The sequence below is a fragment of the Quercus lobata genome, chromosome 7, assembly GCF_001633185.2.
Source record: "Quercus lobata isolate SW786 chromosome 7, ValleyOak3.0 Primary Assembly, whole genome shotgun sequence".
Taxonomy (NCBI): Eukaryota; Viridiplantae; Streptophyta; class Magnoliopsida; order Fagales; family Fagaceae; genus Quercus; species Quercus lobata.
The window spans coordinates 45,667,237-45,737,635 of record NC_044910.1 but is presented as its reverse complement, the minus strand read 5'-3'; the positions used below and the strand labels follow the sequence as shown (position 1 = coordinate 45,737,635).

The 70,399-nt window shown below is 36.6% G+C and overlaps 7 protein-coding genes across 10 annotated transcripts; 3 read left to right on the top strand and 4 right to left on the bottom strand.

Moving 5' to 3' along the window:
* Positions 1-13,095: 13,095 nt before the first annotated feature.
* LOC115953407 (glutathione S-transferase L3-like) lies at positions 13,096-18,588 on the top strand. 2 transcript variants are annotated; one of them, XM_031071043.1, is made up of 10 exons: positions 13,096-13,217; positions 13,356-13,430; positions 15,867-15,927; positions 16,434-16,526; positions 16,619-16,717; positions 16,823-16,925; positions 17,020-17,099; positions 17,363-17,470; positions 18,133-18,213; positions 18,330-18,588. In XM_031071043.1, exons 1-10 carry the CDS (start codon positions 13,207-13,209, stop codon positions 18,336-18,338), a joined length of 720 nt encoding a protein of 239 aa, XP_030926903.1. In that variant the 5' UTR covers positions 13,096-13,206; the 3' UTR covers positions 18,339-18,588. The 2 variants fall into 2 exon arrangements, with proteins under 2 accessions (XP_030926903.1, XP_030926904.1); XM_031071044.1 differs by having other exon boundaries at positions 13,097-13,217; positions 16,440-16,526.
* A 7,918-nt stretch (positions 18,589-26,506) lies between these two features.
* On the top strand, positions 26,507-29,578 carry LOC115954205 (glutathione S-transferase L3-like). Of its 2 annotated transcripts, none has more exons than XM_031072117.1 (10): positions 26,507-26,718; positions 26,857-26,931; positions 27,170-27,230; positions 27,448-27,534; positions 27,627-27,725; positions 27,817-27,919; positions 28,008-28,087; positions 28,371-28,478; positions 29,142-29,222; positions 29,339-29,578. In XM_031072117.1, the coding sequence occupies exons 1-10, from the start codon at positions 26,708-26,710 to the stop codon at positions 29,345-29,347; spliced, it is 714 nt and encodes a 237-aa protein (XP_030927977.1). In that variant the 5' UTR covers positions 26,507-26,707; the 3' UTR covers positions 29,348-29,578. The 2 variants fall into 2 exon arrangements, with proteins under 2 accessions (XP_030927977.1, XP_030927976.1); XM_031072116.1 differs by having other exon boundaries at positions 27,442-27,534.
* Positions 29,579-33,510: 3,932 nt separating this feature from the next.
* On the top strand, positions 33,511-46,284 carry LOC115952729 (TBC1 domain family member 8B-like). 2 transcript variants are annotated; one of them, XM_031069950.1, is made up of 18 exons: positions 33,513-33,735; positions 34,259-34,328; positions 35,140-35,724; positions 35,811-35,957; positions 36,072-36,185; positions 38,098-38,156; positions 38,654-38,720; positions 38,864-38,915; positions 39,024-39,116; positions 39,213-39,296; positions 39,408-39,826; positions 41,607-41,668; positions 42,167-42,236; positions 43,259-43,339; positions 43,431-43,532; positions 44,578-44,702; positions 45,410-45,488; positions 45,864-46,284. In XM_031069950.1, exons 1-18 carry the CDS (start codon positions 33,689-33,691, stop codon positions 45,969-45,971), a joined length of 2,364 nt encoding a protein of 787 aa, XP_030925810.1. In that variant the 5' UTR covers positions 33,513-33,688; the 3' UTR covers positions 45,972-46,284. The 2 variants fall into 2 exon arrangements, with proteins under 2 accessions (XP_030925811.1, XP_030925810.1); XM_031069951.1 differs by lacking the exon at positions 39,213-39,296 and having other exon boundaries at positions 33,511-33,735.
* A 1,481-nt stretch (positions 46,285-47,765) lies between these two features.
* On the bottom strand, positions 47,766-50,399 carry LOC115953221 (SNW/SKI-interacting protein A). The gene is made up of 2 exons (XM_031070755.1): positions 50,266-50,399; positions 47,766-49,785 (listed from the first exon to the last, which is right to left on the bottom strand). Exon 2 carries the CDS (start codon positions 49,745-49,747, stop codon positions 47,927-47,929), a length of 1,821 nt encoding a protein of 606 aa, XP_030926615.1. The 5' UTR covers positions 49,748-49,785; positions 50,266-50,399; the 3' UTR covers positions 47,766-47,926.
* Positions 50,400-53,874: 3,475 nt separating this feature from the next.
* Positions 53,875-54,909, bottom strand: LOC115952114. Its single transcript, XM_031069193.1, has one exon. The coding sequence runs from the start codon at positions 54,907-54,909 to the stop codon at positions 53,875-53,877; it is 1,035 nt and encodes a 344-aa protein (XP_030925053.1).
* A 6,215-nt stretch (positions 54,910-61,124) lies between these two features.
* On the bottom strand, positions 61,125-64,456 carry LOC115953456 (probable serine/threonine-protein kinase PBL7). Its single transcript, XM_031071101.1, has 5 exons — positions 64,127-64,456; positions 63,184-63,371; positions 62,755-62,944; positions 62,252-62,643; positions 61,125-61,753 (listed from the first exon to the last, which is right to left on the bottom strand). The coding sequence occupies exons 1-5, from the start codon at positions 64,245-64,247 to the stop codon at positions 61,451-61,453; spliced, it is 1,194 nt and encodes a 397-aa protein (XP_030926961.1). The 5' UTR covers positions 64,248-64,456; the 3' UTR covers positions 61,125-61,450.
* Positions 64,457-68,002: 3,546 nt separating this feature from the next.
* On the bottom strand, positions 68,003-68,851 carry LOC115952113. The gene has a single exon (XM_031069192.1). The coding sequence runs from the start codon at positions 68,849-68,851 to the stop codon at positions 68,003-68,005; it is 849 nt and encodes a 282-aa protein (XP_030925052.1).
* Positions 68,852-70,399: the final 1,548 nt, after the last annotated feature.

Here is a 70,399-nt window from a genome sequence, read left to right as displayed (position 1 = left end):
GTGCATCATGGTGTACATCATCTCGACGTGGAGCTGGGGTTTCATTACTTTTTCTTGATTGGTTTTTCTTCCACCATGGCGGCTGGTTGCGTGCATTGCCTGGGATAACAGCCACGGTTTTTCTGCTTTGGCGAATCGGTTCTGCTCTCAACCACTCGCCGTATTATTGATCCTCTCTTCGCAACTTCCCTTTTCCCCTCAACCAAACTTCACAATCTCGCTCCCCATGTGTAACACGACCGCACCAATAACAAAAGTTAGGGAGGCGTTCGTATTTGAGTCCCACCAGCCCTAACTGTCTTCCCCCTGATCGAAGTCTTGAGCAGCGCGGAAGTGGCTTGGAAATATCCATGGTTATTCGGACTCTCAAGAACTCGCCGCCCGCGCCGTCGTCTTCCAGGTCAGCCACTTGAACCACCATCCCAATTGAGTTACCTACTGCTTCACCAGTTTCCTGGGATAGGTTCTTCAATGGAATATTGTGCAACTGCACCCAGAAAGTAACCTGACCGAAATCAAGATGGGGTATCTGTTCAACGTCAAGAACCCTTTGGAAAGCTATTAAGCTTTTGTCATACAACCAAGGTTCATATTCGAGGACTCGTTCAAGGTCCAAAACATCTTCAAACTCAAATACCAACACATTATCACCCGAGTCACGAATCTTTAACTCACCCGCCGGTTTCCACAATGGCTTGAAGGTGCGAGCCACTGCATCAACATTTAGCGTTCATTTCGTAAAAAACTTCCCTGCCAACCGGTGAACCTCCGTATCCTCTTTGTTCGGAACGTCTGCACCCCCTTCTTCTTCCTCTGTAAGAGTGAAACGTGCCCACATATCTTCCAGACCAGCCATGCTAATAGTTCAAAGCAGAACAGGATTCAGAATAGCACTACACCGACTAAACGCACCGTCCTATCAGTCCGGAGACGTGAAGGGAACAGAAACCCTAAACTAGGTTAGGGACAATATTCTACACGCGGCTGAGAGAAAAAACCCTAGCCGTCATGAGAAACTCGCCATCATGCAGTTGTTAATTCTTCTACGATCATGCATTTTATTTGGTACATTATCACAACTTGCACGTGTCAACTTATGTTTGGATCAAAGTAATCAAATTACCACTTGAAACTTGCAAGTTGCAGTAAGGTGTGTGTCCTTAGACTTTCCTAATTAATATTGGGTCATGTTAACGAATGTCTTTAGAGTATTGGTCAACAATTCTATGGGGCCCAAATGATTTACGGGCCAGGCCCATCTACCTGGGGAAAATCCGAAGGCCCAAGCCGAGGAGGGCTATGGCCTAAGCTCGACAAAATAGCCTGTGGATATCGCCGAGGACGGCTCAGTCCTCGGCAGACCCAAAGTCCCCCCCCCCTGAAGGAAGGGTAAAAACGGTATAGGACCGAAATCAGGACGAAAGATCTAAAATATCTAGGGAAAGCTGCTCTCACTGCCATTCAATGCTCTGAACCTGACAGAGCCGCAGTCTTAGGCTTTTACAACCATCCCCAACGACTTTGAATATGGGCTGATGGGATAAGTATCAATTTTGGAAAGGTTGACCCTATACGTGGGCGAAGGACAGTGGACGCAGGCGAGTATAAAAGGAAAAATAAGTAACCTAAAGAAGGGGTTGGGAAAAATGGCCAAAAACCAGAGCCTCCCAGCCCACCTCCAGGAGAAAGACTCCAGGGGTGTAGGAAAACTTAAGCTGGTACGAACACCGCGAAAAACCCACCGCCTATCAATCAAGGCCTAGCCTTCCAAACCCACGCTTTACAAATGATGTTGTTAGGGGCCTTTTCACGTGCGAACCCGACACTGTTACGGTCCGCCACGAATCGCGTCCTTACAATTGGCGCCGTCTGTGGGAAGGCTTGTGTGTTGGTATAGGAAGTGGGTCGATAGAGTTTCTTCGTTATATCTAACCGTTGGTTATAGAGTTCTAGTACAAAGTTCTGTTACGGACTACGTTTCTTGATTAGGGGCTTGGTTGAGGAGCTAACTCCCTTAAAGCCAAGGTCCCCCGTAAAGAGCAAACTAGGCACTTGGTAACGTTAACCGTATGGATAAACTCTAGGGGCTTGGCTGCGGAGCTAACTCCCCTAAAGCCAAGATCCCACACAAAGAGAAAACTAGGTTTTGGATAGAACCAAGGCATTGCATAGTCCTCGGACTCAAGCCTCTGGGGAAACCAACTACCTGGATGTGGAAAACTAGGTTTTGGATAGAACCAAGGCATTGCATGGTCTACGGACTCAAGCCTTTGGGGAAACCAACTACCTGGATGTGGAAAACTAGGTTTTGGACAGAACCAAGGCATTGCATAGTCCACGAACTCAAGCCTCTGGGGAAACCAACTACCTGGATGTGGAAAACTAGGTTTTGGACAGAACCAAGGCATTGCATAGTCCACGGACTCAAGCCTCTGGGGAAACCAACTACCTGGATGTGGAAAACTAGGTTTTGGATAGAACCAAGGCATTGCATAGTCCTCGGACTCAAGCCTCTGGGGAAACCAACTACCTGGATGAGGAAAACTAGGTTTTTGGACAGAACCAAGGCATTGCATAGTCCTCGGACTCAAGCCTCTGGGGAAACCAACTACCTGGATGTGGAAAACTAGGTTCTGGACAGAACCAAGGCATTGCATAGTCCTCGGACTCAAGCCTCTGGGGAAACCAACTACCTGGATGTGGAAAACTAGGTTCTGGACAGAACCAAGGCATTGCATGGTCCTCGGACTCAAGCCTCTGGGGAAACCAACTACCTGGATGTGGAAAACTAGGTTTTGGACAGAACCAAGGAATTGCATGGTTTACGGACTCAAGCCTCTGGGGAAACCAACTACCTGGATGTGGAAAACTAGGTTTGGACAGAATCAAGGCATTGCATAGTCCTCGGACTCAAGCCTCTGGGGAAACCAACTACCTGGATATGGAAAACTAGGTTTTGGACAGAACCAAGGCATTGCATAGTCCTCGAACTCAAGCCTCTGGGGAAACCAACTACCTGGATGTGGAAAACTAGGTTTTGGACAGAACCAAGACATTGCATAGTCCTCGGACTCAAGCCTCTGGGGAAACCAACTACCTGGATGAGGAAAACTAGGTTTTGGACAGAACCAAGGCATTGCATAGTCCTCGGACTCAAGCCTCTGGGGAAACCAACTACCTGGATGGGGAACCAACTATTTTAAAAAAAACTATGGCACATAAACCTTAAAATTCATCCGAAGAGAGCTCCGCGTTAACAGATGGGTTAATACCTTGATTGCGCGGATTCCTCGGTCCACCCTCTGATCCCCCAATATCAAAGGGGTTGATGCGATACGGCGTAACATATTATTCAGAAGCACAACCAAAGCCCCTCGCTACTCGGCTACCCTCTCGGACGAGTTACTTAGAGTTTGTCGTACTCGAACATCGCTCTTGTATGCATCGCGTAGCACTCAGCCGTTATCCCGATTAGTTCCAAGAGTTTAATTTATTTGATGACTAACCTTGTTATGTTTGATAATATTTGTAAGTCTAAACTAGTAGGAATCTGTGTTAAGGCCTTTCTCTGCCTAGAATATCATTAAGGGCAAACTCATATTTAATATTCATGCATAAAGTAGTGGTTACGGAGAAGAAAGATATGTATAGAGAAATAAACACATATTTTATTAAGACAAAGGAACAATACAGTGTACAATGGAAAGCTGAAACAAAGCCTACATCGAAGCTAACTACGTAAGTAACGAAGAATACAAGAGAGTAAAGATAAAGCCGAAGAGGCAGTTCAGAGGAGAGGTTGGCTACTGCCTCGAGACCTTATTCCCCCTCCATGCTTTTGCACGCCCATAACTCAGGCAGCAAAAGAACCCAACTTGGGGCCTGCACCGGTACAGAAAAGGTGCAGGAAACCTGACCTCAGGCTAACACCATCTACAGAAAAGGTGCAGGAAACCTGACCTCAGGCTAACACCATCTACAGAAAAGGTGTAGGGAGCCGGAAGTTGGGAAGCCCCCGCAAAAATTTGCCTGCTACAAGGCAAACGGCGCTGATGGCGGAAATTCCTTTTTCTGACATACCAAAAATCTGGCATGACCAGAACCTGCTTTGGATTTTGACTAAAAGAAGGAGGAATACCATCTTCCTCCTGTCAAGGCGGAGGACTGGCTTGAATCTGTGCCATCCTTGTCCATACCATATCACCTTGAGGATTCGGTGCCTCTGAAGCACGCGGAGACCTTTCATCCCTATCCAAGCCTCAAACATCTTGCTTTGGGGCAGTGGCACTAGAAAGAGAGATCGCGGATATGGAAGAAATGTAGTTCTGAAGGGAACGGGAGAGTTCATGTGCAAGTGAAGTGATCCCCTATCCCATTTATACCCAGAAGTAAACCGATGGCATTTAATTCGCGCAGCGTCCCAAGGAACGCTACAGACAAAATGTCTCTGACTCGATTTCCAACGTCGTCTGCAACCTTGAGGATAAAGGAGTCTCGAGAGGGTGCACCTCGAACACTGGGACGCCAAAAGGTACCGCGTGATCAAAGGTTATGGAAACACCTCTTAATTTGTGGGCCCAGTAAATTCGCGGCCCAGGCCCGTTCAGCATATGGGCCCGGACAGAACCAAGGCCTTGTATGGTCCTCGGACCCAAGCCTGTGGGGAAACCAAGTACAAAAATTATAAAAATTACAAATTTTTGACAGAACCAAGGCCTTGTATGGTCCTCGGACCCAAGCCTATGGGGAAACCAAGTACAAAAATTATAAAAATTACAAGTTTTGGACAGAACCAAGGTCTTGTATGGTCCTCGGACCCAAGCCTATGGGGAAACCAAGTACAAAAAATTATAAAAATTACAAGTTTTGGACAGAACCAAGACCTTGTATGGTCCTCGGACCCAAGCCAATGGGGAAACCAAATACTTGGATAAGAAAAGGTTTGAATCCCGTAAGATGGGTTACTTGGTAAAAATGTCAGGTCACTTCATCCACGGCTTAAACACCATAAAAGGTTAAGGCCAATAAAGGTGTAAGGAAGGGGGTGGAAAGCCCCAGCACTTAGTCATATAAAAAGGCCGCTCATTTGGTGGGTGCTATATCTTCAAATGGTTATTCCTTACATGACATCAAGCCTTCGTTTCTCTCCTCGGCTAGCATGGGGTAAGTATTACTTTTCACTGATCGGCCTTATTATGTCAAGCATTTCTATTAAAGTTATGGCGACGTCTTTTTATTATCAAATCTTTTGGTCTTAGCCGTCATTGATTTAGATGCTATATTAATATGCCGAGCAGCGTTTGTAGATCCAAAAGAAAAAAAAAAGCATAGAGACAAAACATGCGAAATAAAATAACAACGATTTTTATTAATACGAAAAATTATTACAATGTACAAAGAAGGGCTCGAACGAGCCTATACAAAATGCGAACTGCCTAAGCGATAGTTACATCCGTAGTACAGATAATTAAACTCCCAGGCGTCTTCTAAACTCGTTTTCAAAGTCTCTCCAATCTTTGCCTCGATACTGCTCATATAATGATAAGAACCTTCTTTGGGAAGAAATGGCGGAGAAGGAAATAGTAAGGAAGAAATCAATGAAGAAGATGGAGGAGATGAATGAAGAAGATGGAGGACATGAGTAAAGAAGGAGGAGAAGAAGAGAGAAGAGATGAAAAGAAAGAAAAATGAGCAAAAGAGGGAGAAGTGAAAGCACCAGGATGGAACTGGTGCTGGGAAGACTAAGAAAGGGAGATGGAGAATAGCCCCAGTGAAGGAAGAGAGGAAGAAGTAGAGACGCTTAGTCCCGGCCTCGATCCTGACTCCCAACACACTGGAGCCATACTAGGTATGCTCATAGGAGAGCAGTGGGTACTGATTATGGGTGTTCTCGACTCAGTCACGCCGAAAGTTTGACGTGATGAGTCCCTGCTTCGGATTTTGATTGAAAGAAGGGTGAGGTTGATTTTGAGTCTTCGCCATCCCTGTCCCGATCGAGCCATAAGGAGCTTTATTGGAACATGGCGTCTATGGGAGGGGTTTGGCTCCTGCATCACTCGTTGTTATGATAAAGTGTATCACGATTTAGTTTGTGGACCAGTGGGTAAAATGAACCCTCGGGGAGGCCAAATATTTCAAATCTCAGAAAGATGAGAAGGAATTCTTTACAAAAACAATAACCTCCGCCTTTCCTTCTTATACTGAGGGTGGAGCGGGAGACATTTAATAGGTTCAGATATCCAAAGGAATCTGCCAACACGAACATGCCGGTTCCGTTTCTCCACCCCATCAAAACAAACCGCCGAATTAAAGCAGTCTCGTAAATAGTGGTCATTAAAAGCACGTTTTGGCATACCCAAACGATAAGAGCGCATCAAGCGCGAAATCAAAAGGCTGCCTCATAGACCGGCGCGTTTCTTGGACAGATGAGGAGCCGCCAGCATTATTAAAAGGCCAAATTGATTGGGCCGTAGGAAGAGGTTTGGCATCACCAAAACCCCCCTTTCCAACCAAGAGGTTGGACAGCCGGGTTTTGAGGGGCTATTGTGGGGCCCAAATGATTTACGGGCCAGGCCCATCTACCTGGGGAAAATCCGAAGGCCCAAGCCGAGGAGGGCTATGGCCCAAGCTCGACAAAATAGCTTGTGGATATCGCCGAGGACGGCTCAGTCCTCGGCAGACCCAAAGTCCCCCCCCTGAAGGAAGGGTAAAAACGGTATAGGACCGAAATTAGGACGAAAGATCTAAAATATCTAGGGAAAGCTGCTCTCACTGCCATTCAATGCTCTGAATCTGACAGAGCCGCAGTCTTAGGCTTTTACAACCATCCCCAACGACTTTGAATATGGGCTGATGGGACAAGTATCAATTTTGGAAAGGTTGACCCTATACGTGGGCGAAGGACAGTGGACGCAGGCGAGTATAAAAGGAAAAATAAGTAACCTAAAGAAGGGGTTGGGAAAAATGGCCAAAAACCAGAGCTTCCCAGCCCACCTCCAGGAGAAAGACTCCAGGGGTGTAGGAAAACTTAAGCTGGTACGAACACCGCGAAAAACCCACCGCCTATCAATCAAGGCCTAGCCTTCCAAACCCACGCTCTACAAATGATGTTGTTAGGGGCCTTTTCACGTGCGAACCCGACACTGTTACGGTCCGCCACGAATCGCGTCCTTACAAATTCAGTTAAAGAAAGTTTTTATGGGGAAAAAAAATTAATATTTTGACAGCTTTTTTTATTTCCTATAAAAATGATGTCAAAACTTTCTTAAAATGGATTGTTAACCAATACCCTAAGGGCACTCATTAGCATTTCCCATTAATATTATACCACATAATACTTTTTATTGAGATAATATTTTGGAAATTCCACCATTGATGCATAGCCAGAAATTGCTAGTAAGTTGACCAAAATGGTAATATCAAGTCATGCGCAGTTCACAAAATATATTAGAACACCGATTGCGTTAAGTTATATCATAAGGGTGAAAATTGTCAATCTCTACATCAGTTGACTGGACTATATATGGAGTGCTCAAAGCATGAGCTTTCTTTTTGTAGTGTTTCAAAACATTTTTTTGTGTAGGTTGACTCATGAATAAGAATTCCATTTGAAAGATTTTCAATTTAAAGGTCAAGACAACTTACAACTTTCATTGTGCTATGCTCTCTAAAGAGCAACTCCTCTCAAAATCTCAAAAAATAGTGCTAAGTTGAATCTCATTCCAACTAAGGATTTTGTTGTTCAAGAGGATCCAAAATTTTGTTTTACAAAGATCTTTCTTTCATCTCAAACACATTCTTTAAAAAAAGTGGAGGTATTTGTGAGTTCTCATAGAGCTCTTAAAAGATTTAATTTGTTAACATATACTGCAACAGTAGAAATCTATATTGAATTTTTAATAAACTACCTTGTAATCCTATGCATACACATGGATACATTTTTAAAAAGAGTCATAAATATGTGCACATTAATTCCTACCTAAGTTGATTGCTATTGGTAGTCATTTTTATGTTTTTTTTTTTTTTTTTTTTTTGGAGAAACTCATTTTTATGTTTTTGTCAACTTTGTGAAAACCTTTCAAGGATTTTATTTGACTTCAAAGAAAGTCCATGATGATATGACACTCTAGCTGATTTTGGACCCTTGTTGCCGAAATGGCTTTTCGCCTCGGACATTCATTGAACTTATCTCTTATTACCTCTGCTCTTCTCTTTACTCTGTTCCCTTTATAATCTTATCTGGACATCCTTGGATGGTCTAATGTCCTTGGATTGGGCCATAGGCCCAGTTAGTACGGCCTTAACAGCACCTCCTGATTAACTGGCCCCCACAAATAGAATTTAAATTTGTTTTAATTATTTTTAAATCTTATCCTTTAATCAAAACGTGGGTTTTTTCTTTTAGAAAGAAAACATGGGTTGTTGTGTAAGATTTAAGTTTAGAAGTTTTTTATAATAAACTATTAGTTTGAATAGAATTTAAATATTTTGAAATTTAAATGATAAATTTTAAGCTAAATTAAACAATTGTTAAATATTATACCTTAGGGGAAATATATCCTAACAAAAAATATATAATTTATTTATTAATTAGTAAGAGTAGCCACTTCATGTAATCACAGCTCCTAAACCCAACTTTTATTATATATCCCAATCATTAATTTAATAATTAATGAGACTAGTTGTTTATTAGAAAAAAATTGTTCTAGAGTGAGAGAAAGAGTATCATATAAATTTATCAACTCCTATGAATCTATATAACATGTATATCATTCTAATACAAATACATATGCATAAGTTGCAACTCAAAGGAAAAAAACAAAAACAAAAAAAAAAAAACAAAACAAAACAAAAATGTGGGGTGCAAGAGAGATTCCATGGAAAGACCATTGGTGAATATGTATATATATATATAAGTTCTGAAATTTTATAATAGATTTTTAGTTGGAGTAAATTTAAATTTCTAAAACTTAGATGCATGTTGTATGTTAATTTTGTTAAAACACTTATTGTTACTGTAGGGATAAGGGCCAAAAATTATATGTTGGGTCCTGGGCTTTGGCCGAGGACGTTGATTGGTCCGAGGGCAAATAAGCAATAGTGAGAGTGTTAAGTTCAGAGTCCCATAAGTAACGTGCAAGTGGAAAGGTTGGGAAATGTGATCCGAGGAGAATTGTTTCCTTGGATAAACGAAGCACAAATCAAATGTATATTCTATCACTCAAAGAGACCTTCCAGGAAATGCCACTGAGAGGGACATGCCTTATGAACGTACTAGAAGAATGGGAGCTCAGAAATATTTAAGAAAAAACTACTACCACCGCACTAAATGCTCTACAGCTAACTTTCTGACTGCATTAATGCGGAGAAGACCCCTGAACAGTACTGCCTTGGCTACCTCAACTCACAAAAGGCCTGATGGGGTGTACAATGGGACAAGCACTCAAGTAGTGGCTTAAATGATCAACAAATGTAGGGTCAAGATTATCAAAAGGAAACTATATAATATAAGAGACCTTCCATAGAGAAGGAATCGGAAATTTGGAGGAGAAAGCACTGTAGCAACTTGAACCATATTTGTAACTATTTCCAATCAATATATACTAGAACATACCTCCTCGGATTGTGCCGAGAACCAATTTACTTTGAGAAATCCAGTTCATTTCTGTTTGATTATCCTTTAAACTTCATTCTAACTGTTGTTCTATTCATTAGAACCTAGTTTTCCAACCTATTCTCTACAAATTCATTGTATTGAGCTTATGGGATTTAGATCCAATCATACCTTTGGCCCAAGATCTAAACGTGGCCTTACAGTTACTTTATCTAAAGAAACTAATAAGAATAAACAAGTTATTGTCTCTATTAACTGAAACTTAGATGCATGCTACATGTATTGTGAAAACACTTATTATTACTTTATTTAAAAAAAAAAAAATTTTTGATAAGAACAAATAAATTGTTGTCTCTATCAACTGAAATTTAGATTCATGTTGCATGTTTGTTAAAACACAATTGTTATTTTGTCTAAAATTCATGTTGCATGTTTTGTTAAAACACTTAGGATATGTTTGGTAAACTGTAATAAGTACTATAATGTAATGGTTATTCCTATGGTTTAACTATTCAGTAGTTTGGTTATGTTTTTATTACAGTGAATAGTCATTCATTATGAATAGTTAATCTTTACAATGATGAATAACTATTCATCTCTAAAAGGATTGTAATAGCTATTTCTTCATAGATGTATTAATTTCTAAAATTAATATATTTCCAAATAAAAAAACTTTTCATATGCACATAACAATTATGAAAATAAAAATCATAAATAATAACTAATCTCTCTTTCAAATTGAAAAAACAAATTTATTTTTTAGAAAATATAATTATATGAGTAAGATATTTCTTAAAATATATCTTAAGTTTGATTTAAAATACATTCATTCCATTGTTTTCAGGGTTCTATTATTGTGTTATCACTAAACAAATGAATAGTAATATGTATTACATTACAGCATCTTATATTCCTTGTAATACATATTCATATGTAATTACCGTTACGGTCTATCAAACATGCCCTTATTGTTACTTTACTTAAAGAAATTGATAAGAATAAATAAATTGTTGTTGTCTCTATTAACTGAAACTTATATGCATGTTGTATATTTTGTTAAAACACTTATTTTTATTTTAACAAAATAAATTGATAAAAATAAATAAGTTGTTTTCTCTATCTAAAAAATTGTTTTTATTCAAAATATTGTTGTAATTTGGTGAAATCACTTGCGTAACCACAGTTTTTAAGCTCAACTTTTATTATATAGTATATGATTTTCTATTTGCTTTCATTTGCTATTTCCAAACATATAAGAGGAATTTCTCTATAATTTCATTTTCCTAACTTTTCTTTTTCCTCTTCAATTGCAACCGAACACAGCGTAAGATAATCAAATCTAGTGATGGAGAGAAGAGGTCCCCAAACAAGAAAATCTATTACCACAACTTATCTGATAATTTTTTTGCCACAAATATTACATGGCAGAGTGTGAATAGTGAAAGAAAAAAGAGTAGGTTTATGTATAAGTGATAGATACTTACAGTCTGTCACATCAAAATTGTGAAATAATGCGTGATCTTAAAATTCAAGGTGCAACTTCTGTCCAGTGTCCTGTGACACTAGACCCACTGTGATCATGACACATGTCCGAAAATGGACACGTGTCAGTACACTGGAAGCACTAGATAGAAGCTGCGTCCTAAAATTCATCCACACACTTTCGTATTTTCCAGTGTTTTGTAGCATAAAAAAAAGAGTAAAAGGAAAACTATCTTTAGTTGACATAAAAAGTATAACTTATTTTTAGAGATAGTTTTCTACTAAGTGTCCGTTTGGCATAATTAATTTTGCCAACTTATTTTATTATTCAGTTTATTTTTGCTACTATTTATTTATGAGTTTCACTGCACTTTTTGGTACTATTTATGGGTCCTACTATACTATTTCAGCTAACTTTTACCTTTATCTACAATACTTTCAACAAAAAAATTTCAGTTTCAGCAAAATAAACAGATCCAAACAGAGCCTAAATTGTTTTGGAAAACAACTCTATCTCATAGCAAACTAAATAAGAGAAGTTATTAGATTATTTTTCAACTCATTTAAAGTTGCTACCAAACATTGAAAAATGATATAATTTTATAGAAAATATTTCTTGGAAAATGATTCATTTTCTAGAAAATATCATTGCTGAAACAATAAAACGTAAAGTCAAATAATCACACAATTTTTACCACAACTTACCATGTGATAAGTTATGTGTATTGAAAGAAAAAAAAAATGGCTCCATGCGGTTCTGGCAAAAAAAATTGTGGGATTGTTTCTAAACAACATTAACTGATGAGAGCCCCAAGACTCCGACAACAGCACATATCACCACCACCCTTCGCCCCATCTTAGCTCTCTCTCTCAAAAAAAAGACTCTCCTCTCTAGTAGTTCTAAATAGTTTTAGTCTCAGTGAATTGGTTAACCAATGTTGTTGGTGAGTTTTTTCTTTTTGCTGAATTGTGGGTGAGTATCAGTCACTTGAAGTATGAAATAAACACATACCCCTTATTATAATGTGGTAGGTTGAAAGAAAGAGGAAGAAGACGTGTAAAGATGGATAATTCCCGAGTCTTGTGGGAATTATCCAAAAACAATGTTAAATTAGAAATCTTTGTGGGATCTGGGATCCAAGTAGAAAGCTTCGTTCGCATAAATTATTCACCCATCTGATAATATCTCCTTTGGTTGATAAAGTAAAAAACCAATTGGTCAAAATATGTGGGGTTGAAGATATTATCTCCGGTAGGACCCGTCAAAACGTTTCGGTTGAGAATGTAATTGGCATGGGATCCACGAAAAAAATATATATAACTAACCTTTTTTAAAAATATATATATATATGGATAGGATTGTTGTATTATAAAAGCATTTATATTAGAAAGTTTTTAATTATATCATATTATAAACCACAGGGTTAAATTATTGTACTTCAAATTTTTTTTCCCCCAAAAAAAAAATTTACTCTTGACCCTGAGACCACCAGGCGGTGCCGCCCCTGGCAATTTAGGAATCTGTTTGGATATAATTTATTTTTGCTGAAATTGAAAATTAAAACTGAAAATACTGTAGCAAAATAATTTTTAAATGTGTAAATAGTACTGTGGGACTCATTTTTAATGAAAAAATTACTGAAATGTGTAATTTGTGAGACTCGTGAACAGTGCATCTGTGCACTGTTCACAGTGAAAAAATCAAATGTTGTGGCTGAAGAAGAAAAAAAATAAAAAGAATGAAACGTGAAAGAACAAACACAGACGTAGCTTTCAGTCCAATCCAATCGGGCATTAGGATTCCTTGTATCAATTATGGTTACCGACTTAGACTTATATGGTTTCTATTACTATTTGGTTTACTTGTGATTGACTTGGGCTTGTGGCAATTCAAGCCACACACACGGGCCCACTTCAACAGTTTCTAATCCAAGTGTTGCTCTTCTTCAATACACACATGTCGTCATTGCTCGCGACTTCATAGTCTGGAAACTCCTATATGTATACGGTTGCTCTGTGAACTTAGACACCATTCAGGATCAAATTCGAAAATTAAGCAGAAATATCAGAACACTCTGTGAACAACTACAACAAGAAGAAAAACATCATCAATGGCTGCAGCGTAAGTGTCTCGAAATTCAAAAAATCACCAAGAATTCTTCATTTTCAATTGGGTTTTTTTCGTTTTTCCATTTGGGATTCTCTGAATTTTGTGGTAAAAATAAGATTGTTTTTACTTATGTTGTTATGGGTTGTACAGGACCGTGAATGAGCACCTTCCCACACCCTTGGATGCCACTTCTGAACCACCTCCACTGTTTGATGGAACTACAAGGTTCATTCTGTTTTCAATTTTGTCCTATTCACTGTCTTTACTCTCTGACCCAACAAATTTCACAGCCAGAAGATAGGAAAAAGGCCAAAAAAACCATTTTGTACCCTACCTTTTAGAGTTACAGTTAATTTAATTTTTGTGTTTTGGTATCAATTAATTTGGTCTTTATTATTGTACATTTATGGTTAATTTGGTCTCTGCTGTTAACTCACTAATTAAAAATATTTACAGAAAATACTTACTACTTACAGTGGCAAACAGTTTGCACATTTGACATATCTATACTATTATTTAAGGGATTTTCCTATTTGGATTCTTTATTTTTTAATTCAAAAATACCTCTATATCTTTATGTTTAAGTAAAGACAAAACTAAAGAACAATAAAATACCTTTACACCTCTATGTTTAAGTAAAAATAAAACTAAAGGACAATCGGATAAAAATACAACTATTAACTCCCACTAAAACATTGCCTAAAAAATAGGACCACTATCCTATTAATTTTTAAATTGATTTATTTACTTATAAATTAAATTTTCAAAATAAAAAGTATATATATATAAAATAAAATAAAATAAATCTAATTTTTTTTCTACAAAATAGGACCACTAAAAAAAAAAAAAAAGTCTCATTACACGCGATTGATGAGACTAGTTTAATATTAAAAAATTGGATAGATGATGATGTGTCTAAGTTTAAGGGGCTATATAAGCACCTAGGTGGAAAAAAAAAGCCGTATCAACTTTAAAAAAAAAAAAAAAAATTATATACTACTTTTTTCCGTTTTGCATTTTTTTTCTTCTAAAGTTGCATTTGGATTGGGCTGATTGAGTCTGCATCTGCGTTTTTTTTTTTTTTTTTTTACGCGTTTTTTAGATTGCGGCTACTGTTTAATAAACAGTAGCCGCAAACTTTGACTTTTCAAACTTTTTTGACCAATCAGTGTACATCGTGTACTATTTACAGAGTCACAAATTTCACTTTTCAGTAAATTTTTTATTACAAATAGATCCAACGGTACTATTTATACATTTAAAAATTATTTCGTTATAGTGTTTTTCAGTTTTCAGTTTCAATTTTCAGCTGTAGCTGTATCCAAACGAACCCTAAGTTTCTCACAATTTTCTCTTAACCTGGCAAAATTTCATTTTTATTTTATTGATATTGGTTTTTTTCCTATCTTGCAATTTCTTGGTAACCAAACAATAATTTAGTCCAACAATCTTAAATTAACATAGGCCGTGTTGTTTCTAAAAAACTAAATCCTCGCCTAAAAGAAAATCCAGATGCAGATCCACCAATCCCAGTTTCAAATTAATTCCAGATATTTCAAACAAAAGCCCCAAATTCAAAGATTCAAACTAATCCTAAAATCCTTGGCTACAAACCCAAATCCATCAATACCACAACAGAGCTTGATCTGTGGCCAACAACCCCAAAGAAAACCAGATCCAATCGATCCCGATCCCGACCCACTTGACTCGGATCTCCTCGTCTCAAGCTCGACCAGCATGCACCTAGCGTCGGATCGTCGCCGCCTTGTGCAGCAATAGCATCCCACGAGCTCCTCATCGCACATGGACGTTGGTCAGAACGACGGAGATTGAGTCAAAGGATTGGCTATGGCGTTGGAGTGACAGTGGTTGTTGGCTTTGGCTCCTCATCACACACAGAGAGAGAGAGACAGAGAGACAGAAAGAGAGATATGAAATATTACCATTTAAGAAATTTGGTTTTATTTTTGTGAGTTTGTAGGTTAATAGGTTTATAAAAAAGAAAAAAGAAAAAAAATATATATAAAAGCTTATGTGGCTTTTTTGCGACCTAAGTGCTGACATAGCCACTTAAATTTAGACAGCATCTGATCTAATTTTTAAATATTAAATATGTCAAATGTACAAACCGTTTGTCACATAAGTATTTTTCGTTATTACCACCAGTTAGTGTAGCTTAGTGGTTGCCCCCTTTTTGATGGCTGTGCCAGGCACGGGTTCGAGTCCTCATACCCCATAGGTGTGGGGTTTGGACTTTGGTTTCTAAAAAAAAACAAAGTGCATGGGTGGAGTCCAAGTCGCGGGCACCATTATGTGCTGGTGGTACTCACAGGCGATGTATCTGTGGGGTGTGGTCGGCTGTGATATCACACATGAGCCACCCTTTTTGGTTTCTCAAAAAAAAAAAAAAAAAAAAAGTATTTTTCGTTATTGAGTTAATGATAGGGATTAAATTGATTGTAAAAATTGTAATCTCAAAATGTAAGAACCAAAATGGTGTTTTCGCCTAAAAAAAATTAATAAAATGATGATACCAGTGATGGTTTCAGAATTACATTCTACTACCTCAGCAAGTTGTGAAATTTGTTATCTCTATAGTATTGTTTGGATTTTATTATTATACCTTGTGCTAAAATGAATTAGACCCTTTTTTTTTTTTAGGTTGTACATCTCTCTTATATGCCCATATGCACAGCGCACGTGGATCACCAGGAACTATAAGGTTATTTTCACCACTCTTTGTCCTCTTTGTTCCCATTCCTTAATTTGTTGTTAGAATTCATCTTAAGTGTGTGTTTTGGTTCACTTAAAGCTGTGTTGCGTTTCTGTTCCTGCATTTTTGTTCTTTTTTTTTTTTTTCACGCGTTTTGGAGTAATGCGGTTACTGTTCAATCGCAAATGTTGACTTTCCACCGTGAACAGTGCATACATGCACTGTTCACGGATCCACAAATTATACTTTTCAGCAACTTTTTCATTAATGGGTCTCACGGTACTATTCACACATTTAAAAATTATTTTGCTACAGTGTTTTCAGTTTTCAATTTTCAATTTCAGCAAAATAAGTTCTATCCAAACAGACCCTAAGTTGTCTGATGTTGCTTTTTCTAGCTTCTAGTTTCAATTAAAAGGCAGATCCTTTAGCTCTTCTGGGATCATTTGTCTTTTTCCTTTTCTTAGTTTTTTTTTTTTTGTTAATTCAATATTTATGTTGATGAGTATCTCGAGGTGCAGGGATTATATGACAAGATTAAAGTAGTTCCAATTGACCTTCAAAACAGGCCTGCTTGGTACAAAGAGAAAGTCTACCCTGAAAACAAGGTGATATTTTATTGTAAATATGCCTGTCTAATGCATACTTGATTGAGCTGTTTGAATTTCTTGATTGATCATCAAATTTTCCATATTAACAGGTACCCTCATTGGAACACAATGGAAAAGTTATTGGGGAGAGCCTTGATTTGATTAAATATATAGACAGCAACTTTGAAGGGCCTTCTCTTCTCCCCAATGTAAGATTTGCATAATTTATTCGTGCCCTTCATAAAAAAATAAAATAAATAAAAACTCTCCCTCTTTTGGAATTTGACTAAATCTATGATGTGAAAATATTGTAGGATCATGCTAAAAAACAGTTCGCTGAAGATTTGATAGCCTACACCGATACCTTCAACAAGACAGTGTTCACATCATTCAAAGGAGACACAACTAAAGAAGCTGGTAAGTGGTAAGATTTAAAACTAGCTGCCTCTCGAGTCTTGTCAGCATTTTATATAGAAGCTCTGGAATCACTGAAACTTCCAACTTTCATCAGGTCCTGCTTTTGACCACCTAGAGAATGCTCTTAGTAAATTTGAAGATGGGCCTTTCTTCCTTGGCCATGAGTTCAGTTCGGTAAGTTGACTTCTCTATTATGTTATTTTTTATCATTCTTTGGTGCTGTATTGCTTGCCTTTTGTTCATTCATTGACCTTGGTATATTCTTTATAAACATATTAAAGATTCAGATTTTAATATTTTATTTTACCTATGCTACAGACAATGACTGTTTAGCTATATATATATATGGGAAGTGGAAACCAGTAATACGATTATTAAACGATATTTTCTATAATATGAGTGTTCCTCCTTTGATTTGTGAGCTATGTGATCTTCAGGTGGACGTAGCTTACATCCCGTTTGTTGAAAGATTCCAAATCGCCTTTTCAGCATTGTGGAATTATAACATCACTGCAGGAAGGCCTAAACTTGCAAAGTGGATTGAGGTAAGTTAGAACCCATATGGTGTTTAGTGGCAATTGCGAGTTCTAGTGGTCTAAAGATTTACTGCTTGTAAGATTAATTAGTTCTAGAAGCTATACCTCATTGATAGGAGCTGAATCAACTGATAGCTTTGGCTTGGAAGTTGTGGCATTGAGTTGCAACATTGGGGCTACAGTTACTATAGATAATTGTAATAGGTTGTGACTGAAAATATTTGCCTTGTCCCCCCAAAAGGCAGTACACGTCTTCAGTATTGTTTCTGAAACCTAAAGGATAATGAATGTAGATTGATTGATAGTTGGAGGAAGATCTCTTTTATTGATTTGTGATATCCTTTGCTTGAGTTGATTGAGCCTGATCATACTCTTCTGTTCGCGTTTAGAAACAATCAATCTACCTGTTGCATGGTGGGGCATGCATGCAAATGCTATATATACAAAATATTTATATTCTCTTCACTTAAAGCATGGTTTTGGAGGTTAAGAGTCTTATAACTTAGTGACATTATCCAGTTCTTAGGTGGAGAACTTGTGTCCAAATCCCCCTTCGCTCCCCCACTTGTTGTAAAGGGGGAAAAAACATGGCTTTAAAGGAGGCAAGAGTTCCTGTTGTATCAGTGTTTTGGTTTCTTGAATTATAATTATTCTTGGTAACCCTTGTGCAGGAGGTAAACAAGATTGATGCTTATAAGCCAACAAAGATGGATCCCAAAGAGCTCGTTGAACAATACAAGGCCCGCTTCTTGGTACTGTCCATTTAGTACATGGAATTATGAATTTGACTTCGTCGAAGTTTTTCTACTCTTATTTCCCACAGTATGCCTTTTGCTAACCCATCCTTCAATCTAATTTTCTTTCACAGGCTCAGTAGTGAACAATCCAGCAGGGCTTTTGGACATTAATTAGCTAAATAAGTGGCTGTGTGCCTTTGTGTTCTGTACTAGTTGAAGATATGAACTGTCTCCGTGCGAGCTTGTGACCAGTATGCATGGATTACTTAAATAAATAGAAGTCGGTACTTGGTAATGTACTAAAACAGTTATTGTATGTTGATAAATGATAATTATGTTTTTAACTTGGTTTAAATATATTATACATGTGTCTTAGCAAAAAATATATATATATATATATATATATATTATACATGTGTTTTTCTTTCATCTCCGATCATATTTTCCAACAAAATTGGGCCTTGGAATAATGTTTCTTTGAAGACTTGTGAAGCAGATTGTTGATTGTTGATTCTCTAACAACTGGATTTTCCAATGACAGTTTTGGCAAATATGCCTCAACTTGATACTAGAACTAAATAGTTCCAAGTATAAACACTATCAGAATGCGTAGTCCGAAACTCTGAATACAAATGAGGAATGACAAATCACTGGGAAAATTTCATAAATTATAAAATCAACGTGTGTAGGCCATCTTAGCAAGCATGTTTGCACAGTAATTGATCTCTTTGTAGATATGTTGCACACAGTGTTGACATTAAGAGCAACCACCTGTACTCACAGTCATAGGACTAAGAAGCTCAACTATAAACCACAGCTAAAGCCAGCTCCAACTATGAAGCGCAGCTCAAAAAACATTTACAGTTTTACTCTACTTGTACAGTACAGTTAAGGATTTTCGAGGTCAAGGTAGATCATAGATGTGGCCTACACAGTACTGGACTACCTGCCATTTCTCTACCCACCATTCTTTCTAAACGTTACCAAAAAAAAAAAAAAAAGAAGAAGAAGGTGGGGTAGAGAAAGTGGGCTCAGTGGAGAGCAGAGTCAAGATTTCATCCTTGGGAATGGAGGGTAAGCATGACCAAAAAAATAAGAAAGAATCATTATTCGAGAAGAAATACACTAAATTTTAAAATTAAATTAATATATATAAAAAAATCCAAACTATCATTCATTTAGTATTAACAAAATATAGATGAAATAAAAAAATAATTGCTTCGACAAAAAATAAAAGACATTATTTTAAATTCCAAATATTGTTATATGTGATTTTTTGTATTAAATTTCACAACAATTTCTTTTTTACTTTACAAAATCAAAGATTTCATCAAAAAACCATCTTCAATTTTGTTGGAATTCTAATTTCGATGATATTCATGACTATAAAAATCAAATATTGTAATAAATTTATTATAATCTAAATCAAATAAAAATCATATTTATTCTCCTATATGTTCAGTATTCTTTTAATTAAAAAAATAAATCGTTTTGTCAAGTTAAAAAAAAAAAAAAAAAAATTGAAATTACTAAGCTCCTCACTCGCCCAACACTATGTTCTATTATGTCCAATGTTTTACTAATACGTTGACAACAACATGACATCATCCAAATTTCAAAGTTTAAACTTTTAAGAGTATTAAAAAAGTATCCTATTTTAGCCAACTAAATTTAAAATTCACTTATATTATGTAAAGTGGTATAAAAATACATGATTGATACAATGTTTGGTAGCATAAAAAAAATATAAGTAAAAAGTATAACTTATTTTTAGAGATAGTTTTCCACTAAGTGTCCGTTTGGTATGATTAATTTTGCAAACTTATTTTACCATTCAGCTTATTTTAGATACTATTTATGGGTCTCACTGCACTTTTTGGTACTATTTATGAGTCCCACTATACTATTTCAGTTAACTTTTACCTTTATCTACAATACTTTCAACAAAAAATTTAAGTTTTAGCAAAATAAATGAATCCAAACATAGCCTAAATTGTTTTGGAAAACAACTCTATCTCACAGCAAACTATATAAGGAAAGTTATTAGATTATTTTTCAACTCATTTAAAGTTGCTACCAAACATTGAAAAATGATATAATTTTATAGAAAATGTTTCTTGAAAAATGACTCATTTTCTAGAAAACATCATTGTTGAAACAACATAACGTAAAGTCAAACAATCACACAATTTTTACCACAACTTACCATGTGGTAAGTTATGAGTATTGAAAAAAAAAAAAAAAAAGAGGAAATGGCTCCATGCGGTTCTGGCAAAAAAAAATTTTGTGGGATTGTTTCTATTGTGTAAATAGCACCTCAGGACTCAAATCAATAATAGTAAATAAGCGGAAATTAAATAACAAGCACACAAAAAAAAAAAAACAAAAAAAACAAAAATTTACGTGGTTCGGCAAATTGCCTAGCTCCATGGCGACGACGGAGAAATTTCACTATAAAAATAGGGAGATATAATAGTGCACAAAAATACTTTCAAGAAACCCAAATCCTAATACACCCTAACTCTCTCTCACCCACAAGACAAGAAAACACTATTCTTCTTCTTATGCGGCTACCACAAACGGCTCTACAGCTAGTCTAAGGGGTTCAAATGAACCCCCTGGATTGGCCCCAAAAAAAAAAAATTATATATAAAATTTTAATTTTTTGTTTTTGTTTTAACCCTTAAAATAAAATTCTGAACACCCTGTCCCTAAATTTTGTTTAAAACCTAATTGAAATAAACTTGAAATATGATCATATTAGTACTATTTTCACAATATTTTTATAATAAAGGTTAAATGACAAGTTGTAATTGACTTTTTATCTAAACTTATAACTGACATAACTTTTTTACATACTTCTAACAACTTGTCATCTAGATTTTATTGTGTAAATGTTTTGTTAGTAGCGCTACTCTTGAAATTGCTCATTTGTTAAAAAATAAATAAACCTTCTCTCTGGACTCTAGCTTACTTTACTATTGATGGTAGAATGAAACTCTTTTTTCCTACACTTTTCTTCTTCATCAACAAAAAATTACACCACTTGTACAAACAACTGATCTGTATTTAAATCTATGATTATTTTATCATTCTCTCTTTCTCCTTTCTATATTTTCTTTCTATCTAATCAAATAGTTTGATATGTGTTCTACAATTTTTTGAGTCCAAAAAGTCTTTTAGTGCTTGCTCCAAATCTAAGAGAATGACCACATGTGTGGTTAAAAATCCATACACTTCAAAATCAAAATCTTATATAAGTTACTATTTATTTTCATTAGTTTAACGTTTACTCTCAGACATGCTCTTAGGTATGTTACTATTTTTCTTTATCATATATTTTTATTTAATTGATATTACATATGATTATGATAAATTATTATTAATTTGACAAATATTATGATTAGTTATTTATTTATATGCATTCTATCGTTGTTTTCTTACTAATCTTTAAACTATTAATAATTTTTTTAGACTATTTTACAATATAGTTGTATTGTATACTATTTATTGTATGTAATATGACAATTGTATATACAAAAAATAATAATAATAATAATAATAATCATTTTATTTTTTACTTCCCAACAACAAAATCCTAACTCAAGATACTATTGACCTCCCTAAAAGAAAATTCTGGAGCCGCCACTGGTTGCTGCTGCTAGGTTTTTAGGAATTGTCAATTATAATTGCCGCACACTAGCACTTATATATTGCTGTTGTTAAGTCGGCAATATAGGATTCCTTGTATCAATTGTATTCGGTCAATGGTGACCGATTTAAACTTAAGGTACGTTTGGTACACTGTATGAGAATTATGACAAGAATTGTAATCTTTATTGCTAGAAATAAAATGTGTCATAATGTAATAACTAAATTTATTCATTAGTTTGGTTGTGAGTTATAACATTATAATGAAACTTAACATTTATTTTAGGAAATTTCTTATTCATACAATTATATTTCCTTAAAAATTGTTATTTTAAAATTTAAGAGAAATATATGTTATTTTTTATGGTTTTTTATTTTTATAATTGTTAGATGTATATGGAAAGTTTATTTATTTGGAAATATATTTGTAAGGACACGATTTTTAACGATCCAAAGATGGCTTTGAGCTCGTATGTAAAAAGGCCTGAACAATATGATTTGTAGAGAGTGGGTTTGGAAAGGTTGGACTTTGGTCGTTGGGTAACGGTTTAGTCAGGATTTTCATGGAAGCCCATTCGAAGGTGGATTTGGTCTGTACGTCTAAGCCTTACACGGATGTGGTATGAAGATCTATTTCCTCGGAATTGATCCGAGGAGAGTCTCGCCTTCGCCGTCCTCCTTTTTATGAGTTCGTCTTCCCCCTTTTCTCTGGTTCCGGGGCCGCCTGGGTTGGTTAGGTTATTTTGCCTCTGGGACTCGACGGGTTGTGTCCGTTGGGAGTTAGCTTGGTGAGGATCCTCCTGGTGCGGACCTAGTTCTGCCATGCTCGACCGTTGCACTAGCTGATGCCTTAGTTCTTCCCACAGACGGCGCCAATTGTGGTTGCACGATTTTCCTGGCCCAAATTCTATTGATCAGGCCCTGGCCCAAGGCGCAATCCGCAATAAATATTTGTAGAGGATGGGTCAAAGAACTTAGCCTCAGTGAGCCTATTCGGTCTGATACATGGACAATATTGTTGCAGAAGATAAAAACACAAGAAGGGATCTCCAATGTATGATTCTATTTCTTTAGTCCTGAATACAGTTTTTCCGTCCTCCCACTTTGAGGGACTCTACTACATTATATAGTTCTCCTCTTCTCATCTCAACCTTACACTTGTTGATCATCTAAGCATCTACTTGAGCACCTGTCCCATCAGACGCCCTTATCACTTCCTTTGTGAGTTGCAGAGGCCAAGGTAGTACTGTTCAGAGGTCTTTTCCTCATTAATGCGGCCAAGAGGGTGGTTGGGGCGCAATTAATGTGGTGGTGGCAGCTTTCCAAGAGATATTTTGAATTTTATTCATTTTATATGCCGGGAGGATGAACTGAAATGGTTGGGGCAAGTCTTTTCGTTTGGGCTTTGTAATGTCCGAGGAGGAGTTACTCCTCGGACAGGTTTCTTTGGCGCTATTGGGACTGAGTATTGCTTTATCTGTGATTTCTCTTCGGATAGGACGCTCCTCGGACGGGCCTGAATTTGGACTAGCCCATTATTTTTGGGCTGGGTCCCACAGGTAATATTAAGGTAATGGTGCACAAATCACGTATCTGCAACCTTTTGAGGTCGCCTTCAACTTATCAATAAGCTCTTGAAAAAAATTCATAGTGCTAGCCCTTCACAACTTCATTCTACCTCTGCCCCAATGTTGAAATCTAACGTTATAGATTTGGTGAATGACGAAATCATTTCACACAGAAGCTCTAGAAGATTCACTTTCTCTCTGCATGCTTTCCTTCATATCTCTGCATGCTTTCCTCCATTGTTGATCCTTCTTAAAGCTTGGATTCTTGATTTCAACATTCACCAAATCTATAACATTAGATTTCAACATTGGAGCAGAGGTAGAATGAAGTTGTGAAGGGCTAGCACTATGAATTTTTTTCAAGAGCTTATTGATAAGTTGAAGGCGACCTCAAAAGATTGTAGATACGTGATTTGTAGGAATGGCAACGGGTCGGGTTCGGGCCGGGTTTTTTTATACCCGGACCCGATCCGCGGCCCGAACCCGGCCCGTTTACTAAACGGATTTTTTTTCCGGGACCGAACCCGGCTCCACGGGCCCCACGGGCCCCGCAGGGCCCGTCCCTCTTGACCAGTCCAGCCCAAAATCAAAAACAAAATTTTTTTTTGGAGAGAAAATCAGAAACAAAAATTTTGATTTATGATTTTTCAGCCCCAAATCACATACACAAACATAAATCCAAACACAATCACAAACATAAACACAAAAATTACAAACACAGATTTCAGATCTACGATTTTCCCTTTCAAAATCACAAACCAAACACAAATTTCAGAATCTCAAATCTATGATTTTCATTTTTCCCTTTCAGAAATCACAAACACAAACACAAACTCACATGATTGAGGCGAAGAACCCAGAAAAAAAAAAAAGAAAAAAAGAAAAAAGAAAAAAAATGGAGAATGAGATGGAGTGAGGCCGTGTCACGCTTGTGGCCATGGGCGAGGAAGATGAGAAAGGTAGAGGACTGTGCCGTCTGTGCGACAGTACGAGATCGGCGACGGCGAGGACAAAACGGAGTTGAGAGAGTAGAGAGCCTGTGCGGCGGCGGCGTGGGTAAAGCCTGTGCGAGTCGTGCGACGGCGACGTGAGGAAGATGAGGGCAGAGCACTCAGTCTGCTTGTGGCCGTGACGCCGTGTGTGTTGTGGGCTTCTTGTGGCTGTGTATGTGAGAGAGCTGAGAGATGAAGAGGGAGAGGCGGAAGTGTGACTGAGTTGAAAGTCTGAAATGAGGAGAGTGTAGATAAGTTTAGGGTTTTTAACTATATATATGTGAGGGTAATTTAGTAATACTGTATATATATATAACCGGGTCTTAACCGGGTCGGGTTTCGGGTCGGGTTTCGGATTTTTTTATAAAATCCGAACCCGACCCGGACCCGCTTCGGATTTTTTTAAAAAAACCCATACCCGACCCTATTCTTTATCGGACCGGGTAAAATCCGGCCCATTAGGGTCGGGCCGGACCGGGTATCCACGGATCGGATCTAAATTGCCATCCCTAGTGATTTGTGCACCATTACCTTAATATTACCTGTGGGACCCGGCCCAAAAATAATGGGCTAGTCCAAATTCAGGCCCGTCCGAGGAGCGTCCTATCCGAAGAGAAATCACAGATAAAGCAATACTTAGTCCCAATAGCGCCAAAGAAACCTGTCCGAGGAGTAACTCCTCCTCGGACATTACGAAGCCCAGACGAAAAGACTTGCCCCAACCATTTCAGTTCATCCTCCCGGCATATAAAATGAATAAAATCCAAAATATCTCCTGGAAAGCTGCCACCATCACATTAATTGCGCCCCAACCACCCTCTTGGCCGCATTAATGAGGAAAAGACCCCTGAACAGTACTACCTTGACCTCTGCAACTCACAAAGGAAGTGATAAGGGCGTCTGATGGGACAGGTGCTCAAGTAGATGCTTAGATGATCAACAAGTGTAAGGTTGAGATGAGAAGAGAAGAACTATATAATGTAGTAGAGTCCCTCAAAGTAGGAGGACGGAAAAACTGTATTCAGGACTAAAGAAATAGAATCATACGTTGGAGATCCCTTCTTGTGTTTTTATCTTCTGCAACAATATTGTTTATGTATCAGACCGAATAGGTTCACCGAGGCTAAGTTCTTTGACCCATCCTCTACAAATATTTATTGCGGGTTGCGCCTTGGGCCAGGGCCTGATCAATAGAATTTGGGCCAGGAAAATCGTGCAATCACAATATTAAGTTTTGAAATAATTGCACTTACTAAGGAATAACTAATATAATTTTTTAAAGATGAATAGTTATTCCTCATTTTGAAGAATAATTATTCATAAAAACATAACCAAACTAAAGAATAACTAAACCATAGGAATAACTATTACATTACAACGCCTATTACAGTCTACCAAATATGCATTTATGTTTCCTATTACAAGTTGTCTTTGGTTTACTTGTAATTGACTTGGGCTTATGGCAATTCAAGCCATACACGTACGGGCCTACTTCAACAGTTTCTAATCCAAGTGTATTTCTATTGACCAGATATCATGAAAATTTTTTCTATACTAATAAAACCTTACTCTATTTTTTTTTTTTTTTTTGTATTTGTATTTAATTAAAATTTCCATTGAATTATAAATTCATCGAAGGGTTCTAAGAACCCTGGAAAATTTTGAAACTAAAAATAGGATCTTTGGCAGATGGTATCAAAACCTAAAATCATTAGTATTTCGACACAAGATCTTATTATTTCGATACAAGAAAGGTATGGAAAATTCTTTTTTCTTGTATCAAAGGCTGGGAAGATGAATAAACCCTCCTATAATCCCTTGTTCCCCTCCTCTCTACCTTTTTTATTTTTATTTTATATTATCCACTTACTTATCTTATGTTTAGTATCTAGTCAAATTTTATTTAATTCGAATACAAAACTATCAATAGATTCTATGTCATTTAAATATGACAATAATGGCATAATCATACCACTCTAATTAGGATTGATTGAAAAAAAAAACCAAAAAAAAAAAAAAAAAAAAAAAAAAAAAAAAAAAAAAAAAAAAAACAAAAACAAAAACAAAGAAGAGTTAAAGTCAAGTGGTTGCTCTTCTTCAATACACCATCTAGAATATTCTTCTCTCTTCCTCGTCAAGCACACATGTCGTCATTGCTCGCGACTTCACTGTCTGGAAACTCCTATATATAGACGGTTGCTCTGTGAACTTAGACACCATTCAGCATCAAATTCGAGAATTAAGCAGGAACATCAGAACACCCTGTGAACAACTACAACAACAAGAAAAACATCATCAATGGCTGCAGCGTAAGTGTCTCGAAATTCAAAAAATCACCAAGAATTCTTCATTTTCAATTGGGTTTTCTTCGTTTTTCCATTTGGGGTTCTCTGAATTTTGTGGTAAAAATAAGATTGTTTTTACTTATGTTGTTATGGGTTGTACAGAACCGTGAATGAGCACCTTCCCACACCCTTGGATGCCACTTCTGAACCACCTCCACTGTTTGATGGAACTACAAGGTTCGTTCTATTTTCATTTTTGTCCTATTCAATGTCTTTGATTAGGACTTCAATAAGTGACCCAACAAATTTCACAGCCTGAAGACAATAAAAAATAATAAAATGATGATACCAGTGATGGTTTCAGAATTACATTTCACTACCTCAACAAGTTGTGAAATTTGTTGTCTATCTAGTAATTTTTGGATTTTATTTTTATACCTTGTGCTAAAATGAATTAGACCCTTTTATTTTTTAGGTTGTACATCTCTCTTTCATGCCCATTTGCACAGCGCACGTGGATCACCAGGAACTATAAGGTTATTTTCACCGCTCTTTGTCCTCTTTGTTCTCATTCCTTAATTTGTTGTTAGAATTCATCTTAAGTTGTCTGATACTGCTTTTTCTAGCTTCTAGTTTCAATTAAAAGACAGATCCTTTAGCTCTTCTGGGATCAATTGTCCTTTTCCTTTTCTTGGGTTTTTTTTTTTTTTTGGTTAATTCAATATTTATGTTGATGAAAATCTCAAGGTGCAGGGATTATATGACAAGATTAAAGTAGTTCCAATTAACCTTCAAAATAGGCCTGCTTGGTACAAAGAGAAAGTGTACCCTGAAAACAAGGTGATATTTTATTATAAATATGCCTATCTGATGCATACTTGATTGAGATGTTTGAATTTCTTGATTGATCATCAAATTTTCCATATTAACAGGTACCCTCATTGGAACACAATGGAAAAGTTATTGGGGAGAGCCTTGATTTGATTAAATATATAGACAGCAACTTTGAAGGGCCTTCTCTTCTCCCCAATGTAAGATTTGCATAATTTATTCGGGCCCTTCATGAAAAATACACTCCCTCTCTTGGAATTTGACAAAATCTATGATGTGAAAATATTGTAGGATCATGCTAAAAAACAGTTCGCTGAAGATTTGATAGCCTACACCGATACCTTCAACAAGACAGTTTACACATCATTCAAAGGAGACACAGTTAAAGAAGCTGGTAAGATTTTAAAACTAGCTGCCTCTTGAGTCTTGTCAGCATTTTATATAGAAGCTCTGGAATCACTAAAACTTCCAACTTTCATCAGGTCCTGCTTTTGACCACCTAGAGAATGCTCTTAGTAAATTTGAAGATGGGCCTTTCTTCCTTGGCCATGAGTTCAGTTTGGTAAGTTGACTTCTTCATTATGTTATTTTTTTATCATTCTCTGGTGCCGTATTGCTTGCCTTTTGTTCATTCATTGACCATGGTATATTCTTTATAAACATATTAAAGATTCAGATTTTAATATTTTATTTTACCTATGCTACTACAGACAATGACTGTTTAGCTATATATATATATATATATATATGGGAAGTGGAAACCAGTAATACGATTATTAAATGATATTTTCTATAATATGAGTGTTCCTCCTTTGATTTGTGAGCTATGTGATCTTCATCTTCAGGCGGACGTAGCTTACATCCCGTTTGTTGAAAGATTCCAAATTGTCTTTTCAGCGTTGTGGAATTATGACATCACTGCAGGAAGGCCTAAACTTGCAAAGTGGATTGAGGTAAGTTAGAACCCATATGATGTTTAGTGGCAATTGCGAGTTCTAGTGGTCTAAGATTTACTGCTTGTAAGATTAATTAGTTCTAGAAGCTATAGTTCATTGATAGGAACTGAATCAACTGATAGCTTTGGCTTGGAAGTTGTGGCATTGAGTTGCAACATTGGGGCTACATTTACTATAGATAATTGTAATAGGTTGTGACTGAAAATATTTGCCTTGTCCCCCCAAAAGGCAGTACACGTCTTCGGTATTGTTTCTGAAACCTAAAGGATAATGAATGTAGATTGATTGATAGTTGGAGGAAGATCTCTTTTATTGATTTGTGATGTCCTTTGCTTGAGTTGATTGAGCCTGATCATACTCTCTGTTTGCGTTTAGAAACAATCAATCTACCTGTTGCATGGTGGGGCATGCATTCAAATGCTATATATATACAAAATATTTATATTCTCTTCACTTAAAGCATGGTTTTGGAAGTTAAATAGTCTTGTAACTTAGTGACATTATCTAGTTCTTAGGTGGAGAACTTGTGTCCAAATCCCCCCTCTGCTCCCCCACTTGTTGTAAATGGGGAAAAACATGTCTTTAAAAGAGGCACGAGTTCCTATTGTAACAGTGTTTTGGTTTCTTGAATTATAATTATTCTTGGTAACCCTTGTGCAGGAGGTAGACAAAATTGATGCTTATAAGCCAACAAAGACGGATCCCAAAGAGCTCGTTGAATTCTACAAGGCCCGCTTCTTGGTACTGTCCATTTAGTACATGGAATTATGAATTTGACTTCGTAGAAGTTTTTCTACTCTTATTTCCCACAGTATGCCTTTTGCTAACCCATCCTTCAATCTAATTTTCTTTCACAGGCTCAGTAGTGAACAATCCAGCAGGGCTTTTGGACATTAATAAGCTAAATAAGTGGCTGTGTGCCTGTGTTCTGTACTATTGGAAAATATGAATTGTCTCAGTGTGAGCTTGTGATCAGTATGCATGGATTACTTAAATAAATAGAAGTTGGTAGTGTACTGAAACAGTTATTGTATGTTGATAAATGATAATTATGTTTTGAACTTGTTTAAATATATTATACATGTGTTTTTCTTTCATCTCCGATCATATTTTCCAACAAAATTGGGCCTTGGAATAATGTCTCTTTGAGGACTTGTGAAGCAGATTGTTGATTGTTGATTCTCTAACAACTGGATCTTCCAATGACAGTTTTGGCAATATGCCTCAACTTGATACTAGAACTAAATAGTTCTAAGTATAAACACTATCAAAATGCGTAGTCCGGAACTCTGAATACAAATGAGGAATGACAAATCAGTGGGAAAATTTCATAATAAAATCCTCGTGTGTAGGCCATCTTAGCAAAGCATGTTTGCACAGTAATTGATCTCTTTGTAGATATGTTGCACACAGTTTTGTTCAAACCACATTATAAGAGCCACCATCCGCACTCATAGGACTAAGAAGCTCAACTATAAACCACAGCTAAAGCCAGCTCCAACTATAAAGCGCAGCTCAAAAGCCATTTACAGTTTTACTCTACTTGTACAGCTAAGGATTTTCGAGGTCGAGGTAGAATAGATGTGGCCTACACTTTACTGGTCTACCTGCCATTTCTCTGCCTACCATTCTTTCTAAACATGAAAAAAAAATAAATAAATAAATAAAAAAAAATTGGGGGAGAGAAAGTGGAATCAGTGGAGAGCAGGAGTCAAGATTTCATCTTTGGGAATTGAGGGTAAAGCATGACCAAAAAAATATGAAAGAATCATTATTCGAGAAGAAATATACTAAATTTTAAAATTAAATTAATATATATAAAATCCAAACTACCATTTATTTATTATTAACAAAGTATAATTAAAATAAGGAAATAATTACTTTAACAAAAAATAAAAGACGTAATTTTAAATTCCAAATATCATTATATTTGATTTTTTGTACTAAATTTCACAACAATTTCTTTTTTACTGTACAAAATCAAAGATTTCATCCAAAAATCATCTTCAATTTTGTTGCAATTCTAATTTCGATGATATTCATGATTATTAAAATCAAATATTGTAATTAATTTCTTATAATCTAAATCAAATAAAAATCATATTTAATCTAAATCAAATCAAATATTCATGACTAAGGGCACATTCCTCCAACGTTTGAGTACGGTGATCCTGGTTAACAGTAATATCAATCTCTTCATCTGCAGTGAGGGTTATATTTTGTAAGCATTCAATGAAGTCTGCATCCATAGGGTAGGTGTTTAGGCTAGGGTTCAATAGGTGCAGACAATGTTGGGGGTAGGTGTCTGGGGTAGTGTGTAGTAGGATGGTATATAGAAAAAGGTTGAAAAGACCGGGTGACAGGTGAGAAAGCAGTGTTGATAAAAGGGGGGGAAAAGTGGTAGGAAAAGGTGATAGGAAAAGCTCACTCTAGGTGAGAGGAAAGGTAAGAAAAAACCGAAGAGAGTTAACAGTAATTGTCGTGTGAAAAAAAAAAAAAAAAATCATTAAATTAAGAAAATTTGATATTTTAATAAAATTGAATGTAAAATAGATAATTTAGAGTGTAGTATTTTAAAAAGTGAGTATGTATGGGTTTCAGTTAGTTCAATTGGTAAAATTTTTAATAATTGAATAAGAGATATGGGATTCAATTTCTGCCTATATCAAAAACTAATTGGTGTTTTAATTTGATGATAAAGAACTATCATAAAAAACGGACGACATATATTAAAACTCTAAAAAAAAAAAAAAAAAATCTTATTCCATATAAACTATGAGCCTATATATAAAAAAAATAAAAACAAACAAACAAATTAATTATACATGTTTTTTTTTTTTGGGGTGTTTGGAAGCGACCATGAACAACAAATGGAACGATTGGGTAATCATTTTATTTTTATATATCTAAATAATACTATTTAAAAATAAAAATAAAAATAAATATTAGGAGAACATTGCCCCTCGTCTATGAATAGTTCCGTCACTCTACCTTTATCACCTTCTCATATAATCCTTTCAAACAACATATTACGAAAACAAACTTTCTAACAAACCCACCGTCCTAGATTATTTAAAAAACGTAAGTAAATAGAAGTTTCATTTTCGTGACATGTATGCACTGCAACTACTTAAGGACAAATAGTATAAAAATAATATAGCGTCCGTTTAAACTTTTTTTAAAGATCATAAAATCAATAAAGTCAGTTCTTTTTTGAGATAAAAGTCGGCTCAGCTTATCAAAAAAATTATAAAATTATTCATATTTCAATAGGGATTGAAGATTGAAGATGAGAGATTTGACTTTGAATCTTTTCAATAGAAATATCAGATGTGTCAATTGAGTGACGAGAATTTTAGTATAAATCAACAATCTTTAATACCGCATAAATATGGATAATAATTGTCTAAAATTCCTCAAGTCATGAACTATCACAACATTAATATAATAATCACATAATTAACAAGCACTGCCAATCATGATGCTTGGATCACATAATAATTGTTTGGATTCACTCCCATAAGAGAAGTGAACTTCCTAAATGGCGCCAATAACCTCTATCATGGCTATAACACCCATGATGCCTATAATGACAAGAATTATGGAGAAATAAAGAACCATACTAAAAGCCATATAAACTGCATTATTTCCCTAGTTACAAGTATAGAAAACATCAAGTAGAATCCATTACACCCAACGATAAGAGATTATTAAGTGTCAGAGAGGCTTAGGACAATATCAAATCTATGTCAGCCAAGTCATCTAATCCATGTTGACCATCGATCGATCATGTTATAACTAATACTATGATAAAACTAATGTCACAATTACAATAAATAATGTTAGTAGTTTCGGAAAAAAAATTTTGTGAAAAAGATTGCACCCTTAAAAGTATCATTTTTTTTTTAAAATTGCAATTAAAGTATAGGTTGTGAATTGTGGTGGTGGGAGATGCGGTGGAAATTTTTCATGAACTAATCATTTATACAATTTTTCATGAACTAATCATTTACACAATTTTTCTTGTGCATTCATTATAAACGTACCCCATGAACATTTATTAAAAGACAATACTTGTGACCACTTTTTGCGACCAAAAACTTATTGCCATTTCCAACATCGCTACAAAAAAATCGGTTGTCTCAATCCCTTTGTAAAAGTCACCCAAAACTAGGGATGGCAATTTTTCCCCGCCCCGCTTAACCCGCCCCTCCCCGCTTCGTCCCGCGCGGGTTTTCCCCGCCCCGCAAAGGCGGTGGGGCGGGGATGGGGCACGATTTTAGCCCCGCACCACGGGGCGGGGCGGGGATGGGTTTAGGCTTTTTAGACCCACCCCGCCCCGCCCCTCCCCATCCCCGCCCCGTCCCGCGTTACTAAAAGTTATAATTGTAAAATTGTCATACTCTAAAACCCTACTATTTAAACAAACATATTAATATTAGCATATTTTATTCTACCCAATGTGATTCTCTACCTTTATTTTGTTGTGTTATACTATGAGATTTTTATTTATTTATTTCTTTTAATGATTGTCTTGATAAACACTTGGATATATTATTCAATTTTTTCTAAAAATTGATTTGATTTGATGAGATAAATTTAGTTGTAATTTCAAATATATTTTTATTAATGAAATAGGTTTCATTAAAAAAATTGTACTAGTTGTAGGGTAAATTAACAAAAAGTAGAGTGTTACGGGGTGGGGCGGGGCTTCGTGGGGCCCCAAGGGACGGGGATGGGGTGAGAAAGTATTTCCCGTTATGCGGGGCGGGGCGGGGATGGGGCAAGATAAAACCATGCGGGGCGGGGACGAAGACCCCATCCTTCGGCCCCGCCCCGCCCCATTGCCATCCCTACCCAAAACTCTCCAAATTTCCACCACTCGTCCTCAAAATTCCGAACACACTCAAGCGCTGTCTCTCTAACAAAGCCCAGCCCGCTAAACAAGCACGTGACCATCAACATCCACCTGTAACGACTAAAAAAACAAACAAACACAAACGTTTGAAAAATCCACAACTGTAAAAATAAAACCGAAACGGCTCACGCAAAGCTTTTTAGTCAGTTTGACACGAAAACGAAACAGAGGAAAAAAAAAAAAAAAAAAAAAAAAAAAAAAAAACGAAGAAACGTTCAAATGTGCAGGAATTCAAGGACTCGCCATTAGATCATTCCAAAACCCTAATCTCTCTCTCTCTCTCCCAAAAATGGCGGAGCTGAGCTTCAATCTCCTCCACAATCTCGATCCCAGGAGGTACAAATTTTCTCACTCTTATCTACACAATAATAATAATATGTGCGCATAGTTCTCATTTTTTTTTTCTTTTTTCTCTAACGTGTCCTCAAACCCTAAATTTCCTCCCATTATTTGAAAACTAAATTTGACGAATTCTTGGAAATTTTAGAGAAAATTAGGAAGGATTTTTTTTTGATGAATGAATGAATGAAGTGTGTGAAATTTGAGTGAGATGAGGTTTGGAGTTTTCTGAGTTTGGTGTAAAATCAAATCAGAGCTATGGGCTGTAGAATTGCAGTTCTTTTTGAATTATGTTGTTGTCCTTGGTGAGTAAGCGTAATTTGGAGGTTGGTTCTAGGTAAGTTTGGAAAAAGCAAAACACAAATTGGTAGACCTTATGATTTTCATGATTTTTTTTTTTGTTGTGTTGATTTCTTGGTTTTTGTTAATTTGTTTAATGTTTATAGCTTAAGGTTGGGAGCTTGGGATTGTAGATTTTCGGCATTTGGGTATATTAAATTATGAAATTTGTTGTCAACAGGGATGCTTATGGATTTGCTTTGAGACCGCAACACACACAAAGATATAAAGAGTATGCTAAGATCTACAAGGTATCTGCTATCGAGGTTTTTTTTTTTTGTTAATACTAACTAGCTGAGGCTAAGCTTCACACTTCTATGAAACTGTTACTTGTAGATGCACGTGCAAAGTGCAATTTGTGAAGAAGTAATTCATTGTAACTATCTGAAACAATATTACATGTTTTGACATTGAAGGTTTTGACAGTAGAGATTGCAATTCCATAATATTTAAATTTCATGTTTTTTTGTACTAGATAATTCTACACGAAACATGCGTTTATGGATAGGATAGTAAAAGATATCTAATTAAAACAACATTTGGTCTGTGTGTTAAGACTTAAGAGAAGAGAGAACGCGTAATCTGACAGAGGGAGTTTCAAAATATTAATCAAATAAAAAGTTTTTAAGTGGTGTAACATTAACACTGAGTGTAACTTGATGCTGACCCATAGAGGATTCATTTTTCTTCGTAGGAGCATCTACAAATATGATGACTTTTGTTCTAGTAATAAATAGACATTATCTGTTCTTCCACTGAGAGGAGCTGTTTGTGATTGTTTGAGCAACTCGCATACTAGCCTATTAGGGTTATGAACTTACAATCTATTTTCTAAGATTTTTGAAATAAATAAAGCACACGGGGTGTTTTAACCACACACACATATATAAATCATTTCCATTTTCAATGTGAAATTTATCCTTTACCATATATGCTGCATTGAAGCAGATATTTTTTTTAAAGTTTTTATTTTGATAGTTAAAAATTTCTCGTCAAAAAATAGAAAGAAAGTGGCAGTAACAGGTTATTAAGTCCAGCTTAGAGATATATTTATGGTATCAGGAGGAGGAAGGGGAAAGATCAGATAAGTGGAAGGAATTCCTTGAACGACTTGCAATATCTGATCAACCGTTCTCGTCTGATGAGGAATATAAAGAGACATTACAGGTTGAAGCTACTGAGTGCAAAGTAGAGACTGTTTTAGAGAGTGAGGAAAGTGATGATTCAAGTGGTAGGAAGTCAATCTCTGATGGTTCGAAGGAAAGAGATCTTGAAAAGGAGGTGCATCATTCCAAAGAAACAAAGACGCATGAGGTCCAAACGTGGGCTCAAATAAGACCATCCCTTGGTGCCATTGAGATTATGATGAGTTCTCGAATTCTGACGAGAAAGGATATGATAGATGAGCAGAAAACTATAAGCAGGGATCATCTTCCATCTATAGAAGAGGCAAAATCCCTAGAAGGGGCTTCTGAAGAAGAATTTGACGAAGACGTTTATGTTAATGCCACATCGGATGACAATGCGAATGCTGCCGGGACAGTAACTGCAGAAGTTGATGAGGTCTCTCCCAAAAATTTATTTCCTTTGAAAGAAGAAGTGGAGTTCCTAGTCCGTGGGGGAGTTCCCAAAGATCTCAGGGGAGAGGTATAGTTAACATTGATGAGTTCATTCATTCTCCATAATAATGTTCATGAAGAAGTGCAGTGTTTCCTACACTATTGCCATTACAGGTTTGGCAAGCCTTTGTAGGTGTAAAGACACGGAGGGTGGAGAGATATTACCAGAATTTGCTGGCGCAAGAAGCTAATGATGGGGAACGCAGGGAGCATGAGGACTCATCTGGTGTACCCAAGAAATGGAAAAGGCAGATTGAGAAGGTCATTAGATGCATGCGCCTTGGACTTTATTTCAATTTGTAGGTGCTACTTCTTTTGCTTTGTGTTGCACTTTGGGTTTCTCCCTAGACTAACTTTTTTATTTTCTCTTTGCAGGACATACCACGAACGTTCCCAGGTCATCCTGCTTTGGATGACAATGGTAGGAATTCCTTGAGGCGTCTGCTTTTTGCATATGCTCGACATAATCCCTCTGTTGGGTACTGTCAGGTAAAAGAATCATAAATAGTTCCTACTTTGTGAGTTTTGCTTCTATGAAAATTCTTGCTATCAAACATGCACCAGTTTACATAAACGTCTTTTTCATGAGGCAGAATGAAGCCCAAATCCCATGCTCTGTCATGGGTAAGATTTTTAGATAATGTTGCAAAAGCCCCTTCTTGGTTCATAGTTTTCTTTTAGAAACATTCTTCTTGACTCTCTTTCTCTCAAATCTCTCATTTGCTTGGTTTCATCTACTTTATATATTGTACAAAGTCATCATGATTTTGCTGAAATACAACAAACTGAGAGGGCCTGAATGAATGAAGTTTCTGTTCTAAGCTTATCATAACCAAACTCCTGAAAGTAATTCTTAAAATGCACTGACCTACAACACATGACTGTATAAGTTATTGATCGCTAAAAAAAAAATGTATAAGAATTGGTCGTTTTGGAAACAATTTGGTATCTGGTAATGACATTTAAGCCTTAAGGATATGGAATACTCTGATCTTGTTAATTTAATGTGTTTTGTTAACTCTGCATCATCTTTGTAAAGTCTCCTCTCGTTCTATGTATTCTTTAAATAAATATATTTTCCATACCTTTTATTTTTCTGGGTTGCTCTACTAGATATGTTTCAAATTTGCTTTTGAAACCAAACTTAGAACCATGGGTTCCACAAGTTACATAATGGCTATAAAACTAGTAATTACCTATATATAAAAATAAATAACAAAAGGTTATAAGACTGGTAATTACTTGATTTAGGCTGACCCTTAATATCTTGAATTGATATAAAGATTAGTGAAGCCATCTTGATGAAAGATTTTTTTATTAGCTTTTAACTGGTAGGTTTTTTTATCCTTTATTAAAAAATAAAAAAGGAAAAAACTCCAGGACATGGTAGAGTTTTCTTGCAATGATATCTTACTCATGTGAGGCATCCAAACTAAGAATCTTCAATACCATGTGGTGGAAAATTATAGTTTGGTTGAAGACAGACAAATTTGTAGTTTTTTGGACATCTTAAGTGTTCCTTTAATCCAAACTTAACTTTGTAGGCTGTGGATCATTGATTGCTTCTGGAGTTCATCTCCTATTCTTATATTGTTAGCCCTTACTATAGTTTTGTGTGTCAATATGCACACGTGTATCATGTGCGCGCACGCACACAAATATAGGGGTGAGGTTAAAGTTATACCGGTGTAACTAATGTTAATGTTACGTCACTTAACAATTTTGCATTGGATGTGTATTTTAACAATTCTAATCTTGGTTTACCTTGTCACCTTATATCCTCTATAAGATCTAAAATGATCTCATCTCTAAAATGTTTAAATTTAAATTTTTTGTATTTTATTTATACTTAGAACATGAGCTTATGGGTCAAATAGTAAAGAACATCTGATTGATATGAAATTTGGTATGTGAATTAAAAACAAATAAAACATGTAATTCAACAATAGGATTTTAAAATATTAAATTAATAAAAGTTATTAAGTGGTGTAATATTAAGTATTAACAAAGAGTTACACCAGCTATAAATCTAACCTAACCTAAACATATATTCTTGTGTGTGTGTGTGTACCTATATCTATTCACTCACACACGCCACACATTTGTATGTTAAGAATTTTCAAAAAAAATTAGTGTATTTTCGAAAGGTTCCCTGCCCCTTCCCTCAAACATCCCAAAAAAAAAATAGTAAAGGAAAAACTGCTGAGGCGTTCATTTCCTGACATGACATTTTGAAATTCCCTTGAGACATTCTTGTAAGAACTCTTGTTTTAAGTTCATTTAAATAAATTTTACTATAATGCTCTTTTGTCTGTTGATAAGTGTTAATGATCTTTTCCTTGTGGTTAATCTTGGTTATTGTTATTGTTGTTCTTTCACATTAGTATCAAATTACATGCAGGCAATGAATTTCTTTGCTGGTTTACTGCTTCTTTTGATGCCTGAGGAGAATGCCTTTTGGTAAGTTTGATTGAGATTATGCTGTAATAGGATTTCTGAATGGGGCATTATTTGTGATTGAGGCACAACCTTTCTGTTATTGGGCTCATATAATTTTTTGTTTTTGTAATTGACTTAAAAAAGTTGCATCCTCATTAAACATGACTGCACTGTAAAATCATTCTTTTCACAAACAGGCAGACATGAGAATACTTGGGTTAACTATAGAACTGATTTTGTTTTTGTTGAAAGACGAGAATGAAATAATTTAGAGAAGTGGAAGTAGGAAAGAGAAAACACAAGGGTTAAGTGATTCAGCCTAACGGCCTATGTCCACGGGATAAATCCCTAGGGGCTACATATTTAATGTATTCTCAATTGTTGATTACAATGAACCCTAGCAGGGTATATATAAGAGCTAGGGTTAGGCCTACATGGGCTTACAATATATTGGGCCTCTTGGGCCATTATGTTAACATAAACCCAAAATCTTTATTAGTTTTCATGGAACCTTTCAGGACTTTGGTAGGCATTATTGATGATTATTTTGGTGGCTACTATACGGAGGAAATGATTGAATCTCAGGTGAAAATTTCACCATAGTTTTTTGCATTTTTTTTTAATTGCATCCTGATTTATAATTTTCTATGTTCATTTGGACAATGATAGATTTAGTATTCAAAAAGTAGTTTTCAATTATGTTTAAATGATCTCTTCTGCTTTATCAGGTGGACCAACTTGTGTTTGAGGAACTGATGCGTGAAAGATTTCCTAAATTGGGTTTGTCAATTTTAAACATGTGCTATTTTTGTCATTCTCTTTTGTGATTCTTTTCATTAAATGAAGCAGTGTGGGTAGTTTTTTATTCCACTTATGCTTCTGGTGCAGTTAATCATCTGGATTACTTGGGAGTGCAGGTAGCATGGATATCTGGACCCTGGTTCTTATCCATTTTTGTGAATATGCTTCCTTGGGAAAGTGGTGAGGTTTATGTGGTGTGTGTAAACAATATTGATTTATCAACTTTTTGGTGATCATACATGCTTATCTTTTTATGGGTTACTACTTTCCCTACAGTTTTTCGAGTTTGGGATGTTCTTCTATTCGAAGGAAATCGGGTTATGCTGTTTCGAACAGCACTTGCTTTAATGGAGTTATATGGTACTAGGATGTGTGTGTGATTTGTGTAAAGTTGCACGTGAGGATTTCAACATTATCACTGTTTTTTGGTGTTTAAAGTAATGTAATTTTTTTGTATGTAATTTCCTGTAGGTCCTGCTTTAGTTACAACTAAAGATGCTGGGGATGCAATTACTTTGTTGCAATCCCTTGCTGGCTCTACATTTGATAGTAGTCAGCTTGTTTTGACTGCCTGTATGGGTTTTTTGGCTGTAACTGAGGCTAGATTGCAAGAACTGAGAACAAAACATCGGCCAGCTGTACTAGTAGTAGTGGAAGAAAGATCAAAAAGGGGTCGAGTTTGGAAGGATTCTAAAGGGCTTGCATCTAAACTGTATAGTTTTAAGCATGATCCTGTATCACTAATAGAAGAAAAGAAATCCACTGAAGGAGGTGATAATCTTGCAGATGAAGATAAATCTCCTTTAAACGGGACCACTAATTTGGATGGATTGCTTAATAGCCTAAGTGTTGATTCAGAATTAGATTCTCTACCAGATCTTCAAGAACAGGTAGCTTTCTCTCATTTTCTCTTCTATAAATAGTGCTTGTTTGATTTTTGAATACCATGCATGTACTAGACACTGTGTTGTTGATTTATTAATCTTGTGAGGTCCATCAGAAAACAGATGTTATTTTAGTCTTCTTCCACCTTGTCCATTTTGACATCATTCTGGATATTGGTGACTGGCCTTGTTGGATCGATTACATGAAGTTAGACTTCTGGAGTGTGAGATTCCAAAGAGTCACAATGGCTTCAGCTATAGTCTTTCCTAACATAGCAAAAGGAATTATGTTTAGCCTTTTCTCTCTCTCTCAATCAAATTATACGGAAGATCATTTAAGTTGTTGGTAGAAGCTTTTTTTTTTTAGTTTTTTGGGTTAGGCACTTAGCAAAATAATTCACTTGAGGCAATCCAATTCTATTTGGTCCTAAATTTTCCTCGTTTAAAATATTTCTTATTAGAGTGTTTAAGACCACTGCTGAAGATTTTTCAAGTGCAAACCTAAATTAACTAGGTTTGCTTTGGCCTTGCCTTGAGTAAGTTCATTGTTTATCTGCCGGGGGGAAATATCATCGTTAAACCCCAGAATGAAGAGAAAAGGGGAAAAAGAACTCAAAATTGACTCTTGATGTGAATTTTTTTTTTTAAATGATAATTCATTGTGCCACCATCCTTGTTATAATTATTATTCCCCATCTTTCACCTCCAAATTTTGATGATGCTTGTACGTTTTATGCTCGTCTTTAGTAATTATATATAATCTTTAGAATCTTTGTGGATATACGTGAGTCAAGTCATCTCAACGATGCAAAACTACACTTGCAACACTCATAAAAATTTAAATGTAATTCTTTGACTTTCAAAGTTCTTTTACATAATTTCCAATGAGCTCTAGCTCAAATGGGCACTTCCTCCTCCCACAATTATGGGGTGAAGTTTGAGATTGTGTGTTCGAGAATGCTAACTACATGAGTAACTTACCAATGGGAAAAGTATTTTACATAATTTTATTATAATCAGTCATCTTCTAATCATTTAACTTTATTACATCCTTTTCTCATTCTATAAATTCTTTTGGATAAGTAGTTTTTTATTTTATTTTAATAATTCAATAGTTACAACAATGGGGAATTTGAACCGCAGATGCCTATGTTAGAAATACCAGGATATGCCAGTTGAGCTACAAGGCTTTAGTCAAAATAACTAATAAACTACAACAGTATTAGAGCAGAAGTGCATTTTTAACTTTATTACATCCTTGTTTCATTCATAAATTTCATTGGATTAAAACTTTACTCCCCAGTTACAGTATTTACAAATGTGCTTCCTTTGTGGACCAAAACAGTTGGCATAATACATTTTTTAGATATTTAATAAATGTGGTATATTTTATGTTATTGTTTATTGAAGGATTTGTAATTTTAGTTATGAAGTTTATCTTCCTAGAAAATTGTACCAAATTATTGAAGATTTGTAGATTATCCATTGTCAATTCAAGCATTTAATATATGACTCCTTGGTCTGCTTTGATATCTTTGATATCAGTCCCCAATCTTTTTGTGGCTTAATTCCACAACTTAATAGACTTAAATGAATTTTTATTCTTATGATTACTCTGCACTTTTTAGCCAGGACATTTCTGTGCATGTTTTCTTGCAAGCTTTGCAATTTCCAGTCATACTATCTGATTTTATTGCAAATGTATTTCACTTGTTACTATTTCACAAATACAACCAATCCCTGCGCAACTCCTTTTAAAGTTCAATCATTAACAGCTTATGTGCAGGTGGTTTGGTTGAAGGTGGAATTGTGCAGGTTGCTGGAGGAGAAAAGAGCAGCTGTCCTCAGGTTAGAACTATGTAGTTTCTGCATCTTTCTAGTAAAAATGAAAGATGTGTTAAAGATAAATAAATGACTAATTTAGTACATGGGGTAGGAGGCCAGCCAAGCCCAGTGTTAGTTCTGCCCTTATTTGGTCTACTTATCTTATCCACTCTGCATCCATGTACCCGGAATGGATTGATTGAAATTTCCTTACTTGGAGAACTTTGTGTATTTAACCTTCTTAATGCTTTTGCTTTCTTTGCATATTATTTTTCCTTTTTCTGCCCTTATAATTGTGAAACTTCTCAAAGTCAACTCTATGCCCAATTCTCTAACTATTTTTATCTAAAGAGTTGCTCAGTGACAACTTCTGATACTAAGATTAATCGGTATCTATAAAACTCTATAGATGGCAATCAGTTTCAAAACATTGATGATTCTTATAATGATATATAAATATGTTGAATATGACTTACAAAAACAATCATGTAATATACTTTTGTGGCTCCTATTCTTTTCCAGGGCTGAAGAGCTGGAAACAGCACTTATGGAGATGGTCAAACAAGATAATCGAAGGGAATTGAGCGCAAGGGTATATTAAAGTTTATTTAGAAGATTATAAGTAGTTTTGTCTGCTTATTATACCACATTGAAAAATATATGTGCTGTTATAGCTTTAAAATGGACATGAATTGGGGTTTCCTCTCTCTCTCTCTCTCTCTCTCTCACACACACACAGAGATTTGGATTTTTTCCCTTAAGCTCTGTTGGATACTTTATATAAATTTTATAAATTTGCTGCAGTTAATGAGATAAATAGCCTCTCTAAAGCATTTTATGTGTCAATGCTTTATTTATTTATTGTCAATACTTTCCAAGAGAGTGAATACTTTCTGTTTCTCTAAAATCCTGCAAGTATTATATGTGATCTTTAGCTCGAATGACACTTCCTCTCATAAATATGGAGTGTTGAGGGTAGGTTTATGAGTTTAAGATCTACTCATTATTTTCTTTTTGAGAAATTTAGTGATGCAATGGTGCAGGGCAAGGCTGGATCATGGTTGCCTGCAAGGGAGTTTGCCTGCCCCTTGGCGCCTCGTCCCACACATAATTTAAAACATACAATAATATGAAGATTGATATTGAATAACTAAAACCAAATCTTTTCCAAGCAATAATACTCAATAATACAAAGCAACCACTCATTCACACCAAAGTCAAAAATGCATCCCCACCACACCTGGTGGTCGGGGCAAATTAGTGTTTTAGATCCATGAAGCAGAAAATGCTTAATGTGTACTACTGTTCTGATGGAGATGAAAGAACAGTGGCTTTATATAAGTAAAACAACAACAACAAAGCCTTAGTCCCAATTTTTTGTGGTTGGCTACACATCCTGGACAAATTAGTTTGTGTTGGCCACATGTATTCTAGTGGCTTTATATTAGTATAAGATCATTACATGGGAACCGGATCAGTCTCCCAAGTACAATAAGTTCCCTCTTTCCATAAACTCTTTGTCAGCCATTTTGCTTGTAATAGAGTGACTAAATTTTGTGCTGGTTGTCAACCATCTTGCTTACAAGGTTTAAATATTTTTATATTATCCTGCAGGTTGAGCTATTGGAGCAAGAGTTAGCAGAGCTAAAGCAAGCCCTTGCTGACAAGAGAGAACAAGAATCTGCAATGCTGCAGGTCTAGTTATTCCAGATGTTTATTCTCCAAAGAATGATGTATACTTTGTGTGAGTCCCATAGAAATTTTTAATTACTTTTAGATGCTATAGGTCCTCATGCGGGTAGAGCAAGAGCAAAGGGTTACTGAAGATGCTCGAATAAGTGCGGAGCAAGATGCAGCTGCCCAGAGATATGCGGTTCATGTGCTTCAGGTTCTTTCTGATCTTTGATGTGTCCTGGTTATTACAGATCATAGTAGAGTCTATGGAGTTGTGGAAAGACAAAAGTAGTCTAAAAGTTTTAATTCACATGTCTGAGGTAGGCTCATCTGCTCTATGAATCAAATGAGCTTAGGTGGCAGATTAACATGCCAGTTTTAATTTTTACATTTGAAAAACCATGTAAACAACCTATCCATCATTCCTTTGAAGCATTCTTCTAACTTCTTTTCTCAATTACATTGGGAGGCATTCTGGTCACTAAGGTTATGATCTCAATAATGGTTTTTTTTTTCAATCTCTCTCATAGTAATATAAACCCATATTGTTCTTTTTCAATCTCTCATGGAAACCCATATCAATATATGAACTCTAATGAGATTTGGTCTTTGTCTGACTTAACATGATGGTGATTGTTGCTAGATACAAAATCCTTCTCAATGCTTTCCTCAATTCAGCCAATTGATGGAGCTTCTCCTATAATCCTTTTGAGTACTATAAATTTTAATCAACTTGTTCAATGATGATGCTTTATCTTGATCGGGCTCATTTCACATGGTTGTTTCTTTGGCTCTTAATATTTTGCTCCAAATGATTGTGTTATCTTACCTTCATCTTATAAATAGCCCCTCTGCCATCAAATAAAGTGATAAAAATACAACTCAGGTATTAACTCTTATCATTTGAGGGGCTTTGTTACCTCTTATTGTTACCTTTTATTTGTGGGTATAATAATCTTGAGGCATACTATATTTGTCACTTTGTGTCTCTACTTTTTACTCACAACTAGAATGAAGTTTGTTGTTTTATGAATTTTAGCACTTCTACTTCTGTCATGTAGTCTGTTCTAAATATAATAAACTTATGGCAAATGAATGGTTCTAGAAAAAAGTAGTTTTAACCATTCTGGTTATTCATCTTCTTATCCTTAACCAACATCAAATTAAAGATCTCACAAAACAACTATATTTAACTTTCTAGTTTTGTATTACATGAGTGATGATTACACTTAAATCTCAACACGATGATATATTTGCAGGAAAGATATGAGAAGGCTTTGGCTTCAATCGCTGAGATGGAAAAGAGGGTGGTTGTTGCAGAATCAATGTTGGAGGCTACCCTGCAATATGAATCTGGCCAATCGAAAGCACATGCTTCTCCACGGTACATGAGAATTCTCTTGACATCAAATTTCTGTTTCATATTCAGTTTAATCCATGTGTAGTCAAGATCTTTTGATTGTTGATGTTGATGATTAACAAAACTCCTCAACTAACATCCTGAAAATCCTTGGTTGGTCCTTTGAAAATTTTGGGTATGCAGTCCTCCTGGATGTAAATAACAATTCTTTAATCTGACAAAGTGAATCAGCAGGTGTTCAGCTCTTTGTTCCATTAACATAATGATCCTTTCCTATTATGGCCTTCAATCTTCTAACTTTTAGTGGATGGACAAAGTTAAATGCCATTGTCTTAGATTAACTGACACAGATAGCACCTTTGCCAAGAGTTTTGTGGCTCAATGGCATTACAGGGAGAATTGGGGTTCAAATGCCCCTCCCCCACTTGTTGTAAGTAAAGAAGGGGGGAAAAAGAGATAGTATAAGCAACAGAGAGATAAATGCGAGGTGGGAGTTCTTCTTTCAAATCTGATTTTTGAAGCATGGGAATTATCTGGTCACAAGATTGTTAACTTGATATATCCTTTCATATCTGCTCTGTGATAAATGTGCTTTATGTGCCTTAAGAAAATTTTCAAAATATATGATCAATAGTCAGCAAGTATCAAATGCAGTTATAAGTGTTTATCAATCCATTGTTTCTGTTGAGGCAAATACTTCTAGATGATTATAAAGGTAGCTGCTTTTGTAGGTCCACTCGTAATCAAGACACTCCCACAAGAAAGACAGGTCTATTGTCATTTGGACTTGGTTGGCGTGATAGAAACAAGGTAAAACATTTGCACTTTGCCTGTTTAAAGAGTTGGTATATCATTTTTCTGTCATTCAGTCTCCAATGGAACAATGGTGACTGAAATATTGTTGCTAGATATACTCCAAAACAGTCATCAATGGATCATAAGACAGTTTGAAAAGCATTTCTTTTTCTGTCATTCAGTTTCAAGAGTCAGTTTTCAGTTTTCTATTTCTGACCATCTATGCGTTAAGTAGATTACGAAAAGTGAAGTTTTATGGTCCTTAATTGTTTTGAGACTTCCAAGTTGGCATTGCTCTCTTCTTAAGTTCGCTTTAAGCTATTCTGATACACCTATATGCGCTTGGTATTGTTTATAAATCTTGTCAACTTATATGCATTCCTTTAACAGGGCAAACCAACTGATGTTAAGGAGTCCAATTTAAGTCATTCCCCCAATGAGGGAATGGACCCAAGCTCGTCAGAGAAAGAAACAAAAAACGAGCAGAAGGAAACTTAGTGGGGAATTGAAGTGGTAGACTCAATGCAAAGACTTTCTTATAATGAGCTCCTAATGCCCATGTTCTTAATTTTTGTCCTGTTTAGTCACTATCGTTCCTATTGTAATCATCCAATGGGAATTGGAGTGTGAAGGGCTATCTATCTGTACCATTGTCAATTTGAATTGATACATCAATTCCTTTTTTTTTTTTTTCTCCCTCACCTAGTCACTCTTTAAGTGTACAGAAAATAATTAGATTCATTTTTATTAGAACATTTATTTTTAATAAAACATCATCACCGTCCTAGAAAGAGACTTTGTTTAAGTCAAATATTTGCATCGATGGCTTCCTTTTGCTTGCTATTTCTTTACCTGAAAAATAGAAATAAATGCACGAACCTCAAGCAAAGTATTATTTTTCACGTCTACAGAAAGGATCCTTCAATTAGTTTGATGAACTAGAAATTGTTTAAAAAGATTATTTGCAAGTTGCTGCGTAGGGGGTAACCCATCTGGTCATCTACTAATCTACTTCTAGCACGCATTTGGGAAATCCTTTTCAAGAACCTAGGCGTGTAAGTTATAATTGGAGTAATATCACTTTTACATTAATAACTACTGTCACTGGCTCACTGCCGCCACCAAAGTGCCAAGCCTCCGCTGGTAAGAGATGGTTGTTTATGGGGTTAGGGAGAGATGGTTGTGGAAGGTGAGAGAAGAAAGTGTTTGTGACGGTAGAGAAAAATAGAAAGAACCAAATAATAGAAATTAAAAAAGGGGAAGAATATGAAGGGAGGTCACAAATTGACGAGCTTTTAAGTTTCCTTATCATTGGATTAAATCAATGGTTAAATATATTACACCCGTGGTAATCCCAGATTCACGGATACCATAGAACACTCGTTTAAGTTTAAAAGAAATAAAAAATAAAAATAAGAAATAAAAAATCTTTGTCTGGGATCCACTACTACCAATTCTTATCACTATCCTCTTTGTTCTAGGAGAACAGGGGGGCCTGGCGTGCTCGTTGCACTTGCTGTGTATCAGGGTCAAATTATTGTGAGGCAACTTAAGTCAAAGCTGTGACAACATCAGCAATGACTGGCCACATATTTAGGCTGCTTCTGAACACACATTGCAGCCATGGCAAAAGCTTGGTACAAGTCCCTCAGAGGAAAGTGACATTAGAGCACTGCATCAGCCATTTGTGACAATTTCTCTCCGTTTTTAAACAAGGATCAGGCAACTATCGCCAATTCAAGATGAAAATTCATTAAAAATCGACTTCGCATAATTAGAGATCAAAATCATTTTCCAGGTTTCTGTTTGCTATGTACTTGTTGAGAATCTCAATCTGCATATAATTACAAACTGACATCGCAAGGAGGGAGTACACAATCATATATGCTAGCAACCTATTCGTTGAGATAATTTGACATATAAAGTTCATTTCTCGACATATTTCAACCACTTAGCAAACATCTTGAACTTGTAAAAGTGTGATTGAAAGAATGAGCATTTCCAGACTGCTGGTCGTTTATATTTAGTAAGATCTTATTATAAATGCACGTGTACTAAGATACGATCAGACTTTCCACATTTATGTCTCCTTGACACTCAGAGGAAAGCTGCCTTCAATTTCTCTAAAACACAGACAGAAAGAAAAGCAGAACGCATGAAGAGGAAAAAAAAATAGAAAGAGCTGAAAGGAAATAAGGATTTAATTCTCAGGAAAGAAGCAATGAATGCATGAAGTTTATCAGCTACTGAAACCTTTCAACTTAAAAAGGCTTCCTAGATGCTAATATATCATATAACAAAAAAACTGAAATTTAAGAAAAGGAAAGGATAACAGATAATCTCAAAGGAAAAGCAATTATACCGTGCACATCAAGCAGATCAGCAACCAAAAAAATATGATAGCTTTCCAGCTTTAATAAACAGAAATACATATCATCCCAACAAAAAAAAACTTAACGCCCTCTTTCAAATCCAATGCGAGTTCTACTGGAACCTCCGTCATAGCCATCTCTCATTGAAGATCCAGCACTTGCTTTCATAGTCCCACCACTACCAACTTTATCGAGGGCTTTCTTACCCTTCTTCACCTCTGTCAAGAACTGATCCAGTCCAAATGGATCTGCCTCTTCAGCCACCTGCTCAAACTCAAGTGGTCCATCTCTTGGAGCAGCCTTTTCAGATGCCCCTCCAAAGCCCTTATCCGGCTTGAAGCGGTCAGTCTTCACGATCTTCTCCAATTGCTCATCTGCGCCACCATAAATCTCTGCATCGACATCTTTCTTTGGCCTGTATAAAGTTGAAAGTGTTGGCTGAGCAGTAAACAAGCCCTTGTCATACACATTGTACTGGTCATCAGTTGCAAATCCTGAGTCCATTCCTTTCTCCTGGTTAAAAAGTCTTTGGTCATACATAACCTCTCCTCCTCTTCCTGCTCCAGCAGAAGCCATGCCAAGAGCAACCTTCTCACTAATATCACGATCTCTATCTCTTGTGATCTTGCTCTTCTTCCCCATAGCAGCATCCTTGGCTTCCAACCTTCTCTCCCTCTCCCTTTCTCGACGTCGCTCCTCTCGAATTTTTTCACGCCGCATGCGTTCTTCCCTTTCCTCCCTCGACTCCTTAGGCATATCCTTCTCTCTTTCCCTTGCATGCTCATAATCGACTCTCATATCAGAGTTATCCATTGCATTCTTCTCAGTGGGGATTGGAACAGCAGCAGGGGGTGCCACACCAGTTCTCTCCGAGCGTGCCCTTTGAGCTAGTGCCCTCAGCTCCTGTTCTTTCCGTTCCTTCTCCTTCATCATCATCTCCTTTTGAACCTTTGATCTCATTGCTACAGCTTCTCGAGCCTTCTGCTCTGCAACATACAATGCTTCTGAAAGCTTTGCAAAATTATCATTGATCTGGACATCTTGAAGGCCCCTGCCATCAGCTGCAAGACGTTTATCAAGAGGAATTGTATAACCTTTTGGGTTCTTCCAATTTGAAATGCAAGGTGGGATTTTCCAATCCTGTTGGTCCTTCACGGTCACTGGCCTAGGAGGAGAATGCATCACTGGCACAGGTGGGGACCCAGACGCCTTTGGAACACGCTTATGCTTGAACTTAGGTGGCTCAAGCGGATCCACGGGCATCTCCATCATCCTGATTATTCTCTCTTTAGCACCTGAGTTGAATGCAACTGATTGCTGTGACGGCTTATACTTTATAAACTTTGAGTCAGAATTCTGTTTTGGCACATTTTTTGGTTGTGCCGCACTCAACCTCACATTCACAATCTTTTCAAGTGCAGCTTTTGTCTCTTGGGTTGTCTCCTCAATCTCTTTCTGCAGCTCATCATCATCATCATCATCGTTCTCTTCACTATCATTTTTCAAAACCTTTGGAATAAGATCTTTATGATCTGAGTAAACAATCTTGCGGGCATTCTCATTCTGCCTCACAATCGCATCATAGGCAACATTGCCATGGGCATCAACAGTAACAGGAAGAATCTTCGATCCAGGCTTCGATGATCTGTCCCTACCCATGTCAAGCGGGTACTGTGCAATATGGATCTCCGGAAATGCACCCCCATCCCCGAAATCCTCTACTTTTCGGGGAACAAAACCCGCACGCTTCAAATAAGGAGGAACAGGATTCTGCTTAATAACACTAGACTTCTCCGTTTCAGAGAAGTTAAACCTCTGCTTGAACCATGGATCATTCGAATGATCATAATACAAAGTCGTGGTCGCTTTGGCTGGCGGAAGAACATCCTTCAAAGAAGCCATGATTAAAAATAAAAATCACCAAAAACCCCACTACAGACCTGCAAAAAATAAAACCCAAAAAACAAATCACAATTAGTGCATAGCTACAAACACCAATAATTTCTTTCTTATCTAACTACTTAGGGCCAACCAGGTTAAATTAATAGATCAAACCAACATTCACACATAAAATCAAACAGCATAATAAGCTCAAGAACACAATCACACAGAATCTAAATCCAAAACCAATACAGGAAACACAAATTTAAATTAATTTATCGGAAAAAAAAAAAAAAAGCTTTAATTGATGAAAACATCGATTATAGATCCTAAAAACCGAACCTTAACCCTAACCCTAACCCTAATACCCATATTTATATCTGCAAAATCCTAATGAATACCCTCACTAAAACCCTCAAAAATCACCAAAATCCAAAACCCAACTACAATTTAAAAAAAAAAAAGGTTAAATTAATCGACCCAATTCGAATCAAACAAAATAAGCTGAGATGAGATGAGATAAGAGAAAGAAGAGATACCTATTGATGTAAACGACCGAGGATGTTCGGAGCAGAGGTAGCGATCAGATTATATCGAGAGACAGTCAAAGTATCGAGTGGCTGAAACCGAAACCGAGTTTTTTTTTTTTTTTGAAGCTTTTTTGTTAGGATAATTGGTGTGGTGGTTTTCAAGGATTTCAATTTCGGGGCAACTAGTTTTATGTTTTCCGAGGTCCTATTAGTCTTTTTAATCAATGTGTGGGCGGCGGTTTAAGTTTAGCTTTCTAAATGTCACGTGCGTTGCACATGAGTTGTAACACTTAACCCACTGTGGGTGATGGTAAATGGTAATTGCAAGTTTTTATTATAGTTTTAGGATTAAAATTGTGAAGTGCAAGCATTGTTGTCAAATTCCATAACCTCGTACAGTAATTGGGTGTAATACATTAGATATTTCGATTAAATTGAAATATTTAGTTGTTTTTAGAAAAAAAAAAAACTTTATTCTTATATTTTTTTGAGAACAAGGTAAGCGAAATTTTATTAAGGAAAAACAAACGAACTACAACGCAAAAACAAAAAACTAACTCAAGGAAGATCCGACTGGAAAACACCATCCACGTCATCGGGTAATTCTTCTACCCAAACCTCAAAATCTGCAGATAGAACTGCTTTTTTAGCTAAGCTATGAGCTAATCTATTCCCCTCCCGCCTAACATGTTGAAACTCACAGCTTCTTAAGACAGCTCCCAGACGCTTTGTCTCATCCACAATGTGACCAAATAGCAGAGGACAAAGACCACTACGACGCAAGGCCTGAATAACTGCCAGGCAATCACCTTCAACAATGACATTAAATAAACTCAGTTCTCCAACGAAGACCACAGCCCTTCGCGCCGCCAGAGCTTCAGCCATCTCTACTGACTGCACCTGACCCAGATTCTGTCTAAGAGCTGCGATAACTTGACCATAATTATCCCGAAAAACCACTCCGATACCAGCCAGTCCTGAATCCTCACAAAACGCAGCATCAAAATTAACTTTGAAGCAGTCCACTGGCGGAGGAGACCAGCGCACCCTGTGCCGAGGAATAGGCGCGCCACACTCCTGAGAATTCACGCTCCAAAATTCATCCACCAATCGCTGGGCGTTGTCACCAAGTTCATGCAGCTTCCACGTTGACTGGTTTTCCCTTAACCGGTTGCGCCGCTGCCATATGCACCATGCCACAGTAGCGAACAACGACACCTTCCTAGCTGGCCCAGCACTGAAGACTTCCTCCAATAAGTCACAGAACGACCGACATTTCTTCTGCACCAGTGAGCGAAACTCCAGGAGCGACATCCACACCGACCTCGCCTGATCACACAACCATAAACAATGAATTATCGATTCCGTGTGATCTCCACAGCCATCACACTCTCCTCCAACTGGGATGTGCCGAGCCTGTAAATTTTGTTTTGTGGGCAACGCATCCTTCGCAGCACGCCAAATAAAGTGTCGAATTTTCGAAGGCACCTTCATCTTCCAAATTTTCTTCCAAACCAACCCGTTACTACCCAAAACTGATGAACTTGGCTGAAGATTTGATTCGGCTGAAACCAGCAAGCGGTATGCACTCCGCACACTATAATCCCCATCATTCGACAACGGCCAAACTAAAGTATCCTCTGCCTCAGCTTCACACACCTGTATCCTTCGCACCAAATCTGCCTCCCATGGAATCAAACAATTGTCAAGACGACCCGGGTCCCAAACTCTAGTATCCGGATAGAACAGATCACACACCCGATGCACTGATAAATCAACTCTTGGGGAGATGATCTTGCTGTGATGAAGGTCAGGCAGCCACCTATGTCGCCACACATCAATTCGCTTCCCATCACCAACCCTCCAAATAGCCCCTTTATCAATGACTTCTCGTGCTTGTAGAATACTCCGCCATGCATAGGAACATTTTGGATGAACAGCCGCCTCAAGAATATTACCTTGCGGAAAATACTTGGCACTAAAAACTTTAAAAAGAAGGGAGTCTCAATTATGGATAAAACGCCACACCTGTTTTGCTAGCAGTGCGTTATTGAATTTTTGGAAATCCCGAAAACCCATGCCACCAATTGATTTTGAAGAAACAAGAGAGCTCCATTTGACCCAGTGAATTTTCTTCCCACCACCATTACCCCACCAAAATTTACGGACCATTGCCTCTATATCCTTACAAAGACTTCCTGGAAGTTTGAACACACTCATTGAATAAACCGGGATAGATTGAACCACAGCCTTGATCATGATCTCTCGACCGGCTTGAGACAGCAGCTTTTCCTTCCACCCTTGCATCCTACCCCAGATTCTTTATTTGATTTGAGTGAAACACGCCGTCCTATTCCTCCCGACCAGCGAAGGTAAACCCAAATACTTCTCATACTGTCTAATGGCAGGGACATCAAGGGCCACTATTATAGCTTCTTGAGTTGCTTCATCTGTATTTCTGCTAAAACAAAGAGTGGTCTTCTCCTTATTTATCACCTGACCTGACGCTGCCTCATAACACGCTAGAAGCTCTTGAATTTTATTGCATTCATCTAGTGTAGACCTGCAAAAAATTAAGCAATCATTTGCAAAGAAGAGGTGTGTTAGTTTTGGTCCCGCTCTACACAGTGAGAACCCCTGAATTTCACCATTCATTGCTGCCCCACGTAAGAGTGCATTCAAACCTTCAGCACAAAAGAGAAATAAATAAGGGGACAGAGGATCTCCTTGTCTTAATCCTCGAGATGGGACAATCATACCCTTCGGTTCCCCATTCACTAGGATAGAATAAGAAATAGTGGTGATACACTCCATAATCAAGCCTACCCAAGCAGCCGAAAAACCCATCTTAAGAAGAATCTTTTCAAGAAACACCCACTCCACCCTATCATACGCCTTGCTCATATCCAGTTTCATAGCCATAAAGCCTTTCTTCCCTGTGCACGTAGTCTTCATATGATGCAAAGATTCAAAGGCAATTAAAATATTATCTGTGATCAATCTTCCAGCAATAAAGGCACTCTGAGTCTCCGAAATAATAGAATTAAGAATGGGTTTAAGCCGATTAGCAATCGTCTTACTGATAATCTTATAAATAACATTGCACAAGCTTATCGGTCGAAAGTCAGAGATTCTTTCTGGATTAGGAACTTTGGGGATCAAAGTAATAAAAGTATGGTTAATTGATTTAAGAATGGACTTTGTATTTAAGCAGAATAAAACAGCCTGAGCCACGTCCATACCAATATTAGTCCAATAAGTTTGGTAAAAAAGAGGCGGCATACCATCCGGACCTGGGGCTTTTAACGGAGCCATTTCCTTAATTGCCACTCCTACCTCCTCACTGGTAAAAGGCCTTTCCAAGTCTGCTCTCATCGTCCCAGTGACCACAGCTTCGACCCCCTCCAAAACCCTGTCAAGTTCCTGTGGATTTGAGGAAGTAAACAGATGAGTATAAAAATTAGTAATAATAGCTGAATAAACCTCCTCATCCTCTTGCCAAACTCCATTCTCATCACGCAACCCTTTAATAAAATTCTTCCTCTTCCTTTGAGTAGCAGTCCCATGAAAAAACTTTGTGTTCTGATCCCCATTCTTCAACCATTGAACCCTGGACCTCTATTGCCACATCTTCTCCTCTTTATCATAAAGTGAATTCAATTCCTTTTTAATCTTGATAACCTCCTCATGCTCCCCAGTCCTGGCCGAAACCTCTTCAGCTTGCCATAATTGATTCGTTGCTTGCTTTATCTGTTGCTTCACATTGCCAAAATGGACCCGACTCCAGGTCTTTAACTGTTTCTTGCATCTTTTAATTTTAGTGGCAGCCACAAACATTGGATTACCATTAGGAGCACAATCCCAAGCCCTTTCTATCACCTCCTTACACTCAGGGTCTGAACTCCACATTGCTTCAAACCGAAAAGGCTTTCGACGCCACTTTTGGTACTCCATACACCCATCCAAAGAAAGAAGAATTGGCCGATGATCTGATGTAAAGCAATTCAAATGCTTCACCCTTCCTGTAGGGAACCGAGTCAACCATTCATAATTTGCAATACCTCTATCTAATCTTTCCCAAATCCACTCCCCCCTACGCCTACCGTGCCAAGTGAAATCTGGACCCGAATATCCCAAATCAACAAATCCACAAAGGTCCAACACATCACGAAAATTTTGCATCAAATAGTGTGCTCGAGGGACCCCACCTCTCTTCTCTTGTACCTCAAGCAACTCATTAAAATCACCTAAAACACACCAAGGAAGCTTTGGTTTAGAGCTAAGCATTTGAAGCATGTTCCACCCCTCATTCCGTCGACCTGTATCAGGCTCCCCATAAAACCCAGTCAACCTCCAAGCATTCTCTGAACCCCCATGCACAATAGAATCAATATGATACTTAGAGAAACTATCCACCCACACATCCACCCCTGTTTTCCACAACAAAGCTAAACCCCCTCCCCTATCATCATTTGAAACCGTAAAACACCCATCAAAGAAAATCTGATTTTTTACCCATCTCATATGCTCCGTAGATGACCATGTTTCTGACAAAAACACAATCATGGGATCTTGTGCTTGTACTATTTCGACAAGCTCTTGAACTGCACGCCGGTTCCCAAACCCCCTGCAGTTCCATGCTAAGATTTTCATGGCTGTCGGCGGGGCTGAGCATCAGCCTCCACCGATTGAGTTTTGATCACTACTGCCTGTTTCTTTCTACTAACCTTTGCAATACTCAACTCCTCACTGGACACCTCCCTTGGACGTTTCAAAGAACCCAAATCCACTGACACAGTACCATTATCATGTTGAAAAGAAGCATAATCCACTGATTTCTCCAACCGGGCCCCTAGACCATTATCCTTCCAAACTTGGTGCTGCTCCCCACAGTCCATTCCACCATCCAGCCGGCCAATCTCAGCATCTATTTCATCGAGTTGAGCTTGAAAATTTTGGCTGGTAAGGCCCCGTGGCTGCCCAATGTCCATGCACTTGATCGGGGCACTAACATTCCGTCTATCATCTTCCAAAACTGTTGGACCAGCCCCCACGCATGGCGTTTCATCAAGCCTCTCGCTTCGAATCTCCTTCTCAGCACCATGATCACTGTCTTCAACCTCAGTACCATGTGCGGCATTCACTATTACCCCGTCCTCTTCCTCACTGTGCTCCGAATGAAATACGAGACCCTCATCCTCCTGCCACGGCTCTTCATACCCTTCAACCCGGATCACTGTTTTCTTGGCCAAATTCGGTGTGCTTGCTCACAGCCACGAACCATACTGCTGCCCACTGCCCTGCACCGAGCCACCCATATCGAACAGTCCCTGTCCTGGTGAGTAAGACGACCGCACCAATAACAGAGGTTCGGCAATCGCTCGTACTTAAAACCCGCCCAGCCATCTTCTCCGTTACTCAGTCCGATTTTTCTGCCTCGGCATAGCGGTTTTGTAATATCCAATCGAACTCTAACTCTCACAAAGTGGCTACTTTCAAAATCTTCCTCTCCCCCATCCATGTGTATGACTTCCCCTGCTACCGAGACGATATTTTGTGCGACATGCAGCTTCAGGCTACTGATAGGAAGATCGTGCACCTGTATCCAAAAACATGCGCTATCGTATACCAGTCCCTTCATCTCAGATTGACGTCGAATTCTTTTCAAAGCAACTAGATTCTTGTCGAACGACCACGGCTCCCCTGCTAACACTCTGTCAACGTCGCTCTGTTCCGAGAAAACAAACAGAACACAGTGATCCCCCATATCCCTTGCTTCGAAGCCCTTCTTAGTATGCCACAATATTTTAAACGTGCGAGCTATGGCCTCAATATTCAACACTCTTCCCGTAAAAAACCTAGCCGCTAGAAGAAACTTCCCCTCAAGTCCGCCATCGTCCACTTGAAACGTACTGCCCTCCGACTCCATCAACGAAAAAGACTCCTAAAGAGTAGACAGATTCTCCATGCTTCTTCCTGCGTCGATCAAGGATCCCACTAAGTCAAAACGGAAGCCTCGCTCAAAGAGTAGGCACGTATTCTACCACCCTAGGGTTTTAGCGCCGCCTTAGGTTGGAGAAACTTTCTTTTTCAAAACCCTTTCAAAACAAAATTCACTTTATTCTTATATTTTATTAGTCTTTTTAAGTTTATGAATTCAATTAGCTAAGTTTAACCCTTCTGTTTTATTGGGTAAATTGAAATGGCCACTAGAAAGGAATTGACAATATTGACCGAAAGTGTTTTCATAGTTTGTAGAGATGTTAGGCCCAGTAGAATATATAGGGCCTAGGGCCCAATCCGAAGACTTGAAGTAGTCTGAAGAGGGATGGACATTATCAGAGAAGTCTGTGTTAGTAAGTGAATAGATTATTTTTTATCATAGGGGTCCATGAGAGCGGTTCGAGGATGAATACCTCCTCAGCTAATCAGAACCGAGGTCCAAAGTGGTGGTCTACCATCCAGGGCATCGTTTCAAGAGATTCTATTGATATGGATAAGTATCACAAAAGCACAGAATAGAGGGAAATCCTAAAATATCTAAAGAGAAAGATGCTACCACCGCATTGAATACTCTGCACCTAACCAACTAGCCGCATTAATCTAGAGATGATACCTAAACAGTAATTTTCAGCCTTACAGCTACTACCAAAGACTTCAGGAAGATGCTAATAAGATAAGGATCAATACCAGCAATCTGCCTTACACATGGAGGGTAAAAAGGAAAGGAGGAAGATAGTATAAAACAAAAAGAATACCCTAAAGAGAGGAGATTGAGAAATTAAGAGAGAAATACTGTAGCTATCAAGAATTGAACTTGTAATCAAACTTGAGAAGAAATATATAAGAATTGATCTCCTCAGACAATGCCGAGGACGATTTTCCTTAGATTAAACCGGTCTATCTTCATTTTCTTGTCATTTACATCCATTTTACTTGTTGTCTGACTCATTAAAACCCAGTTTTTCAACCCACTTTCTACAAATTCATTATATTGGGCTTTTTGGGCATAAGTTCATCCATCATTTGGGCTTGGGAGATAAATTGTGTCCGTACAATTAGATTTTTTGATTAAATTAAAATATTTAGTTGTTTTTAGGAAAAAAAAAAAAAAAAAAAACTTGATTCTTATATTTTATTAGTCTTTTTAAGTGTTTGAATTCAATTAGCTAAGTTTAATCCTTCTGTTTTATTGGGTAAATTGAAATGGCCACTGGAATGGAATTGACAATATTGACTGAAAGTGTTTTCATAGTTTAGGGTTAGATTTGTGCAATTAATTTTTTTTTTTTTTTTTTTAATGAAAGGAGATAGCGAGAGTAAAATTTAATGGGTTGTGGATATTGTTAATTTTTTTTAAAAGATTAATAATATTTTTATTAAATAATAGGATTATTTTTAGAAGTACAAAAAAAGGACACCAAGAAGTCTTAAAATATCTAAAGAGAAAGATGTTACCACCGCATTGAATGCTCTGCACCTAACCAACTAGCCGCATTAATGTGGAGATGATACCTGAACAGTAATTTTTAGCCTTACAGCTACTACCAGAAATTTCAGGAAAGTGCTAATGGGATAAGAAACAATACCAGCAATTTGCCCTACACGTGGAGGGTAACGAGGAAATGAGGAAGATAGTATAAAACAAAAAGAATACCCTAAAGAGAGGAGATTGAGAAATTAAGAGAGAAACACTGTAGCTATCAAGAATTGAACTTGTAATCAAACTTGAGAAGAAATATATAAGAATTGATCTCCTCGGACAATGCCGAGGACGATTTTCTTTAGATTAAACCAGTCTATCTTCATTTTTTTGTCATTTAGATCCATTTTACTTGTTGCCTAACTCATTAAAACCCAGTTTTTCAACCCACTTTCTACAAATTCATTGTATTAGGCTCTTTGGGCCTAAGTTCATCCATCATTTGGGCTTGGGAGATAAATTGTGTCCGTACAATTAGATTTTTTGATTAAATTAAAATATTTAGTTGTTTTTAGGGGGGAAAAAAAAAAAAAAAACTTTCTTCTTATATTTTATTAGTCTTTTTAAGTGTTTGAATTCAATTAGCTAAGTTTAATCCTTCTGTTTTATTGGGTAAATTGAAATGGCCACTGGAATGGAATTGACAATATTGACTGAAAGTGTTTTCATAGTTTAGGGTTAGATTTGTGCAATTAACCTTTTTTTTGTTTTAATAAAAGGAGATAGCAAAAGTAAAATTTAATGGGTTGTGGATATTGTTAATTTTTTTTTAAAGATTAATAATATTTTTATTAAATAATAGGATTATTTTTAGAAGTACAGAAAAAGGACACCAAAGACTTCTATTCCCTTAATAATAGTAAGTACCGATCTAGATTTTGAGTTTTGGATTAGAATCTATCTAAGTTTTTTTTTTTTTTTAATTCTAGAGTTAAAACAATGGAAAGAAAAATTTGAATCCTAATTCTTCTCATAACAAAGAATAGGCAATGTACTTAATATAAAGATTAGTTGTATGTTGCCCGTGAACAATAAAGTCCTTCCACTTTTAGCATTTGGGAAACGCTTAGAGCATTCGCACTGGGACTTCTAAATGGCATATGTAGGATAACTTTACAATTTTCACGCAAAAACCAAGCTTCATCCGGAATTCTAAAACTCAACTATTGCGAAAAGTTTTCCAATAGTGCTATAATGCAATTCTACCTTTAGGCCTCGTTTGGGAGAAGGGAATGGAATGGAATAGAAAGGAATGAAAAGAATCATTTTAAAATATTCTTCCATTCCCTTGTTTGGGAGTTTTAATGGAGGGAATAGAAAGCTTATTCCCTTATTTAGGAGTTTAAGTTGGAGATAATGGAATGAATAGAAGGAACACTCATTCCTCTCTATTCCCTTAAAACCTCAATTTTTCATTCCCCCCAACATTGGGAAGAATAGGAGGGAATGAAATTAGATTTAATAATTTTTTTACTAAAACTCCCAAAATACCCCTATATATTCAACTCTTTATTTTAAAATAAGGGTCTAATAGTAATATTTTCATAAAATGATTCCATTTCATTCCCTCCATGTTGCTCCCAAACAAGATTACTTACATTCCATTCATTTCCATTCCTTTATTTTAAAACATCCAATCAAGGTTACTTAATTCTATTCCATTCTATTATTTTCTATTTATTTCCCTTACTTAAATACATTCTATTCTATTCCATTCCTTTCCATTCCCTTATGATCATTTCATTTCATTCCCTTATGAAAACCTAAACGGAGCCTTAGATTTGCACTGTAACTCAATTCTAAAACGAAATATTAGTTCTTTATTCCATCAGTCCTCTCTCCCTCACTCCGACTCTGTCTCTTCATCTCCCACTCCCTGTTTCTCTCGATGTGCAGTGGTGGCCTGTTTATGGTGGATCTTGGCGTGGCAAGGTCACGGTGGTGGTGCTTTTTTTTTTTTTTCTTTTTTTTCCTGCAAAGTCCCTTTTCCTTTCAGTCCTCACTCTTTCTCGTTCAAGGCTTGCACCGGAGCTGGGTTAGGTTCATGGTTTGATCTAGGCATGGTGGTGGTGGGATCAGTTGAAGGTGGGTTTGGATTGGTGTGGATTGGAGCTCCGATAGTGGGTTTGATGGTGGATCAACGTGGATCAATTGATGGTGGGTTTGACAAAGGTTTGAATCGAAGCTCTGATGGCTCCGATAGTGATTTTTTTTTAATGGGTTTGACCATGGGTTACTGTGTTTTTTTTTTTTTTTTTTTTTTTGGTGTTGACAGTAGATTTATGAGTTGTTAGTGGTGGTGGTGTCAGGTGTGTGTAGTGCAACGGTGGTGGGCTTGTGTTGTATTGTAAATGAGGGTGATTGTGGGATATATTATTTTATTATGTAGAAATATTATTTTAATGAGTAGAATAGGAGAATAAAAGTTGGGATGCTGAGAGTATTGTATAATTGATAAAGTGGCTTCTTTGATAGTAAAATAGAAAGAGATAAAGTGGCTTAAAGGACAAAACTTTCTACTTAACCGAGTCAGAATCTACTTCATCCCATTGTATTGGCAAATCAAAGTAACATTCACGTGTATTTTAATCATATGACTTATTAAATTATTTAAATAAGTTACATAACTATAAACTGGGTTATGTTAATAAAAGTAAACATGGATGTTTATTTGGACTCTCACGATGGAAGCAACTTTAGAAAATTTTGTCCATTTTTCCCCTTTACAAAAAGCTTAGGTATTACAAATGTAAATTGCTATTGTTTTTCAAACATGCATGCAAACGATGACAATAACAGCTATTGCTGAAGGAAGGGGCCACAGCTTGGTCTGATTTCTCCCAGAACAAAAGGAACAGATTCTCGTAAGTCTAGGAACAATGGAGAAAGAACTTAGAAAACAGTAGTATAAATTTACAGCTGTTTATTCATATATATGAGTCCAAGACCATCACTCTGCCACCAACCCAAGAATTTCCAGACATAAGTACATAGGTCGCTCTAACAACTATTGAGCTACACTTTTTTAAAATAATAATAATAATAATAATAAATTCAAGGAAATTATTTTCATTCAAGAATCCGAGTCTTGATATGCGTTCATTAACTTCCCTTCACTCTTTATTTGGGATGAAACTTGCAGTTTCTCTTCAATTACAACTTGTGAATCAGATTAAGTTGGATATGAGAACAGATATGGCACAATTGATGTGTGATGCGTGATGGTTGAACCGTTTTATTTCACAATTCACAGAGCTTTCATTTGTATTTGTAGAATGCACAACAATAGCAGGATTAAGTAAAAGCATGTGGATATATATAAAAACGAGTAGCCTACTGCCAAGCTTTTATGCGTAAAGCAACCTAGGTTCGCATACGCATCAAGTAAAGAAACGTACAAAAATCTTTTAACAAATGTATAATCGAGTATGGAAATGCACCTGTTATCTATACACTGCAAAATTTGATAACAAGGCACGAGTGAAATGTATGAACAACCAACACTAAGGTCTGAGCCTTTTATCACTGACCACAATGTAAAATAAAAAAATGTCATCTGTATAAAACCACTATAGTTCTGAAGCAGTAGCCATGGTTGGCATGAATGACAGCAGCCCAATAAGTATCAAAGAACCATTTCAGATTCACTTCTACCACAGAGCACTCTTTAAGTGAACATTTCGACCACAGAGCACTCTTTAAGTGAACATTTTATTTTGATCTCTGAGATCCACCACCACCATTCTGCTTCTTATCACTGTCCCTCTTTGTTCTAGGAGGAGAAAAGAGGGAATGGCGAGAGCCTTGGACTGTATCAGGCTCATATTTTTGTGAAGCAAGGTATGTCAAAGCTGTAACAACATCAGCTATGACTGGCCGCATATTAGGCTGGTCCTGAACACACATTGCAGCAATGGCAAGAGCTTGGTACAAGCCCCTCGAAGGATACTGACCTTGGAGCAAGGGATCAGCCATTTTTGAGAATTTCTCACGATCTTTAAACAAGGGTCTTGCCTGTCATTAAACCAAGGTAAAATTTCATTAATTATTGACATCAGAATTTTCACAATCAGATAAAAACTGTTTACCATGTCAGTGTTGCTATTAACTTGTTGAGAAGAACCTCAGGTTGCATAATTTCAACTTTATATATTTTGGCATTGCAAGGAGGCGAATAATTATGCATATGCCAGTAACTCATCTGTTGATATAGCCAGGCTCATAAATTTTTCGGCTTGTAGCACATAAGGTTTATGTGACTATATTTGGAACACTTAAAAATAGGCAATCCTCTTGTACTCATTGTAATGTGATAGAATCTACGCCATTGAGGCATGATCAATTCCAGAGTGCTAGTCAAGTAGGAGTATATTACTAACTTAACATAGTGAGATCTCATTATGAAACAGATCCAGTTGTTAGCTCACAAATACTTTAAAAAGGACAAGAAAGGCCTGAAACCCCTATCAACATCAGTACATGAAATATGAAATTAAGGTGGCAGTCTCTTACCCATTGAACCAGATTCTGCTCTCCTGCAGCTTTTGAATTGTCAATTGCTTTCCTGCCTGTAATGATCTCCAAAAGAACAACCCCAAAGCTATAAATATCTGATTTCAGAGTCAGTTGACCTGTCATTGCATACTCTGGAGCACAATATCCATAGGTGCCCATGACCCTTGTGGATACATGTGTGTTATCCCCAACAGGCCCGAGTTTGGCCAAGCCAAAATCAGATAGCTTGGGATGATAACCTTCACCAAGCAAAATGTTAGCACATTTCAGATCTCTATATATAACTGGAGGACTAGCTTTGTTATGTAAATACTCCAATCCCTTTGCAGCCCCAGCAGCAATTTTCATTCTTGTATTCCAATCAAGTTGTTTCTTACCAGTTGAAAGCTCTGCAAAATAAGCATATGACACCGAGACCAAGTGAGAGATTTAAAAAGGAAATAGATAAAGAAGGGGAAAAGATGAGAAATAAAAGCACAGCTGCAACACAAGATATATACCAAGTAAGTGGTCTTCCAAAGATCCTAGAGGCATATATTCATAAACCAGAAGCCTTTGATCTCCATCAGCACAATAGCCAATTAAATTAACAAGATTAGGGTGGTGGAGCAGACTTAACATCAAGACTTCAACAAGGAATTCCCTGTTCCCTTGTAACCCATTACGATCAAGCTGCTTGATAGCTACAGCCTATACCAAACACAATAATAAGAAGCAAGTTTCATAATTCATAATCATCCCATATCTTGTAGGCTATATAAAGAATTCGACTCTGAAAATCTTAAAAATCAAAAAGCATAAACGTGATTTCTTTTCCTCGTTTTTGTTAAGCAATCAATAAGCCACCTATAAACGGTTAAGAGTATGATGGACTAATTACTTTATCTTCTTCTGTTATGAACATTTAATGTCTAATGAACTCAACTAACCTGATCGGTACTTTCCAAACACCCTTTATATACTTTACCAAAACCACCCTCACCCAAAAAACATTCTGCTCTAAAATTTTTAGTTGCAGCTGCCAACTCACGGAATGTAAATGTTTGTGCCGAAATATTATCCGACCCGCCACTTTTAGAGCCCTCCTTGACACTCGAGGAAGCTGTCCTTAATTTCTCTGAAAACACAAACATAGAAAGAAAAACAGGAAACAATGAGAGAAAAAAAAAAAAAAAAAAAATTTGGATTTGATTCTCAGGAAATCAGAAGACAATGATCGGAATGATTGCATGAAGTTTATCAACTATGGAACCTTTTACTTTAAAATGCCTCCTAAATGCCTATTTATCATAGGAAAAGGCTACTGTCAATAATACTGAAAGAGACACAAACTGATTGTGGCCATAAATGTGATTGATACTATTTCAACAACATAATAATCAAATAAATTACATTTTTTTTGTGATTTACCACACATCCGTTTGTATCACTTTTGTATTCTTAACAGGCAATGACCAAAGCAATTATAAAATAGAAATAAAAATAAAACAAAAACAAATCTTATAATCGAAATCAACTCAAAATATGCACAGAAACTTTCTTTGCTGATAATTAAAAATTATAATGAATAGAAAACCAAGCAATCCAATCCCCAATTTTTTTATTTATTATTTTTCTCTTGGTCCTTTTCAAATCCTGGAGAAAACTTCAAAACTCCAAATGGGCAATGGCAAAATACAATCGAATTATTTAATCCCTGATCAAATCTCCGCAAACCCAGAAAAGAAAGCAAGAAACTTTATCAAACTAAAAAAAAAAAAAGCAAACCAATATAAGACTATACTGATTGAAAGCACTATTAACAAACGCATCATTGATTTTCTGCTTAATAGTACACACATAAACACACATGACACATATATCTTAAAATACCTGAAGTGGGTTTGATAGATCCATCAAATGACTTCTTCTCCTGCAGCACTATTTTCTTCTTAGTCTTTGTCTTCTCTTTGCTACTACTCTGTAATCCTCCAGAGCATGGAATCCAACCCATGTTTTTTACTTTTCAAGAAAATATGTATATATATATATATATATTTATTAGCCTATATAGAGTGTTATCAAAGAGAGAGAGATTAACAAGAATCAATCAACAGAGAAAGACCAGTGTTCAGATACAGAGAACAAGGTTAGAACTTAGAATTATAAAAGCCACCTCTCTCTCTCTCTCTCTCTCTTCTGGGTCTGTCTGTATATCTTTAAATATTAGTTTTTTAAAATTAAAAAGAAATAAGTTTTGCAAATTGTAACGTTTACTTTTTCTTTGCTTTGTTATTTTGTTATTTTGTTTTTTTAATTTTGATTCCACACTAGAAAACAAAGATAGATTGGCTGAGATTGGTGGAAAGAGTGACTGGACCACTTTTGAATTTTTGAAGCTCTGAGCTTGTCGAGGATATACTACATAAGACGTGCGACGTTGTCGTTTTTGAGGCTAAAAATATGGGTTCACAGTTTCACACAAATGAAAAATCTCTTTTTGATTTTTCAATGCTTGATTGTTTGACCAATATGATTATTATTAATTTTTTTTTTAAATTAAACTTTTTATTAACCAGTAGTAGAAATAATGAAGACCATATGTGATGGCTTGTCACTGTAAAAGAGTGGGTTCCACCAGCGGTGATGGAGATTGTTCTTTTTTCTTCTTCTACTCATAGAGTCTATTCATGGAATTGAAATCTTCGTTACCGCGTTGATTTGGCCAAATGAGAGGATCTTGGGACAGAGATTTTTTTTTTTTTGGGTAAACCTGGGACAGAGATATGATCACATGACTTGCTTTAAATTGCATAGCTTAGGAATAATTTCAAACTAATGTTTCGTTTGGATTGAGGAAGAGGGGGGAGAGTAGAGTAAAGTAAAGTGAAATTTGGTCAAAATTAGCATATCTTTAAGTTTTTAGCTAACACTACTCTACTCTCCTTCCTCTCCTCTCAATCCAAACAGACAATAAATTTCAAATTCTTAAGAAAAATTTAAATTTAATTTGAACTTTTAAGAATACCATAATTCAAAATTTCAAGTCACAAATCATTTTTTTTAAGAGAGTTTCAACTTATAGCGTCTACTATTGATGATAGCTCTTTATCATCAGTTCAAGACATCATTCAGTTCTTGGTTTAGACGGAAATTGAACTTTAGATTTCTTATTCAACTATTAGAGATTTTAATAGTTAAACTAACTGAAAACCACAACCACTAATTAATTGATTGTAACGAGAAAACATTGGAATCACTAAAAATAAAATTTCTCATTTGAGGATTCTATTTTATGCTCCATTCACACTATGGTACACGCATGTTTTTTTTCTTTTTTTCTTTATGGGATTTACACCTCTATTATATATGAGCATTACTTCAATTTATGTCATAAAATGGCATTTTATTTAAATATTTTGCATTAATGGTTATTTCAAACATACTAAATTTTTGGTTTGAATTAAAACATTTTATAAAAATATAGAGTTTAATTTAAAATCTCCTTTAAAAAATATAATGTACCTTATTTTTACTTATTTGGTCTCAAATTTAGAGTGTATAGAATGCACTGGCGACTCCACGTTAGAGCCAGGGTGGCCACATGACCACCCTAACCTGGAAAAAAAAAAACATTATTATATATGAAATTTAAAAATTTATGATTTTTTTTACCCTTAAAAAAATGTGACCACCCTAATTTTTTTTTAAACTCAATATAATTAAACTTTGGATAAAATTTAGTAACAAATTAATTTGGTTGTAGACTAAGACTACAACTCCACTCGATATTTTTTTTAATGGATACGAATTTTGACAAATCCACAATTAAATTACATTTTTTTTCTTATATCCTCCATACTTGCAAAACTTCAAGAAGATCAAAGATCAATAGCTTATGTCATCAATCAAATATTTAAATTTCAAATTTTTGTGGTCTAAAATTAAACGCAAAAAATAAGTTTATGGATCAAATAGTAAATAACATCCGATTGACATGAAATTTGACTTGCGTTTTAAGAACATAAAGAACTTACAATTCAATGGTTAGATTTTCAAAATATGTAGTCATGTTAATTTGTTTAGTGAAAATTGTAGTCTTAAGCGACAACTAAGTTTGTAGTCAAATTTTGTCTTCAAACTTTGTTCCTCTTAATAATATATTGAGTCCATACAAACAAAAAGAAAAATCCAAGAAAAATTTTATTTAGCTAAAATTTTGAAAAATATGTAACTTGCAGTATTGATAATAAAATTATCATGCAACGATTTCAAAATAAATAAAAAATTCGTAGAAGAAAATTGTAAGATTTCATGTATTTGGGGGTTTTTTTTTTTTTTTTTGCTTTTATTTTTTGTTATTGTTAATATATGAATTTATCTTTTTATTAGATTTTGTTTAATTTAAATTTCTTTATGACCACCCTGAAAAAAATTCTTAGAGTCGCCCCTGGTAGAATGTAACTTATCTCATTTACCTTTTAATAAGAGATACGACATGTTAGGTGGAGAGTAATGTATCAAAAAATAAAAAAAGGTGGAGAGTAATAAATACTACACACACAAATTATTTTATAACAGTTTTACAAACTGATGTTGTGACCAACTTCTTACTGGTTTTCATTTAAGCCAACCATTAACATCACTTTTTCATTTACCAATAATCACTCACCACATCAGCAAGTTGTAAATTTTTTTGTAAAATAGTTTGTATCTTTAGTCTTACTCATATAAGGTGGATGACTCTCTTTCACATTAACTGAAAAAAAAAAAAAAAAATGGTCTTTGTAAATTGTAATGATTATGCATTTTTTGTCAAAAGCTTTTTAGTTTATTTGAAACTTTTGGGAGTTTTCAATTAAGGCATATAAGGTTTAAAAATCCATCTTTTTTAACTATCAAATTATAATTAAAAAAAATCATGCGCTTTTCTATGAAATGAGCATTTAAAATAATGAGATTAGTTGTAATCTCAAATCTGTGACAAAATCTCTTACAGCTAAGTGGTGTTAATATCATAATAGAGGAATCTATACGAAGTAGTTATGACTTATGCGTATGGGGATAGAACACATTATTGTACTAATAATCATGACACAATCAAGAGGCAGATAGAAGAAGAAGAAGCAAAATTATATAGATATAAGAGACTCAGACTATAGTACAGTATAGTGGTGTTTTGCAATCAATTAGAATAAAGTTTCCATTAATTAGATTATAGTTTCCATTAAACAGTTTGGTGACAAAACGGCTAGCTCTAATTGGACCCGCCAAGATGGTTTCTCCACCTGTTTCATTCAAAAATTTCTATATCCCTGATATCATGATTCATGACAAATGGGGTTCATGTTCCCCATTTTCAAATTTTGGCAGAATGGCAATCATTATAAACAACACATTTGTCAAACCGTGTGGGCGGTGCTATTACTTTTTTCAGGTTTTTTATAAATATATTTCCTTCATATAAAACCCGGACCCAAATTTAAGTTTGAAGATTTTATTTTTGTTCTGAAACAGTGAGACTATCTAACTTTATTTATACGTGATCACATGTAATGATACAGTATATACATGGGCGTAAAGACCACGCAGCTTTAATCAAATTCATAGACTCATTCATTCCAGTTTGCAATAATCTCACTTTTCTTTATTATTTTTTTTCCACCCCAAAAGACATGGTTACTAATGGTGCATCTTTGCGTGAAAATCACTGAACCATTCTTTTTTTTTTTGAGAATCCGCCCCGAAAGATGGGGGGAGGAGGTTTCATTACACTAATTCAGAAGTGTACACAGAGAGGATGTCTGGAGGAACATCCTCCATCCAGACAATAAAAGGAGAAAAATTACATGCACTTCTAACTATCGCGTGAGCTACTTTGTTGCCTTGTCTGCGAGTGTGGCAGAAATTGATCTCACTGAAAGCAGCAGCAGCAGCACACTTGATGTCACGGATTATATGCCCAAAGCTGGTGGAAGAGGCGCAAGACCTGTTAAGAGTTTTAATCACCACTTCCGAATCACCTTCGATAATTATCTTGTTGAACTGAAGCTCCCTAGCAAGACATATGGCATTGCGGGCTGCCAGCACTTCCACCGTCTCTACCGAAGTAGGCACCGGAATGGTTTGTGCCGAGGCAGCCATAACTTGACCAAGGTCGTTTCTTATAATCACCCCCAACCCAGCAGAGTCGGACTCCTTGAATAACGCCCCATCAAAGTTGACTTTCACCCAACTTACAGGAGGCGGAGACCATTTGACTGAACAGGGGGGAAGAGAAGGGCCACACCGAGACAGAGATGCCTCCTGGAATTCTTGGAGAGAATCAAAAGCCACGGAATTGATCTTCTGCAGCGGTAGGGGAGTTTCACCCACTCTTAATCTGTTCCGACGTGTCCAAATAAGAGAGGTTATGATTGCAAACATATCAAAGGACTCACTTCTTGAGCAGCACACTTGAACAATATCCAGAAACTTAGAACACCTCCTCGTTTGCCTGATTAGCCAAGCAAAGTGAAGAGACCAAACCTCCACTAAGGCCGGACAGGACCAAAGGGCATGAAAGGTTGATTCTTCCTCTTGACCACAACTTGGACAGATCGGATCACAGCTCACCATTCTTTTAACCAAATTTGTCCGAGAAGGCAAAGCATCCAGCCCCGCCCTCCACAGAAGGATTTTAACTCTGTTTGGCACTTTCAAATTCCAGATTGCTTTCCATATTTTCTTGGATTGGGAATTATCCGAAGAGCTTGGGTTTTCGCTAGCGCTCAAACTTGATAGAAGTCTATAACCAGACTTCACCGAGTACTCACCATCAGTAGACAAAGGCCAGAAAATTTTATCATCGCATTCAACCAAGCTGATAGGAATAGACTTGATCAGTTTTGCTTCGTGAGGTAAGAAGAGATTATCAATTGTCTCCTATAACCAGCTCCTGCTAACATCATCCAACAAGACAGACACTCTAGCATCTATGCTAAGAAAATCAGGGGGAGATAAAAACTCTACTAAGGTAAGGATCCGGGAGCCAATTGTCCTGGAAGATTCTGATCTCCAAGCCACTGCCCACCCTCCAGCGCATCCCTTTGATGATAACTTCACGCCCTTTTAGGATACTTTTCCAAGCAAAAGAGCCATTCCCAGCCTTTGCATCAAGTATGCTCCCATTCGGGAAGAATTTTGCTTTGAAGAATCTATGGAAAGGAGTATCTTCGCTGCCCAAGAGACGCCATACTTGCTTAGCCAACATAGAGTCATTAAATATTTGGAGGTCCTTGAAGCCCAAACCACCCATACACTTGGGCTTACATAGGGAATGCCAACTTGTCCAGTGGATTTTCCGTTGATTACCACGCTGCCCCCACCAGAACTTCCTAATCAGAGATTCAATGTCGTTGCATAAAGAAATGGGGAGCTTGAAGCAGCTCATGGCATAAGCCGGAATGGCTTGGACAACGGCTTTTAGAAGGATTTCCCGGCCCGCTTGAGAGAGGAGCTGCTCTTTCCATCCTTGGAGCTTTGCCCAGACCCGCTCCTTAATAAAATTCAAGCTGGCTTTCTTAGACTTGCCAACTAAAGCAGGGAGCCCGAGATACTTTTCGCATAACTTGATGTCTTGAACCCCCAGGGAGTCTTTTATTTGAATTTGGATCTCATTTGGCATGGATTTACTGAAGAACAATCCGGTTTTGCACCTATTAAGCATCTGCCCCGAGGCTCTTTCATAACAAGATAGCAAACTTTGTAACGTATGACATTCGGCTAAGGAAGCCCTGCAGAAGACAACGCTATCGTCTGCAAAGAAAAGATGCGTCAATCTAGGACCTTTTTTACATATAGATACACCCCTGATAAGGCCAGCATCAGCAGCATTGGCTAGAAGGCCATGCAAGCCTTCTGTACACAAAATAAATAAATATGGCGACAACGGGTCGCCCTGTCTAATTCCCCTTGATGGTTTAATAGTATTCGTGGGTTCCCCATTAATCAGAATGGAGTAGCTAACTGTCGATATACATTCCATAATTAACGCCACCCAAGAATCACAAAAACCCATCCTTTTCATCAGAGCTTCTAAGAAAGACCATTCTACCCGGTCGTAGGCTTTGCTCATATCCAATTTGAGCGCCATGAACCCAGATTTTCCGGTTTGGTGATGTTTCA

What these genes read in the sequence shown, in the direction of transcription:
- LOC115953407 (XM_031071043.1), top strand. An exon ending in GGATCACCAGGAACTATAAG is followed by an intron (nt 15,928 to 16,433) that starts GTTATTTTCACC and finishes GAGTATCTCGAG; the next exon opens with GTGCAGGGATTATATGACAA. An exon ending in AAGTCTACCCTGAAAACAAG is followed by an intron (nt 16,527 to 16,618) that starts GTGATATTTTAT and finishes CCATATTAACAG; the next exon opens with GTACCCTCATTGGAACACAA.
- LOC115954205 (XM_031072116.1), top strand. An exon ending in CTGTTTGATGGAACTACAAG is followed by an intron (nt 26,932 to 27,169) that starts GTTCGTTCTATT and finishes TTTATTTTTTAG; the next exon opens with GTTGTACATCTCTCTTTCAT. An exon ending in AGACACAGTTAAAGAAGCTG is followed by an intron (nt 27,920 to 28,007) that starts GTAAGATTTTAA and finishes AACTTTCATCAG; the next exon opens with GTCCTGCTTTTGACCACCTA.
- LOC115952729 (XM_031069950.1), top strand. Translation starts at nt 33,689, where the DNA reads ATGGCGGAGCTGAGCTTCAATCTCCTCCACAATCTCGATCCCAGGAG. An exon ending in TGAAAGATTTCCTAAATTGG is followed by an intron (nt 38,916 to 39,023) that starts GTTTGTCAATTT and finishes CTTCTGGTGCAG; the next exon opens with TTAATCATCTGGATTACTTG. An exon ending in AAAGCACATGCTTCTCCACG is followed by an intron (nt 44,703 to 45,409) that starts GTACATGAGAAT and finishes CTGCTTTTGTAG; the next exon opens with GTCCACTCGTAATCAAGACA.
- LOC115953221 (XM_031070755.1), bottom strand. Translation starts at nt 49,747, where the DNA reads ATGGCTTCTTTGAAGGATGTTCTTCCGCCAGCCAAAGCGACCACGACT.
- LOC115952114 (XM_031069193.1), bottom strand. Translation starts at nt 54,909, where the DNA reads ATGAAAATCTTAGCATGGAACTGCAGGGGGTTTGGGAACCGGCGTGCA.
- LOC115953456 (XM_031071101.1), bottom strand. Translation starts at nt 64,247, where the DNA reads ATGGGTTGGATTCCATGCTCTGGAGGATTACAGAGTAGTAGCAAAGAG. An exon ending in TTTGGAAGACCACTTACTTG is followed by an intron (nt 62,644 to 62,754) that starts GTATATATCTTG and finishes CTTATTTTGCAG; the next exon opens with AGCTTTCAACTGGTAAGAAA. An exon ending in AGCAGAATCTGGTTCAATGG is followed by an intron (nt 61,754 to 62,251) that starts GTAAGAGACTGC and finishes GTTTAATGACAG; the next exon opens with GCAAGACCCTTGTTTAAAGA.
- LOC115952113 (XM_031069192.1), bottom strand. Translation starts at nt 68,851, where the DNA reads ATGGTGAGCTGTGATCCGATCTGTCCAAGTTGTGGTCAAGAGGAAGAA.